Genomic DNA, 60,948 nt, shown 5'->3' on the forward strand with positions numbered 1-60,948 from the left:
GGACAAAGTAGGCCAGAGACAAAATGTTTTTATTCCTTGATATATGAAAGTGTCTTTTCTGTGGTTTATTCAAGAATTTAGTACTTCTGCTAAAGTAGGTAACATACAGAGAGCTTAAAATAGTATCGAAGAAAACAAGGCTAGAGGAGCTGTTCAGGTCCTAGTTCAACATCCTTCTGAAAAGCTGACCAGGCATATGTAGACCATTTCTGACAAATGTTTTTCTCATCTGTTATGCTGGTTTAATACAGTCTGCTCTAGCCAGTGAGCCCCTCTGCCAGCCCTTCGCCACCCAGATCAGGAGGGAAAGTAACATAAAAAACTCCTGAGTTGAGATAAAAAGAGTTTAAGGCAAATAATACAAGGTACAACTACCTTAGCTATTTTTCAGAAAAGCAAAAGCAACAGCAGAAACTAGTTATAAAACGACCCCGAGCCCCACAGCCAATCCAGTGGGAAAGACCAACACCTCAAATCAGAAATCAGAAGCAGCAACAGGAAACAGGAAGCCTCTCATGTTACAGTCTGCATTTCAAGCTCCATGATACTCTGCTCCAGCCAGCACTTTCATTTTAAAACTGACATGACGGTGTTGAATACTCATCAGCAGGTTCAACTGACTGTTGCATAATGAAGGCCTCTCATCTTCATATTACAGCCCTTAACTAACCTAGTTTCCTAGTATTTAGTCTTCCTTCCTGAAATTTAGATCCATATTTTCTCACTCCACTATCAGTGGATATGGATGGTTGTTTATTCCTTCTCGTGTCTTATGACACCTGGAGACTTATTACGCTTTCCAAGTTTCATTGAGCAATCCTAGCTTTTCAGTCTTTCCTCAGAGGCCATGTTTAATAGAGTTGTGATTTTTCCTTGCTGAGCTTTTCTCTGGGGTCTCTCCAATTGGTGCATGTGGTTTTTTTCAATTTTGGAGTTGATTTCAAACTGTGAACTTTAGCTCTTTCCAAAGGTGACTTGTGAAGTGTGAATAGTAATTTGGTTAGATAATGGAATTAATGCGTGAATGAAATTCATTAATACATTAACAAATAATTAATACATGAGTTAAATTAATTTTTTAGATAATGGAATTAATACAAGCTTCAGAGTCAATTGTCCAAAAGACTTTCTGGAAAAAGCTCTGTAGGTAAACAAAGGGGTCCAGGAAGGTTGGACCTGCTTCAAGAAAGAACTCCTGAAGGCACAGGAGCAGGCAGTGCCACTGAGCCGGAAGATGAGCCGACGAGGGAGGCAGCCAGGCTGGATGGGCAGGGAGCTGCTGAAGGAATTAAAGATTAAAAAGAGAGTGTATCATCTTTGGAAAAGAGGGGAGGTGTCCCAGGAGAAGTTCAAGGAGGTTGCTAGGTCTTGTAGAGGAAAAATTAGAGAGGCAAAAGCCCACTTGGAGCTCAGGCTGGCCACGGCTGCCAAGGAAAATAAAAAGTGTTTCTTTAAATATATGAATGGCAAGAGAAGGGCCAAGGACAACCTCCAGTCCTTACTAGATAGAGAGGGGAACATAGTGACAAAGGATGAGGAAAAGGCAGAGGTGCTTAACACCTTCTTTGCCTCAATCTTCACTAGTGGGACAGGTTGTCTCCAGGACAGCTGGACTCCTGAAGTGGTGGATGGAGTCAGGGACCAGTACAGTCCCCCTCTAATCCGTGAGGAAGCAGTAAGGGATCTGCTAAGTCACTTGGATCCTCACAAGTCCATGGGACCGGATGGGATCCACCCTAGGGTGCTGAGAGAGCTGGCAGCTGAGCTGGCCAAGCCACTCTCCATCATTTATCAGCAGTCCTGGCTCACTGGAGAGGTCCCTGAAGACTGGAAGCTGGCCAATGTGATTCCCATACACAAGAAGGGTCGTAAGGAGGAGCCAGAAAACTACAGACCTGTGAGCCTGACCTCAGTGCCAGGCAAGGTCATGGAACAGGTCATCTTGGGTGCCATCACAAAGCACCTACAGGATAGCCAAGGGATCAGAACCAGCCAGCATGGGTTTAGGAAGGGCAGGTCCTGCCTCACCAACCTGATCTCCTTTTATGATCAGGTTACCCACCTGGTGAATGTGGGGAAGGCTGTGGATGTAGTCTACTTGGACTTCAGCAAAGCCTTTGACACTGTCTGCCACAAGAAGCTCCTAGCCAAGCTGGCAGCTCATGGTTTGGACAGATTCACTCTGTGCTGGATCAAGAACTGGCTGGATGGCAGAGCTCAGAGAGTGGTGGTGAATGGTGCCACATCCAGTTGGCAGCCAGTCACAAGTGGTGTTCCCCAAGGATCAGTGCTGGGCACAGTCCTGTTCAATATCTTTATTGATGATCTGGACGAGGGCATTGAGTCCAGCATCAGTAAGTTTGCAGACGACACCAAGCTAGGAGCAGGTGTTGATCTGTTGGAAGGTAGGAGAGCCCTGCAGAGGGACCTGGACAGGCTGGATGGGTGGGCAGAGGCCAATGGGATGAGATTTAACAAGGCCAAGGGCAGGGTTCTGCACTTCGGCCACAATAATCCCAAGCAGCACTATAGGCTGGGGACTGAGTGGCTGGAGAGCAGCCAGGAGGAAAGGGACCTGGGGGTACTGATAGAGAGTAAGCTGAAGATGAGCCAGCAGTGTGCCCAGGTGGCCAAGAGAGCCAATGGCATCCTGGCCTGCATCAGGAACAGTGTGGCCAGTAGGACAAGGGAGGTTATTCTTCACCTGTACTCAGCACTGGTCAGGCCACACCTTGAGTACTGTGTCCAGTTCTGGGCCCCTCAATTCAAGAAAGATGTTGAGGTGCTGGAACATGTCCAGAGAAGGGCAACAAAGCTGGTGAGGGGACTGGAGCACAAATCCTATGAGGAGAGGTTGAGGGAGCTGGGCCTGTTTAGCCTGGAGAAGAGGAGGCTCAGGGGTGATCTTATTACTGTCTACAACTACCTGAAGGGGCATTGTAGCCAGGTGGGGGGTGGCCTCTTCTCCCAGGTAACCAGCAATAGAACAAGGGGACACAGTCTCAAGTTGTGCCAGGGTAGGTATAGGCTGGATGTTAGGAAGAAGTTCTTCACAGAGAGAGTGATTTCCCATTGGAATGGGCTGCCCAGGGAGGTGGTGGAGGCACCGTCCCTGGGGGTCTTCAAGAAAAGCCTGGATGAGGCACTCAGTGCCATGGTCTAGTTGACTGGCTAGGGCTGGGTGATAGGTTGGACTGGATGATCATGGAGGTCTCTTCCAACCTGGTTGATTCTATGATTCTATGATTCTATGATTCTAATGCATAGGAATAAAACATCTAATACCAGAACAATAACTGAGCAGTTTTGGTTTATACCTCATCTTCATATTCACCTTAATTCACCTTCATCCAAACCCTGATCTTCACAACCATTAATTTCCCTGCTCGGACGCTACCTTCATGTTTCTCCTCAGTACATAAGGCTGGGTAAGGACAGATCAGAAATACCAGATGAAGAAAAGGGTGAATTTCTCATAATTTCTGGCCTGAGCAGAAGCAGGTAGGCCCAAGGAATGTATGTGGAAGCTGTTATTCTTATGGTGTATAGTTGCATCCAGGCTAAATTTACTGCTTTGGAAAACTTGTTGAAGAAACATTTGAAAACTCCAAACCTGACCAGACAGATGCTAGACAAGCAAATTCTACCTTCTGATAATTGCTTCACTGCTTTTGTAGTGTGACTTTTTATAAACCATGTAGTGCCAGTTGTTAACAGTGGCTGTTTGAGCATCCCTGTGTGGGTTCAGTGATTCTTTCATAATCAGCTCCACCTTAAAAAGTTCTCCTTCTGTAGCCACCAAGTTTTATCCCCGTGAAAGCCCCATACATTACCATGGAAGCCATAGAGGCACCATGACCCAGGGAAGAGAGATAGGCTGGCACATTTCTGGCTCTTGGGGTCAGGATAAAGTGACAAAAGAGCACATAGTATGCTTTGGTCCTATCAGTGAAGATCAGAGATGCAATGTCTTGTTGAGACAATGAGTACTGCAAATCATATGAAGCTGGAAAAGACTCCTCGGGGCACAGCACTCTCTGTTTGTCTTACCCATAATAATACACTTCTATAAGTATTAGCTATCAGCCGCAGTCAGAAACAGAGCACCAAGCTAGATGGGTCTTTGCTCTTTCCCAATAGAATAATTCCTAGATCTCCTGTTGACAAAGAATCAGTGGGACATCTCTTAGATTGGAGATCCAGAGACAAGTTATGGATACAACATTTAAAATATGATGCCAGCATCGGGCAAAGCATAGCCCAAATTTAATGAGATTTCACAGATGAACTAGTCTTCCAGAGAGGCCTGTGCTTCCCAGGCCTGGCCCCAAGACTTGTTTGAGGAGGAAAGCAAGCCAAAACATAGGATTGCATGGTGCATTGTCAGGGCAACTCTCAATGCCCTCTGAGCTGGGTAGAGTGGGATCAGCAGGCTCACAGTGGGTAGTTCAGAGCAAAGTACTGTCAGTAATGTTTAAACTGGGATTGGCGCCTAATGAGAATGCATAGCCAGAACATATTAATGCACCAAAAAGGCTTTGAAATCCATCTTAGCATGACATTTGCTCACCTACTGCCAGAAATAAGGGCAGCTAAAAGCAACCTTTAATATCTTTGAAGAACAGAACTGAAACTGCAATGGACTTTTAATGGCCCTCAGATGACACTGCTATGTACCACTACATGAAGTTGAGACTGTCTTTTGCATAATGATGCACAGTAAGATTTATTAAGGTTTCAACTCTGGCACACACCTAAGGATACACAAAGTACACGACAGAAGCTCTAAACATTGGTGCGAAACATTCACACATCTCAATTTTTGTAGGATTAGCAATGCTCTGCAAATTGGAATCATCAAACAAAGCAAGAGCTGAGAAAAAAACATAATAAAATCTCTGTGTTTTTACAGAGTCCCAAACATGATCATAAAAGTAGCAAAAGAAGCATGTTTCCTGAACTTGCTTTCATTTGTGCTCTCATGTGAAGAAAGTGAAAGTGGAAAAACACATCACAGCATCAATAGTAAGGATTTTACCTATCCAAGAAAGCATGTCTGCACCCAAGTACATCAGTATCGTTCATAGCTGTGAAAGGAAAAGAGAAAGAGAATGTTTCCCTTACAGTGTTGGGAACAAAAACTTCAGTGACGACATCACCCTATTTATCAGCTTGACAGTCAGTCAGCCATAAACAGCAACAAGTAAACTTGCCCCAAATACAGTGTACACATGACATTCAGAGACTTAAAAAAGCATGATGCTTACATTTTGGAAGCTCTTATATAGTGTTTTTTCCCATTGGCATTGAGCTGGATCCACAAAATAGTGTTTCCTATATATCAGTCTACAAAATAGTCATGGAAAATATACAAGGGCAGAGTTTTTAATCCTAAACCATTTTGTTTGGAAGCTCTGAGCTATTACAGTTTGAAGTTAATTTGGCCCAATAAAAGGATGGGAAAGTTTGGATACAGATCCAAACACCCTTCATGCTTGGCAACACTGAATCAGTTTGGATTTTATCCATCTCTAATCACCAAACATTCAGTTGTAATTAGGATTTCTTGGGCAATGGAAGCTACCAGCTGCTGGGTTCTGAAGAAGACCTGGCAGTAACTCATGTCTCCCTGATAAGGTTCTGACAGGCAAGTAGTATCTTTGCATGCTGCTTGGATGGGACGTGGGAGGGTAATAGCTGTAGCTGCCCTGATCAGCTCAGGTAATGAAAAGTTCAGAGGGAGAGGGATAGTTTATTGCTGCAGGTGGGTAACAAACTGCCATACATTACTCAATGCACATATAACTCTCCTTAAAAATATTATCAAGTATGAAATCAGGCGGTCTGCCCACTCCAGTTCATCTACACAGAGTGAGAGTTGCAGTTTTACAGGGAGTTTTTTTCCAGCGCTAGAGCACAGCAAAAGCAGCCCAGTGCGAGTTGCAGTGGGTACTCCTGTATCCCTCTGCTGCAATGCAATGCTGCCGTAAGGGCAAGCTACAACTCTGCCTTCACGAATCCTGCAGGAGTTTTTGGAGAGAGATTTAGGGATGCTAGTAAGACCTTTCAGCAGAAGAAGGCAGGTTAAGAATAGAAGCCAAGACCTTTCCTTATAGATGTGCCTATGCAGAAAGGTAAAGAGGATGTGCACAGCAAGTTTCACCCAGAGTGACGGAGGTTGATGGTTTCAATTACACTGCCCCCAGGGAGCCAGAGGTTCCAAGCTCTGCGTGAGCAGGCGCTCTGAGCTGTGTCAGCTGCACTGAAGTGCTGACTAAGCACTTTTATCAACAGAGCAGACCCGTTCCGGCAGGAAACGAGGCAATGTAGGTGCTGCCAAAGTTGAGAAAGCCATATCCTGCGTGTCAGAGGCTCCACTTGTGCGCGTCAGCACGCTTACAGATAAGCTATGGGGAGTGTGCTGGCTTACAGAGATGTGCGCCTTGCCTGTGGGTGAAAAAGGGAATTGTACTGCATGTTCATTTGGCTTAAGGGATTTTTGGTGCACGGGTAAACTGTGATGGTGCCAGGTAAGAGGCATCAACAAGTTTGAATAAACATTTCACAGAAGCAGAAACATCTCTGCTGCTATAAGTGTGTTGAAGGGATGAGTGACTCTAACAGTGAAATAATGCAAACCACTTAGTTGCAACTTTTCATGGGGGTTGTCCCCAGTTCCATTAGCAAATCCTTCCAATTAAAAAACTAAGGAAGGTTATAGATCACCCAGATGCAGCCCAGAAGTTGGAACCTACATGAATAAAATCATCCAACAAGTCAGCAGCAAATCTGAGAAGATGGGAAGTCAGAAGTCTGTATTTTGCCAACCTCTTGGGTTATACTCAGAAGACAGACAGCACTAGTCAGGCTAGTGAGCTGTGAGGAAAAATAGATTTATTTAGGTATGTTAGCTGTTTGGTTGCCTAATAAATGCTAGTGGTGGTGCATGTTTGTAACAAGACAGAGACCTATGCATAGAAGTTTGCAGGTCCTATTCCTAGCTGTGCAAAGAAAAGTGCTCCTTTGGTAAAAAAAGCTGAGAGCAGCATCACCTGAGTTTATTTATGCAAGGACAAGTATAAAATACTTTCAGCCTAATCCACTTTCAGAAGTACACTCTGAAATGTAAAACAAACAAGTAGCAATTTTCATGTTCTTACATTAATGAAGAACCTTTAGTGGGGGCAAAATGAATCAAATAATTCTACACAAAAGAGTGAGCCCACAACACAAAGTGAACTGACAAAGGCGCAGAGAAACAGAAAGAATGTTTGCAGTAAATTGTCAGGTACATAAAGCTGGAGAAATCCAGATATGCCTGACTCTTTTATCTATCTTCTGTCACAGGAAATGCATCCTAAGAATCCTCCTTAACAACTGATCAATCTAGCTCTGTCCCAGTGCTCATTAGAGTTCTTGATGCAATTAAAGGAACTGTTGCATCAACATAATCGGGATGGCTGATAAACAGTGACAATAATTGATACTAGTACTCAGTACTGCATCTTTTTAGCTCTGTAGGATACAGACAGCTTAGGCAGTCCTTACTGATATCTTTACATCAGTATTTATATAAACCTTAAAAGATTAGAAGACTGAAGGAATTTATGAGAGACATTGTATCAAGGCAGCACTGAGATGAACAGAATTATATGAGAAGGTCTAAAATGCCCATTTACATTAATATCTTTTATCAAACAATGGCAAGAAGCAGATGCTTTGGGAAAGAGTATGCAAAATCAGTCATTTCTGGTTTTCCTCTCAACCAGCAGTCCAAGGACTTCCTGAGATTGAGCATTCACAAGGGCCATCAGATTAAATAACTGCTGATAGAGGTTTTTTGGGGTGAATTTGTTTTTTTGTGAATTATCTTCTCTCTTTGATAGGATTTCCCTTTGCTATGTTAAAGGAGTAGACTCGAATCTACAAATCTTAATTAGCTCTCCAGGCAATACAGCTTCTAACAACTCCATTTCCTTGGGTCTGCTGACTGTTCTGTGCATAATCCAGACCTGTCATTCTCTTGCGAGGAGTGTTTGCTGTACAGACACAAAAGTCTGTTCCAAAACAAACTGCATGTTAAGGTGTTAAGTCTCATAAGGATTGGGTGAAGCACAGGCTAAATTTTCTGTAATACTTAAAAGCAGACATGTATTATCCTGCCTAAGTGATTACTGAGAGAGGGGTGGAGTAGCTAAATCTGTACTAATTGCCCTATGCAGGGAAGCAGGAATGACAGTGTGTTTGTATTATCCATACTTCACACAACATGAATACTAAAATCAGGTACAAACCATCATGCCTACTGGTAGAATTAAGCACCTGTCTGGAGATTCATCGGCTTTCAAATAATAAACACTTTAAAGAGGTGCAAAGGAGAATGGCAGGTGCCTACTTTCCATGTCCTTCTGGCCTAGAAATACAGCAATGTTTGACAAAATGAGCACAGTAACCTTGCAGTGATGCACCTCAAAGTGTATCAGTTAATGGAGAGATGGGGACTGTCAGATGTCAGTAGTGCTCTAAAGCAGAGGGCAAAACTCCTCCTAACACCAGAGCACTGAGTGTAATGTCCTCACACAGGTGTTCAAACATCCTCCAGCATCTATCCCCATGCCTGCTGATGAGTCACTCCTGCCTTGCCAGACCTCGTTGTCCCAGGCTGCCAGACCTCGTTGTCCCAGGCTGCCACCAACACAGCCCATGAAAGGGGAACCAGCTGTTAAACATAAATGCCTGGAGGTGGTTAAGTCCTATTCCAGTTACAGTGGGATAAGGGGGATGGCCATGAGGGCCTGTGAAATTCCAAACACCTCCAGGAAAGCAAAGATGCATAACAGAGCCCTCCCCACCCCACAAGCTGTAGCTGCCAGGCTGTCTCACCTGCTCTCAGAGAGGCTTTCTGTGCTCTGAGAGGAGCTGCCCACTTACCACTTGCATATAGATCTGCCCTTTGGACAGAGTGGGGAGTGCACTGAGGGGATCACTGAGAGCCCTAATTAACGCACAGGACTGAGCTGGTTGGGGAGAAAAGGGACAGAAGGCGAGAAAAAGAGGAGGAGAGCTGAGCAGGGAGGCAGCACAGTGGGAAGAGCGCAGAAGTCGCGAGGGAAGGAAGAAAACTGAAGAAAAAAGGAGGAGAAAGGGGAGGAGATGAAAGGCAAAAGGAGACGGGAGGACCGGGTGGGGAGGAGGGGAGAGCCCGGGGAGGAGAGAAGGGAGGCAGCTCGGCAGAGAGGAAAGGGACGGGACCCGGCGCCCCGCGGGCCATGCGCCTCTTGGCCACGGCGCTGGCCGCCCTGCTGGCCACAGCCCCAGCCCCAGGTAAGCGGCACCGCGGTTCAGCAGCGGCCGGACCCTGGCCCCGGCAGCCCCTTCTGGGTTGCCTGCGGGATCTCGGGCTCCGCCTCGGGGTGACGCCCGCCCCTTAGCGCTGCGGAGCTAAGTCCAGCTGCCCCTTGGCACCGCCATCGGCACCGCGGAAGGGGGTAGGGCAGCAGCCGCGAAATGCGACAGCTACCGGGACTCAGGCGCTGGGAAAGAGCTCTTAGCGAGAAGTGCCTCGGCCCAGGGAAGGCAGGCAGGTCCCTGCAGCCCCGCTCCCCTGCAGCCCGCCGGATCCTGCCCCGCCGACTCCCGGCCCGGTCCTCACCCCGCTCTGCCGCCGCCTGTCCGCGTTCCCGGCAGCAGCGCTTCTGCCGGCGACCTGATCGGCTGCTGTGTTTTTAAACAAGAAAACCCTTCCCATGCAGAAGTTATGGGAAGGCGTCCTCCGCCAGCCTTCGGTGTCAGGCGGGACAATGTTGAGCTGCACCGTAGAACTGCAGGGAAAGCTGAGGCAAAGGACGATCTGGGATAGTTTTTTCCACGGATACCTATGTCCCATAGGCATCCAGTAGAAATGAAACTCATGTGTCTCTTGCAAAAGACTGTTCAAGACCTTTACGCCTCCAAAATCAAAGGTGCGTTGGCCAGCGTCCTGTCCTAAAGCTGCTAAATGGACAGAGTCCAGATCTGAACTTCAAGGTGCAGTGTGCATTAGAGAGGCAAGAAAGCCCTGCTCATTCGAGGTTAGTAAAAGAGGTGAATCTGAATCTCCACTTCAGAAGAGCAGGGGATGGCGGATGTAGAGCTTTAGTCAATGCAGAAGCTTTCTCCAAGAAGGAGCCTCTGACTTGTGAAACTTGCAGACAGATGTGTTTGGCTGAAAACAGCTGGTTGCTTTTGGTGATTTTGCTAGCCAGCTCCCAGCTACTTTTGTTTAAACAAATAACTTTTCTTCTTCCTGACTCATCTCTTCGTCTAACTTTTTAATTGTAGAGAAGTCAAAGCAGACTTTGACAGTATCATTGTTTCACAGAACAAATTATGACATGGATAAAGGCCATCCCATACGATTCTGGTCATGAAAATCTGAGATCAGAAGGTAATTACCCTGATGGCACACTTCTCTAGTTCCTTAGCTATCAGCAGGGGCTGGGGAAAAATGCTCTCTTGGTCTTGAAGGGCGAGTTGTAGATTCTGCCTGTCAGTGTCCATGAAGAAAGAGTGGCCTATATCTATAATTAAACCTGGGCTACAAGCAGCACTGCACCTGAGCAGCCCTACTTGTGGTATTCTTCCACAAAAACACAGCCATACTGGAATGGCTTACCAAACACAAGGATCCTACAGTCACTGTGGGTCCTTTGCTACTGTTACAGCACAGACCGAGGGGACAGCCCTATCATAGACAGGTTTCTGGCTGCTAAAAGTCTCTTGACAGGGCTGTGAAAGGGTTTTGATATCTCACATATCAGAGAACAAAGTCCAAACCTGGCTCATGCTTGGAACCGAACTGGTGTAAACAGAAATGGACTGTTTTGAAAAAGTCTATTCTGAAAATAGAATTTAGTCTGCAGTAACCTTCCCTGACTCCCAACAGGCAAGTGAGACATGCAGGTGAAGGGTACCAAAGAAACAGACAGATAAAATGTAGGGATGGGGCCAACTAAGCAAGATAGTTGCAAATAGTGAAGACACGTTTGATGATAAAGCAAAGTGCAAGAGAACCCCCAGGTCTTTCATTTACTCTCTCCCCTTTCTAGAAATAGTTTCCAAACAGAAGCAAGATGAAAACTCTTATGATGATCTCTACTTGAGTGGCTACCTCGTGCTATACTGGGAAGGCAGGAGAAGAGAAACAGCTATTTCTTACTTGAAGCAGCAATCTGAAGTCTAGAAATTCAGTGCCCTGTTGACACACAAGCCTGCTCTCAAGTTTTGGAGAAGTCTTCTGTCTTGGCAAGGAGCTCATTACAACAGTAAACATCATGTTGAGCTGATCCAGTGCCTGTTAAAGACAGGAGGAATATTTCCACTAGAGTTTGGGAGCCCTGAATGAGGCTTTTGCTTTCCACATAAAAAGAAAGGAACTACCTCTTTCCTCCAAAATCCACCACTGTTCCTGCTCTACTGGCAGTGAGGGGATACAGTCAAGTGGACACTTTTTCTGTTACATGTTCAACATAATATTAGATCAGATCACAGTAAAAGCATCAGAAAATTTCCCAGACTCTCCCTACTGTAGAGCCACACCAGCAGAAAGCACAGAAGGAAGATAAGGAGATGGGTTTATGCTGATCAGACAACATGAAAGACACAAAGTTTGATATTAATAAACATGTCCTCAGAGGAAAAGTAGAAGCCTTAGGTATAAAATAGCAATGTTTGTATGAGTGTAAACAGCTAGAAAGAGATCAGAACTCCATGTACAATGTGTCTTTATCTTCTTGCAGAGGCTTCCATCATCACCATATCTGAGTTCCTCTGTATTTTCTCTTGTGTACTTCTTGGCACTATGTTCTGCCTAGTTTTGAATTAAGCAATGATTCTTTTGCCTTTTATTTTGGGGCTCTGTTTCACATTTAATCCCAGCCAGCTTTTTCAGACAAGAACTTCACATGTCAGGAAAATGACATAATTGTTTTTCTTTACAGTTTTCATGACATGTTCATAATTTCAGTAGAAAGAGGTTGTGCCATTTACACAAACCACATTTTTATAAGAGACTTGTTAAGCATTTATAACCCAAATAATAATGAGAAAGTCAAAAAGTGTTGAAATTGTTAAACTTACTCCTATCTACTGAGTAGCTCAGCTTTCAAATTTTAATCTTATCTCACTGGCAGAGGCAGCCATCTTATCTTTACATTTGCCTGTAAAGTTTGTGAAGTAACTGAAGCTTTATGATTTGAAAGCTTTTGGTGGTATTCAGCCTTAATTTTCAATTTCAACATCCTGTTCTACTTGTGTGATTTTTGCAATCCAAAATAATCTCTTTCTTTGGCAGCTACATAAATTGCACACAGAAACATCACGCACAGATAATTATATCAATAATCTAAGCCATGTTTAGCTCAAATTCTAAAAACCCTCCATTCCTTATACATTTTTTTGCTTCATAAAGTAATGTCTACTTGGAAAACCACACAATTCGTTAGAGCTTTCTATTAAAATGACTCAATATACTTATTATACTATTAATTTGCAGAGGGTTCTTTTCAAACTGTTGCATTGAAACTTCTGTATTTAGTGGATTTACTTTATGTAAGGTGACACAATGCATCACTACTTCACTGGGGCCATAAAACTATTGTCTCTGCCTCTAGTACTCCTTCAGAAATAGAATGGGAATACTTTACTTGATTATTTTGAGGATAATATATGTTTGTGTTTCAGAAGCTGATGTCACACAGGAGTCTCCACCAAAATACTCATCCTCTTTGTTAAAATATTCCCAGCTGATGTGTTAGAAAAATGTCCAGAAATGGAATAAATCTTTCTCCCAGACTTGCATTTCTTGCAAGTATTTGAGTACAGTATGTTCATGTAAGAGGAACCTCAATATTAACCTTTTGGAAGACATTTCTCTCATTGCAGGCAGTGCTTGCTCACTGGTGAAATATGGTTCTCTCTCTAGTGGATGCCATCAGACCAGGAGATTACACATGACACATTCATTCAGGGAACACATTGCCACAATATACCACTGGTCAAAAATAGGTCAGTCTTGTATATAACTAATTAGAACATTCTTAATGTACATTAGGGGGCAAATAAAATGAGTTTTGGAAAAATCAGTCCATCATAATCAGTTAAATCAGGAAAGTAAATTTTCATTTAACAGCTATGAATGTCTTTCAACCTTCACCTATACTGGTCATGGTTAGAAATAAAGCAGAAAGACAGACAAATGTTCTAAGCAAGGTTTGTGCTGAAGAACAGAAAACTGAGAGTTAGAAATTAATGGAACAGTGGAATAATAGTTTGTCCCAATATAATCTCATGTCAGATTTTGTTGTGCAAAGACTAATTTGAATTTGTAGTTAGAAGGACTAATCTGACAGATTTAATCAAGGCTTGAGAAGACCATTTGATTATGGTAAGGAAAATATTACTTAAAGCAAAGGCCATGGAAAACTGTAAGGTAAGGAGTTGGTTATGTGCACAGGTTAGCAGTCTTTTAGTAATGACCTAGAGAACAGTATGACGTAAGCTTTGCACAAACGATGTCTAGAAGAAGTAGAAAAAAGCATGAAGGTTGAAATGATGGGACTTCATGAGATTGCAGTAGCATGTACACAAATCTGAGGGCCAAATAACAAAAATGGGATAGATCTTATTAAAGCCAGGATTAGTAAGAGTTTCTTTGAATCACTAGGAACTGAACCACAAGTGACAACTACGGGAAAGTTCCCAACGAATGACCATATCACAGAATTAACCATGTTGGAAAAGACCTTTGAGATCATCGAGTCCAACCTATCACCTAACACCTTCTAATTAACTAAACCATGGCACTGAGTGACTCATGCAGTCTCCTTTTAAACACCTCCAGGGACAGTGACTCCACTACCTCCACAGGCAGTCTGTTCCAATGCCAGTCACACTTTCTGTGAAGAACTTAACATCCAGCCTTAACCTGGCCTGACACAGTTTGGGACTGTGTCCTCTTGTTCTGTCACGGGTTGTCTGGGAGAAGAGACCAACCCCCACCTGGCTTCAGCCTCCCTTCAGGTAGTTTTAGAGAGCAACAAGGTCTCCTCTGACCCTCCTCTTCTTCAGGCTAAACAACCCTATATAATCATGTATGAAAATACTATGAAAAAACAACAACATAATTCTGGGATATAACAGCAAAATATATCCCAGCCAAACCTATGGAGTACTGTGACTATTTCAAAGGATGGAGGTGGGTAGATTCAGACTGGACATGACAAGGAAATTCTTCACCATGAAAGTGGTGAGACCCTGGAATGAGTTGCCCAGGAAGATAGTTGAGGCCCCATCCCTGGAGTGTTTAAGGCTAGACTGGATGAGGCTCTGGCCAGCCTAATCTAGGGTAGGGTGTCCCTGCTCACAGCAGGGGTGTCAGAAGTAGATGATCTTTGTGGTCCCTTCCAACCATGACTGATTCTATGATATTGAAGAGCTTCTTTACAGATACTGTCTATAATTCCAGTCATTCACATTAAAAAAAAACCAAACCAAAAAACAGAATAAGTACAACCAAAACTCAATTTTAAACTGAAATGAGTGCAGAGAAGGGCTGCTAAGGTGAATAGAGAAGCAGAGTTTGGATTCTTTAGCTCAAGAAAAAGCAGAAAACACTATTTTCACTTAATGTCAGAACAAGAACAAATGGGCATAAAGTAACCATTGAAACATTTTAACTTGGATATCATAAGAAGAATGCAAGTGGTCAGGAGAGCAGATCATGGAATAGATTTCCAAAAGATATCCTTGGCTCTTGCTCCAATCTAGTTTTAGATTGATGTTATTCAGAATGACAAACTAAGTGCAAATGTCTTCAGCCCAATGACTTCAGCCCTACCTTATTAATTAGTGACAGCAAGACTGGAGCAGACTCACTGAAAGAAGGCCTCATGCAATTTAACATTCACAAAGAGACTGAAGACATCAGGTTCTAAAACTTCATTAAATTGCTGCACACTCAATGCTATCAGTTTAGCTGCTGTGGACTTGCCTACTGGGACAGATTCTGGTGGTGGTGTGCCAATATCACAGAACTTTAGAGGTTGGAAGTGACCTCGAGAAGTCATCTAGTCCAACCTCCCTGCCAAGACAGGATTTCCTAAGGTAGTTTGCACAGAAATGCATCCAGGCAGATTTTGAAAGTCACCAGAGAAGGAGACTCCAAAATCTCTCTGGGCAGCCTGTTCCAGTGCTCTGCCACTTTCACTGTAAAGAAGTTTCTCCTCATGTTGACATGAAACCTTTTATGCTCCAATTCATAGACGTTGCTGCTTCTGTTATTGCTGCTGACCAGCAAAGAGAGATTGGCCTCATCCACTTGACACCTGCCCCTCAGATATTTGTACACATTGATCAGATCTCTCAGTCTTCTCCAGACTAAACAGGTTTCTCAGTCTCTCTTTGTAAGGGAGATGCTTAAGTCTCCCAGTCATCCTTGTAACTCTCCACTGGACTCTCTCCAGCAGGTCCCTGTCTCTCTTGAACTGGGGAGCCCAAAACTGGAGGATTCTCAATATCTTTTCTTTCCTTTCCAGATGTTTGTGAGGCTTTAAACGTAACAGTCTCTCCAGGACCAACAGTGCGATACTCTGAGGGAGATAATGCCACCCTTTACTGCCACATTTCTCAAAAGAGAAAGACAGAGAATTTGCTGGCTGTGCGCTGGGTCTTTGCTGCATCACCAACCCAGGAGCACCTGATGATCAAAATGACAAAGTTTGGGTCCGTTCAGTATTATGGAAATTATACTCACCGTTTCCACAAGCAAAGACTTCATCTTCTTAAAGAGAAACATGGAACTATATACAAGTTTCTTATTCTTAGCCTCCAGCAAGGAGATCAAGGACATTACATATGCAAAGTCCAGGAAATTGGCAAACACAGGAATAAGTGGACAGCGTGGTCAAATGGCACAGCAGCTACTGAAATAAGAGGTGAGAGACTACTGATTTCAATGCTGTCATTTTTCATGTCCCATGACCCCTTTTTTTTCCTTACATGTTGGTCCATGAGATGTATGAGAAGAAAATCTAATACTCAACTTCTTTACTTACACATTACAATTTAAACATTAACCAGTGTGTAATAACATGTTGGAAGCAGGAACATTGTTAGCTTTCTAGAAGATAATTTATTTTTTTACCTTTTATGAAAAAAGCAGCAATTAAAACTCCTTTACATTCAGCTATAGGACTCTACAGCTTTGCTAGTGGAAATGCCATTACTGTTTAAATACAAAGAGACAGAAACAGAGAGAAATTAACTTATGCAATGGGTCAGCTAGAAAAAGAAGCATTGTATTTTAGATCTATGTTTTGCCTCTCAATGTTTTTAATGCTTTTAGCTTTAATCTAGCAGCAGTTGATGAGTAGCATTTCTAGTGTCACATTTGTATGTTTGTTTCTACTACTTATAGGCAGAAAGCAGAGCTAAAAAAGTAGTGACCAGCCACCTGGTATTGCACTTCAGATAAAGAAATTACCAGTAACGAGTGAGAGTTTTGAACCAAGACAGAAGTGAGCCTTCTCTTTGGGATGGGTCAGCTCAAATCTAACCCAACCACCATGTCCACACTGGATGGGTGAAACTGGATTTAGAGAACAAACTGCTTTGAAGGGGTGGTTGAGTTCAGCAGTTATGCGGTTAGCACTGGCTGGCTAACTAGTCCCCTGGCTGTGGCTTTGTAAACAGAAAAGTTAATTTCCCATGGGGCCAACTCTAAAGATAATGCCAAAAATCAAGGGTGGTCCATAGGTCTGGAAAATCAAGAGACTTACCCAGCAATCACAGAAAAACTTGAAGGAAACTGCTTCATGAAGTAGTTCAATGATATTTCTGTTCATGCTAAATTTATCCTTGTGTTTAGACCCTAGAGGTTAGCCCTGTAGATAGGAAATGTCCTACTCTGTGGCATTTCCTATGTGACCTACCATGCTCTCTGGCAGGGGCATTGGAATAGATGATCTTTTGAGGTCTGTTCTAACCCCCAACATTCTGTGCTCCTGTGAAATCCTAATCCCACTTATCTACTTCATGGTTTGGTGAAAATGGCCCTAGCTCTCTTCTGAAACCAGTTTTAAACTGAGGGAACTCCACTGGCTACAGGCCTTTTCAAAATAGATTCAAACACATCTTTGTAGTCTTAATCCAAAGCACATTCCCTTAACACCAAATTCACTGGTGCCATTCAGGTTTATGCATTACTTTTGGATTATAAACACATCAGGAAGAGAAATGTAAAGGTAAAAAAAAATATTTTTGAGTGTATAATTTCCTGTGGACAGCTCTCAGGTGTCACAAGATTTTGTTTAGATCTGTCAGAAGTACGATAGCAAAGCATGTGAAAAGCACAATACAACAGGAGAAAGAGCAGCTTCACGTTGATCAACAATGGTTCAACTTGCCTTGAGAAATCATGGAATTAACTTAATGTAATGATATAGCTGGTAATTACTAACAATCATGAAAGACACTATCAATCCAGAGTCAAAGTTTTGCTGGAGTTAGATTGAAAAGCCGTGAATCAATTTTAAACAGCAAGAAAGCCCTACTCTAAACTATTTTGTCTTACTATGTATGGAAGCCTTCCAGACATTCCTAGGGGATTTCCTGTGCATCGTGATTGCAGGTAGTCAGAAATATAAATAATGAGAGAGCAGGCCCGAAGTTTGAATGGGAACTCCACCCCCTTAGCCGTCTTCAACAGGGAAATGTCCATCCCTCCAACACCCACACCTCAGCTTTGTGTATCAGCCATGCTTCATTTGCACAGAAGACCACAGAATCGAGAATTAAAGAAAGGCTTCACCAAAGCTCATTAAACTTCTGAGTACAAATCACCAGAACAATTGGTACCATGGATCAGAAATGTGATCTCACAGCCAAATGCCATCTGTAATCTGTAACTTTATATTCTGTAGAAACAAAGACCTACATGGTCATGCTGTCAGCTAGTCTGCATCCTTTTGAACCCACAGTCTGATTTTAATGGTCTTAAAAAATATTAAAGTTACACAAATACTGTGAAATTGGCAGAGGGAAAGGGAGAGATCTGTATGAACTTCCTCTAAAAAGCTGCAAGAACAAAAAGGGTAATTGTTGTTCTTGAGCTGTCAAGTGCCCAGTACGTGGGGCTTCTGGACATGTCACAGGAGGAGTCTAGTACAGACCTTGTCATGGAGAGGAGAGCCGTTTGGGTGTGGAACACAAAATTAATCACATTCACAGCAAAAATACTAGTTTCTTGTTTCATTTCTGTTGCTTTTTTCAATCTTGTTTATAAACAGGGAGGAGTAAAAACACTAGAGCCCAACATCTGAACTCAACCATCTTAGTCTCTAGAGGGCATTAAATTTTACAAACGCTGAGCCCACGTTGAGTGGCTGGAGCCAAGACACAGTGGTTTGTCTTGTAACCTCACAGGGATATGAAATAAAAATTTACTGCATGCATGATTTAGCCTTACAGACTTCAGGCATTAGTTTGCTTTATGCTTAGCAGTTGTTACAGTGCTTGGCTAGGAATTGGTTCTTCTCCTCTCCTATCTGTTTCTCCCTCAGTCTTCTAGATTTGGCTGAAAGGTGAGATTCAGCCACTGTCACCAAGGGACTGGCAAGCAGGAGAACCGACCCTCTCAACTTCCTCAGCTGCCCACCTTTAGGAAAGGTTAAAAAGGGTGATTCCTGAGGGAATAGAAGAGCTTCATTCTGCTGCTTCAAAATCTGACTTGCTTTGAAGCAGCTAAAACCTGGGGCAGTTCAGGACATGGCCTTTGTCAGTATACTACCAGATATATGTATTGGGCAGAGTCCAATGTGATGGCATTCAATAGCTCCAAGTGCAGGGTGCTGCACTTTGGCCACAACAACCCCATGCAGAGATACAGGCTGGGGTTGTAGTGGCTGGAGAGCAGCCAGACAGAGAGGGATCTGGGGGTGCTGATTGATACCCACCTGAACATGAGCCAGCAGTGTGCCCAGGTGGCCAAGAGAGCCAGTGGCATCCTGGCCTGCATCAGGAATGGTGTGGCCAGCAGGAGCAGGGAGGTCATTCTGCCCCTGTACTCTGCACTGGTTAGACTTCACCTTGAGTACTGTGTTCAGTTCTGGGCCCCCCAGTTTAGGAGGGACATCGAGATGCTTGAGCGTGTCCAGAGAAGGGCAACGAGGCTGGTGAGAGGCCTTGAGCACAGCCCTACGAGGAGAGGCTGAGGGAGCTGGGGTTGTTTAGCCTGGAGAAGAGGAGGCTCAGGGGTGACCTTATTGCTGTCTACAACTACCTGAGGGGTGGTTGTAGCCGGGAGGAGGTTGCTCTCTTCTCTCAGGTGGCCAGCACCAGAACGAGAGGACACAGCCTCAAGCTACACCAGGGGAAATTTAGGCTGGAGGTGAGGAGAAAGTTCTTCACTGAGAGAGTCATTGGACACTGGAATGGGCTGCCCGGGGAGGTGGTGGAGTCGTCATCCCTGGGGCTGTTCAAGGCAAGGTTGGACGTGGCACTTGGTGCCATGGTCTAGCCTTGAGCTCTGTGGTAAAGGGTTGGACTTGATGATCTGTGAGGTCTCTTCCAACCCTGATGATACTGTGATACTGTGAAATTAATAACAGTTATGAATCATTAATATTAACATCAGCATGAATATTTATTATTATTAATAATAATTAAAAAAAAATCAGGGAAATTCCCTGAGATTATTTGGATTTTCTGTCATCAGGAGGTAATTGCACAGAAATAAACAGAACTTGGAAAACAGTGATGCAAAACCAGGAAGAATTCTAACTATGCTTACGGAGTGTTGGCATTCACTCCAGCATATGTACTCACAATGCTTTAGGTCCCCGGGTGAGTCTCCTGTATCAAAGACACTTTCAAACTCGCAATGGTGATCCCAAGGTAAAACACAAAATGTTTCGGGCAGAGGGAAGAGATGCTGCTAAGCTGGCAGGTGTGAGCTGCATACACGTGGCTGCCTTTAACGAGCTGCAAACGAGGAGAGGCAGGAAGGCTCTGTGCAGACAAAGGCTGATGCAGAAAGGCAGGTTTTCTAAATCATCCTCCTTAAATACCTCAGTTTGAAAATCAAACGGGCCAAAAGGCACTAGCACCGTTGTTCTGGCCAGTGAATTCAAAGCTTTGTGCTTCCTTTGACTGCGCAGGCAGGTTGAGGGTAGCACAAGACACCTGACACGTGGTGCTAAGCTCCCTAGCCCTCAAGGCTTTGCTGGGGCCAAACCCTTATAGTTTGCTCATCTGACACACTCCCAGACCCACAACAGAAGGAGGAGCGCAAGGGTTAAACCTGCCTGGCAGGATTTATGCCTTACCAGGACAGCATAGCATTATTCAAAGCAAAAATGTTACAAGTTAGAGCTGTGTTTGTAATATCCACTGCTACTGACCTGATTTTTGTGGTTTGATTTTTTTTTCCCTATCAAGTTTATAGATGCAAAATTGGTGTGCTAGTTTGAAGCTAGCTGCAATGTTTTGGTGAGAAGGATTAGATCACAGGCTGTGAAAGAAAAACAGTGGTGATGTCTACTTCACTCTTAGGCTTGCTGAGATGTATAAGAACAAGAATCCAAGCACAGATAAGGGAGTTGCTCTCTGTCTGGGCTCTGGGCTGCTTTTCTCTCTAACCTCACCCTCCGTCTCTCTGGTTAATCCACTTTGCTTCCTAACCCCCCTGGCCGACCCTCCAATCTTCCTTGGGGCACAAGGCAATGTCTGGATTAAGGTTGAGAGGGGAGGGGAGAAGGTGGAAGGGTGGTTGGGAATCCCTCCTGGGGACTCAGGTTTCTGGGACAGCTGTTGTGCTTTTGTATTACCTTTTACCTTGTATATTTCTGTATATACTGTACATATCTGCTTGTCTGTTGTGCTAAGCTGTAAATAATAAGCTTCATTCAGATTTCCAGAGCCAGCTGAGTCTAGTCTGGGTGATTTCCAAAGTGTGGGGGTGTGGGGAACACCCAAACCATCACAATTTGGGTAGGCCATAAAGAAGCTACAAATGCATTTTCTTGCAACATATACAGTTCTAGAGTCATAGACTTATTAAGGTTGGAAAAGACCTCTAAGATCATCAAGTCCAACCATCAACCTAATACCACCATGCACACTCTACCATGTCCCAGAATGCCACATCCACACATTTTTTTAACACCTGCAGGGACAGTGACTCCACCACCAACCTGAGCAGCTTGTTCCAATGTCTGACCACTCTTACAGTAATTTTTTTTTCTAATTTCCAATCTAAACCTTCTCTGGTGCAGCATGAGGCCATTTCCTCCTGTTCTGTCACCATTTACTTGGGAAAACAGACCAACATGTATCTCACGATGACCTCTTGTCAGGTAGTTGTAGAGAGCAGTAAATTCTTCCCTCGGCCTCTTCTTCTCTAGACTAAACAATCCCATTTCCCTGAGCCACTCTGAAAACTTGTTCTCCAGATTCATTGCCCTTCTCTGGATGTCCTTCAGCACCTCAATTCTTGTAGTGAGGGACCCAAAACTAAACACAGTATTCAAGGTATGACATTGATCTCTTCCCTACTCCTTCTGGCCACAGGATTCCTGATACAGGCCAGGACATTGTTGGCCTTCTTGGCCACCTGAGCACACTTCTAACTCATCAGCATCCCCAAGTCCTTTTCTGCCAGGCGGCTTTCCAGCCACTCTACTCCAAGGTTTTAGTGTGTCCTAAATTCATGTCCTGATGCCATCCAGAGGGACCTGGACAGGCTGAAGAAGTGGGCCCAGGCCAACCACATGACATTCAACAATGCCAAGTGTAAGGTCCTGCACCTGGGTTGGTGCAATCCCAGGCACAGACACAGGCTGGGTGGCAAATGGCTGGAGAGCAGCCCTGAGGAAGAGGACCTGGGGGTCTGGGTTGATGAAAAGCTCAACATGAGCCAGCAGTGTGCACGTGCAGCCCAGACAGCAACTGTGTGCTGGGCTACATCAAGAGAAGCGTGGCCAGCAGGGCAAGAGAGGGGATTCTCCCCCTTTACTCTGCTCTTGTCAGACCCCACCTGGAGTACTGTGTACAGTTCTGGAGCCCCCAACACAGGAGAGACATGGAACTGTTGGAGCGAGTCCAGAGGAGGGCCACGAAGATAATCAGAGGGCTGGAGCAGCTCTCCTATGAGGACTATGAGAGTTGGGACTCTTCAGTCTGGAGAAGAGAAGGATTTGAGGGGACATTGTAGTGGCCTGTCAGTATCTGAAGGGGGCCTACAAGAAGGCTGGGGAGGGACTATTTACAAGGTCTTGTAATGACAGGACAAGGGGTAGTGGGTTTAAACTGGAGGAGGGGAGATTTAGACTAGATATTAGGAGGAAGTTCTTTACAGTGAGGGTGGTGAAACACTGGAACGGGTTGCCCAGGGAGGTTGTGACTGGGGGTTTTGAAAGACAGGTTGGATGAGGCCTTGAGCAGCCTGCTCTAGTGGGAGGTGTCCTTGCCTGTGGCAGAGGGTTGGAGCTGGATGATCCTTGAGGTCACTTCCAACCTAGAACATTCTGTGGTTCTATGATTCTATGTTGCCAAGATGTGTCTCCTACTCCACCTATGCACCATCTTTCCCTTTAAGTTAAACTGAACCTTTTCCCCTCTCGTTATCAAAGGCATCTGTTCTCTACAGGGATTTGCATGGTCACTGTTAACCTAAAATCAACTTAGTGATCTTCATTATTGTACAGAACACAGCAGAAAAGAGTTTATTTGAGAAAAGAAAAACAAAACAAACCAGAAAAAGAGTTTATTTGAGAAAAAGAAAAACAAAACAGAATCCCCAACCAAAACCATGAGGGAGATGCTTCCCTCACTACCTTCCCATCAGAAAATTTCAAATAGTGAGCAGTTGTCTCAGAATGATAAGCAGCACCTACAAACCCTCATTTACAGTGGGTGATCCCTCAAGCCCACTGTGCGAGGTACTGAGTATCTTAGGAAGAGTCATACCTGTTTTAAATGGTTGACAATCCAAGAGCAGAGACTGCATGTAGGAGACAAATACATAAAATTAGACAGGTCAGCTATAATCCTGCATCCTACTGACACAGACAACAGAAACAAGTGGAGATGATATCAACATCTTGTTGGGAAGTTGAGGTGCTGGAATGTGTCCAGAGAAGGGCAACAAGGCTGGTGAAGGGCCTGGAACACAAACCCTATGAGGAGAGGCTGAGGGAGCTGGGGTTGTTTAGCCTGGAGAAGAGGAGGCTCAGGGGGGACCTCAATGCTGTCTACAACTACCTGAAGGGACATTGTAGCCAGGTTGGGGTTGGCCTCTTCTCCCAGGCAACCAGCAACAGAACAAGGGGACAGTCTCATGTTGTGCCAGGGAAAGTATAGGCTGGATGTTAGGAGGAAGTTCTTGCCAGAGAGAGTGGTTGGCATTGGAATGGGCTGCCCAGGGAGGTGGTGGAGTCAGCGTCCCTGGAGGTGTTCAAGAAAAGACTGGATGAGGCACTTAGTGCCATGGTCTAGTTGAGTGGATGGGGCTGGGTGCTAGGTTGAACTGGATGATCTTGGCGGTCTCTTCCAACCTGCTTGATTCTATCATTCTATGATTCTAAGTTTATGTGTCAGTGTCTCACAGGACAGAGCCTGAATTCTCTTAAATATTAGTCATATTTGGGGTTTTTTTGCCTTTTTGTTGCAGTTGTTGTTTGGTTGGTTTTTTTTCCTTCCCTCTCCCCGACCCCGCCAAGGGAAGGTATTATAAAATACTTGAAAAAAAACAACCAAAACCAACCAACCAACCAAAAATATCCCCTGCACATGAGATGCTTTAGTGTGACAAATGGGTAGATTTATTAAAATATTCAGGCTGACCTTCCCACTACAACTGAATGGAAGATTTCATTAGTCCTGAAAGCAGTTTCATATCCATTGACTTAGCCCCATACCGTACATCCCTAAAGGGCATTCCTTAATGAATTCCATTTCCAGTAAGATAATTCTACTGGGACTTTAATACTGCAGAGAAGAGGCAGTCTAGAAGGTTCCTAGAGTGTGTGGAGGACAACTTCTTATCCCAGCTTCTACGTGAGCCTACCAGGGGTGCAGCCCTGCTTGACCTGCTGCTGACAAATAGAGAGGGGCTGGTAGGGGATGTGGTGGTTGGAGGCTGCCTGGGGTCCAGTGACCATGAAATTAGAGAGTTTTCAATACATGGAGAAACCAGAAGGGGCATCAACAGAACCTCCACACTGCAGAAAGTTCCTTGGGAAACAGCCCTTAGAAACAAAGGTGTCCAGGAAGGTTGGACCTGCTTCAAGAAAGAACTCCTGAAGGCACAGGAGCAGCTGTGTCAGTGTACCAGAAGACGAGCTGACGAGAGAGGCAGCCAGACTGGATGGGCAGGGAGCTGCTGAAGGAATTAAAGATAAAAAAGAGAGTATATTGCCTTTTGAAAAGAGGGGAGGTGTCCCAGGAAGAGTTCTGGGATGTTGCTAAGTCTTGTAGGAAAAAAATTGGTGAGGCAAAAGCCCATTTAGAACTCATGCTAGCCATGGCTGTTAAGGAGAATAAAAAATATTTCTATAAATATATGAATGGCAAGAGAAGAGGCAAGGACAACCTTCAGTCCTTATTAGATGGAGAGAGGAATACAGTGACAAAGGATGAGGAAAAGGCAGAGGTACTTAACACCTTCTTTGCCTCAATCTTCAATAGTGGGACAGGTTGTCTTCAGGACAACTGGACTCCTGAACTGGCAGATGGAGTCAGGGACCAGTATAGTCCCCCTGTAACCTACGAGGAAGAAATAAGAGACCTGCTAAGTCACTTGGATCCTCACAAGTCTGTGAGACCAGATGAGATCCATCCTAGGGTGCTGAGAGAGCTGGCAGATGAGCTGACCAAACCACTCTCCATCATTTATCAGCAGTCCTGGCTCACTGGAGAGGTCCCCAAAGACTGGAAGCTGGCCAATGTAGTGCCCATCCACAAAAAGGGTCAAAAGGTGGAACCAGAAAACTACAGAGCTGTCAGCATGACCTCAGTGCCAGGCAAGGCCATGGAACAGGTCATCTTGAGTGCCACCACAAAACACCTACAGGATGGCGAAAGGACCAGGCCCAGCCAGTATGGGTTTAGGAAGGGCAGGTCCTGTCTCACCAACCTGATCTCCTTTTATGATCAGGTTACCTGCCTGGTGAATGTTGGGCAGGCTGTGGACGTAGTCTACCTGGACTTCAGCAAAGCCTTTGACACTGTCTGCTACAACAAGCTCCTGGCAAAGCTGGCAGCTTGTGGCTTGGACAGATTCACTCTGATATGGGTCAAGAACTGGCTGGAAGGCCAGACCCAGATAGCGGTGGTGAATGGTGCCACATCCAGTTGGCAGCCAGTCACTAGTGGTGTTCCCCAAGAATCAGTGCTGGTCCCAGTCCTATTCAACATCTTTATTGATGATCTGGATGAGGGGATCGAGTCCAGCATCAGTAAGTTTGCAGATTTTTGCAGATTGGCAGGTATTGTATCCCTGTCTCTTATACCATACAGAAGCCAAGTTTTGAGAGGAATAAGAAGAAAAAGAGCTCATGAGCAGTGGTCTCACTTGAGGTCTCAATATGTAGAGGAATTGCAGGGCAGTTCAACCTGCCAAGGGACATCCACTAAAGCTTTAGAAGAAAGGTAAGCTGGGCAAAATCAGGGGCCTACAGAGTCAGTCTTGTAGCTGGGGAAGTGTTGCTGTGTTGGCAGAGATTACTTCACTCTCAAGCACTGCTTGAATGACTTCACTGCTTTTAAAAAATGCAGTGCCTAATGTGGCTGGCTCCAAGTCAATTGTCAGAGCTGTGTCCTTTGGGAAATCGCTCACTCTTCTGATTCTGGTCTGGTTTTTTGGTTTTTTTTTTTTTTTCCCTTAACCTCTAAGACATATAAGTAGACTACCGTGTCAATAACTCTTCTTAATATTTACAGCTACAAGGTAAAATAAATATCCTATTCTCTTGAGCAAAATTTGTTCATCTGCTCTCTCAGAAGTACCCAGTTATGGGACAGAAACACAAACTGCAGCTCTAGAGATATAAGTTCTGAGTAACATGATACAGAGTTGGAATAAAACCAGCTACATTAATACAAGTTTTTTTGCTGGGATACTCATACTATCCTGGCAAAACCACTACAGACCTTGCACTTGCCTATGGCCACCCTGTTCTGAGGCTTAGGCTCTTCTAAAATGTATTTCCATTCTCTTGCTGTTTTTCACTGCATTTAACTTTTGATTGAAGAGCCACACAGTATCATGGTATCACCAAGGTTGGAAGAGACCTCACAGATCATCAAGTCCAACCCTTTACCACAGAGCTCTAGGCTAGACCATGGCACCAAGTGCCACGTCCAATCCTGCCTTGAACAGCTCCAGGGACGGCGACTCCACCACCTCCCTGGGCAGCCCATTCCAGTGTCCAATGACTCTCTCAGTGAAGAACTTTCTCCTCACCTCAAGCCTAAATTTCCCCTGGTGTAGGTTGAGGCTGTGTCCTCTTGTTCTGGTGCTGGCCACCTGAGAGAAGAGAGCAACCTCCCCCTGGCCACAACCACCCCTCAGGTAGTTGTAGACAACAATAAGGTCTCCCCTGAGCCTCCTCTTCTCCCGGCTAACAAATCCCAGCTCCCTCAGCCTCTCCTCATAGGGCTGTGCTCAAGGCCTCTCACCAGCCTCGTCGCTCTTCTCTGGACACACTCAAGCATCTCAATGTCCCTCCTAAACTGGGGGGCCCAGAACTGAACACAGTACTCAAGATGTGGTCTAACCAGTGCAGAGTACAGGGGCAGAATGACCTCCCTGCTCCTGCTGACCACACATTGCATCTTTCTAGAATAAGGTGACAAGGAAGCAGTCTCAAGCCATACAGCACTCATTGTGGGTGCCAAGCCAGATGAGATTACCTGGAAGACATTTTTATAATGCTGTTTGGTAACAGAAGTGTTTCACTAAAAGGTAATCATCCTGTGAGATAAAGCAAGATCTTGGTGCACTGAAGTTTACAGCAGAATTGTATTTGTTCCAAGAGGTCCCAGTATTTTGTGCTACACATTTTCAGATCTTGTCATGTCTTCTTTTCTTTGTTTTTTTTCCTTTTCAGTGATTTCATCAAAATCTTCTGATGATCCCATTTTAAAGAAAAACCATGAAGCTTGGAAGTTTTTTGAAGGTAAAAATACATCTAACTGGTACTGACGCTATACAAACTGTCAGTTTTGTTCAGCGCTGCAGGACAACTAAAGTGCCCCAATCAGGAGCAATTTTGCTAGTTCCTGTGCGGATCCAGGTCTTGCCTGAGAAACCACAGAGTGTGAGGACTGCTGCAGAAGAGCGAACGGAGCGCTCCAGCTTCAGTTTGCAATATGTTATAGTCAGTGAGAAAACAGCCTATGCCTGGCTAAACATGTAATTAGAATCATAGAATCATTAAGGTTGGAAAACACCTCTAAGATCATCAAGTCCAACTGTCAGCCCAACTCTACCCATGCCTGCTCTACTATGTCCTGAAGTGTCATGTCCACTCATTTTTTGACCATGGCCAGGGATGGTGACTTTATCACCTCCCTGGGCAGGCTGTTCCAATGCCTCACCACTTTTGCAGTAAAGAAAATTTTCCTAATATCCAATCTAAGCCTCCCCTGGCACAATGCAATGCAAATGCAGAGCCTTACCCAGGAAGATGTTAAGCAAGTCTGAAGAGGTACCAAGCACTCTACACTCCCACTAGCCTTAGAAACTGGCCACTAAACATACTCTGCACTGGAAGAGAGTATTTTCTGTGTAAATTAGTGGTCAGTTGTTCCAGAAGGCTCAAATTCAGAATTTACACACAACTGAAACTCCCTCCTCCTACTTCTGCCCCAGAGCAGATTAACAACAAAGCACCAGCATTGCATTTGCAACTGCTGTACTCTCTGCTAGGCAGGAGTCCTTGCCTGCAGGATGGCCTTGATTCTGCTGGGAGCCTTGCTATTTAAACACTTTACAAACTATACTGTACTGTGTCAGAGTAACAGAACAGGTCAGGGGTCTAGTTCCAGCAACACTCCTTCCTACAAGAAATCTTGACCTCTGAGGCTTAGTTTCCTCTCTCTGAAGCAGGAAAGAAGCCAATATACTTCCCTAAGGACATTTCAGTGTATTAATGTGAAGAGCATTCTTAAATACTCTATTTAGAGTTCTTGTAAATGCAGGTGTAAGTCATTAAAGATGTCTTCTTTTTCTAAACAAAATACTCCATCTTGATCTGGTGTGGTGCAACTCCTGTCAGCTCTACTGGGAATGTGTTGTGGCACCTTAATGAAGGCCATAAATGGAGATTGAGGCTGTAGATTGTAAATGGAAAAAAAACCAAACCCAACAACAACCAAAACAAACTACCAACCTAAAACCAAAACAAAAGGAAAAGCCCTTAACCAGACCTTTCTTCCCTCACAGAACTAAGTTCAATAAGCTCTCATAGGTGCAATTATACCAACTTTCATTTATGGAGACTTCAAACAAATTTTAAACTGAGCAAGATAGAGGATGACATTTTCAAGCAGCTTAAATTGCTTCTGAATTCTTACCCTAATTTTGTTTTGTCTAGGGTCTATTTAGAGCTTGTACACATAGCTTTTTTCTGTCCTGTAAGCAAGGTACCTACAGCTGCAACACTGACTGTCACCTGTGCTTGGTTTTCAGATTTGTACGTGTATGCAGTGTTTGTGTGTTCGATAGGAATCATCAGTGTCCTGCTTTTTACACTCGTCATCCTCTGTCAGTCAATTCACAACAAGAGGAGATCCACAGGTGAGTGAAATGCTATTCTTGCTGACTGCAGGACCCTTATTGAGGAGGGAGAGGGGGAGAGAAGGAGAATGCAGGAAAAAGCAGGAAAAGCCTTGATTAAAAAAAAAAATATTGTTAGAAAAATATTTCTGCCTGCAGAGTTAGAACAGAAGCATTTCACTGTCTTTCAATTGCTATTTCACTTTAATTTTGCTTTGGACTGTTCAAAATCTTTCATCTTTGCATAAACAAATTAAAGTTTGTGGGAACTTCTTTCAAAGACCAGATGTTGTATCATGAAATTACATTCTGATCAGATCTAGCTAGATTTTTGTATGAGTGACATTTACACAGATGTTTAGAGGGGTTTCAAAGCAGTCTTACTGTGTTCTGTTTTCTTCTCTCTCCCTGACTAGCTGTCAATATTCTTGGGAACATGGGGGTTGTTATTAGCACTCTCTCATTTGTGGCATAGCATTCTCTGAAACTGAAGCCACCCAGGTCTGCCTTTTCATAATAATATTTTAAGATCAAGGTTTACTGTTTCATTTTTCTCTTCTTCACAGAGAGCTTCTCAAAGAGGCTACATGCACATGAAAGCAGGCCTGTTGCACTAAATGTTGCTATTTTAGATCCATTGAATAGTCAGTGCAGACTTGACTTCCATTGTAGCTGAGGAGTGGTTTATTTGCAGGTTTATGCAAGATGTGAGGTTGGGACACCAGAATGCTGTGCAGCCACCATGTTAGAGGAGAGCATAAGCACATCTCTGAACAGAAGCTGTGAAAGAGTTTGGTTAGTGATTTGTTCTATTAGACAGGAGAGAATTATGACTTTACTGCCAGCATTACATACATATCACCATGAAGGAATGAGTGACTCAGTTACACAAAGGAGAAGATATATAAACCAAATATAGATGTATAGAGAAGTCCTTGCCTGACTGCCTGACCACATTTCAGGCAGTGGGTCTACCTTCTTAGCAGTGCTCTCAGTAGAGTAACTGTGATTCTAACTGAACGCAGCAATTCTGCCTGCCAAGAGGAAGAAAGAAGATCAATGTTACTTTTCTTACCCTGCTAAGTGATGAAGAAGTTTTTTCTGCCAAGTGAGTACCCACACTTAAGTGTGTTGGTCATGGTGAGTCTCCCTAAAGCCACAAGTGCTAGACACATTGATATATCCTGGGCTTTTTGAGCAAACATTAGGCTAGATTTCACTTCTGTTTTTTGTTGATTTATGCTGGTGTAAGCATGCAAGCATCTTGAAGGAAAAGTCTCTTTACACTGAACCAACATCAGTGACATACAGAAGTAGTATAGAATGCAATTTAGAATAAGCATAGACAACAGAGAAAAAATAATTTCTTCTGAGCTGCTAAATCCTTTCTTCACTACCATGAAGACTTTGGCATTTGGGTTTTGTTTTGTTTTGTTTTGTTTTTTTTTTTAATTTAATTTGAATATTATTCAGTGGACACACAGATTTAATGGAAATACAACAGAATAAAGTTTAACAGACAGGCATTCAGCATACAATTATAAGATTTTACAGGCAAGTCTTTCAGCTAGGACCTTCTGATGAGAGTATTTGCCAGTCACATTAATTGTCTCAGATTCCAGTTGAGCATCAGGGAACTAAGGTTTCTGAAGCAGCAGTGGAAGAAGTGTCAGTGACAGGCAAAATCTCCACCAGCACCATCCTACTTTTTCTTCCTTCAGCCTCAGCTATGACAGCAAGCTCAGGCTTTAACCTCTGCCCCAAGGAACAGCAGCTCCCTGGGAGGGGCTATCTCCACTCAGCTATATGTGCATGAGGTACAAAGACTCCTTTTCCTCTCTCAAGATACCTCTCCTCTGCCCAGAGGTATCTTACAGGGATTAGAATCTGACCACAAGATACCCACCATGTTAGCCAACAGCAGTGCTTTGTCCTTCAGACTGTTAGAATAATTTCTATCTCCTCAAAGAGCATCATCTTGCCTCCTCTGCCATCCTTGGCACTCTGTACTTCCATTCTGGGCCAAACTAGGCAGATGCTAGTATTCATCCAAAACCAGAACTTAGAGTGAAATCATGAAGCCCATCTTTCCTTGAGGAAAGGAGAAAAGACAGAAACAGCAAAGCAATCCTCTCTCTGCATCACCCCAAGCCTCCAGGCAGGCTCCAAGTACAGCCTTCTTTCTGCAAGGTGGTCACCATATAATTTTCTTCAGAGACCCTCCAGGGGTGCCTCTGCTCTTCAAAGTGAGACAAGGTCAGGAGTGCAAATCAATCAAAACTATCTTACCTCAATTTGGGCAAATTTCCGTCAGAGCTTTTCCCTGAACCTTTCCAGTCACAGAGACACTAAAAGCTCACTCCATTCTCCTACCACTGCAGCTTTCTCCCCTAGTTCCTCAGCCCTAACACCACAAGGAGGGTAACCTAATCTGCCCTGCCCTGCTGTGATGGTTTGGGTGTACCCTGCCCCCCCACACTTTAGAAGTACCCAACTAGACTCAGCCAGCTCTGGGAATATAAATGAAGCTATTTATTTACAGCTAGCACAATATACAAGCAGATATTTACAGTACATACAGTTATATACAGAAATATACAAGGGAAAAGTAATACAGAAACACAACTCCCCTCCCAGAAACTTGAGTCCCCAGGAGGGGCTCTCAACCACCCCTGCACCTTCCCCCTGCCCCTCTCAACCTTACCCCAGTCCTAAAGAAGAATAGAGGTTCAGCCAAGAGGTTAAGAAGCAAAGGTGAGTGGCAGGTGAGGTTAAGGAGATGCAGCTCAGTGAAAGCCCAGCGTGAGAGTGAAGACAAAATGGTGAGAGAGTTATCTAATGTTTACTTTCTTCTTGTTCAGCAAGACTCTGAGGGAAGGAGACATCACCATTGTTTTCCTTTCACAGTCTATGATCTAGTTCTTTTTCACCAAAACATTCTAGCCTGCTTCAAACTAGCACACCTGCATGCCCTATCCTATCATCGACACTACATACAAGGAGTGGAGGCAGACACCTAAATAAACACAGAGAGAAGAGGGAGGAAAATCTGCCCAGCCCTCTGCAAGAGCAACTCAGACTGGGGCAAAGAGCAGTTCATACTTAAAACTAAAAGTAGATTTTAAGTAGGTGAAGCTGGAGATGGTCCCCCTGGAGTGTCTGTCTGAAATCTGAGCAGATCCTGGCTCACCTCAAGGCTCTGACATGAGAAGAGTAGTACTAAAGCCAGTTCCTCACCAAAGGACCTCTCTTGATCTGCACTGCAGCTGTGGCCCATGGTACAGAGCAGCCATGGGATGTTGTAGGAAGCAGCAATGGTTGCAGCCAACAGCTCTGAGCTTTTGTTAAAAGCCTATTCTCATTTGCTACAGGAGTGCTTGCTCCTCCCAGTCCCTGGTTCAAAGGCTTGGAGTACTTAGTGTAGGGGAAACCAAAATAATACATACCCAGAGATGCTCAAAAGCATGCAAATAGTGTACATCAGCATCTCAAAGGTCCAGGTCTATTCTCCTGGACGTCTATAAAAGGCCAGATGGATAGACAAAAGCACTGCTTTGGCAGGCTTAGATATGGTCCCTGTGTTAGCCCCAATTTCTTGTGCTCTCATCTTCCCTTTCCTTAGGACTGAAATGTACTCTCCTAGGAGCTGTGTTGCTTCTGTAGAATGCAAGAATTTGGGTAGGAGCAAATATGAAAACCCTCCTTCGAAGAGGGACATAACTGTGTACCTGCACCGTTTCTGCTTGTCACAGCCTTTGAAAGAATGGAGTGTCTGTGTTGTATTCAACTTCACATCATGGCCCAGGGATATGCTGCCTTTTCCTTCTGAGAAATAAGTTAGCAGTAGGTAGACCAGAAGAGCCAGAGCCTCTCCTCCTGCCTGCGTGCCTCGGTGCTCAGCACATGGCATGGCTTGGGCAGAGTGCAGAAGTCACTAAGCCACAAAAGAGCATCTTAATAACCCTGGCTCCTAAAAATCGGGGGGAGAGGGAAGGGGGAGCAAAGCTGCCCTTGCTCAGGACTACCCATCCCAAATAATACGAGGCAGATCTTACAGTTCTCCCACACAGCAGTCAGAGACAGGGCAGTGGCTGGGCTGCACCTCTAAGCTGATCCCGGGAGGCAACCTCTTTATGCCTGCGGCCACAGTCTGGCTCACGTTATGAAAGCAGTGGCTCCTGTGAGTGAATGGTTTATTTCAGGCTTCTGGAAACAAACAGAGACACCACAAGTCTTCAAAGTAAAATTACCGGCCTGCTGTGCTTTTCCTTAGCAAGCTGTCTTCTGGCTGGGCTGACCACTGGAATGTGTGTTGCCCAGCACTTCCACAGCAGGCTTTGGGTGTTGTTCGATACATTCCCCTCTCCCAAGTCTTGCTATGCCTTTGAGTCAGGCTGCACGTTAATGTGTAATGTATGGTGATGATTAGCAGCTCTCCCAGCATAACAAACTGGCAACTCCACGGTCTCAGCAGTGCTTATTTGTAACTCATAAACTGTGTTAGTTTGAAGCCACATCTGCCTTTTTTTTTCTTTTCTTTTCTTTCTTTTTTTTTTTTTTCCTTTAACAGTGAAGCATTACCTGGTGAAATGCCCCCAGAACAGGTAGGAGATTACACTTCTCTTTACTATAATCTAAGGCTCCAATTCTGTTTTAGTTTTGCTATCTATACTGAAGGAAATGAGTAACGTTTTCCAAAATGCCTACAGGAGGATAAGGAGTCTTGGCTCCATGACTCATGAATGTGCATGCAAGCCAACATCTGCTGTGCATGATGAGGGAGATCTACCTGGGCTCTCTAGATATAGGTCCTGCAGACGTTTCAGTGGCAAGCTCTCATTGAGGCTCTGAATTGCTTTCTGGAGAAACCTGCTTGCTTCCTGTGTGACTTTCTAGGGTTTCCCAAAACTTCACCAGATGGTAATGACTTAACCCATCCATGTATATAGAATAGATCACAATGTCACCCAATGATTCCTCTACCCAGGGACAGAGAGTGGAGTTCAAAAGCAGATTTTCAAGACCTACAGTCTATTCCCAGCTGAGGACTCCCAAGTGATGGGAAAAATGTTACTTCTGCTGTGGTCATTATTCACTGTCCCTTTAAATACCACTGACTGCCAACAGTTTTTGACTGTATGCTGCTGTAATGCTGATTGTCATCATATTATTTTCCCGAGACATAAACTGGGCTGGAACTGCAGTACAAAAAAGATGACAGAAGTATCCCACAAACAAAAATTATTAGAGGGATGCCTTATAACAACAGCAAAGAAGGGCTGTTTCTATTTTCAGTGACATGAACCACATGTTTCTAGCCTTGTAGTTTAAATCCAGTATTAGATACTATTTCTCATAGTATCTTCTTAGATACTATGAGGTTCAGTGCCAAGTCTGACATACCCTAGATACTCAAATAGTGTATTTTTTAAGGCGTTCTCATGGGATTACTACTGTACTCAGTCTAACCAACACTTGGATGTAGGTGAAGTCACAATGAAGCAACAGAGACTTCAGGAGAAGCCAGTACAAACTGAAACTTTCATGTTATTCATGGAAAGCTCTTTATTCTGTGACCCTTGACAAGCTATTGTACCATACCAAAAATTTACAGAGACAACTCAGCAATTTTCCTTTTTCTCTGGATGTTTTCTCTTTCCCCTGCTTTATTAGCTGTGGGATAAAGCTGGAATTACAAAAACAGAAAAAAGAAGAGGGAGGGTGAGGAAATTAAAGTAAATAGGTAGAAAATACAAAAGGAGAAAAATGAGACCTGGCTGAAAAGATAACTGAAAAAATGGAACATGTCAGTCAGTTGAAAAGATTTATAGTACAGAACCTGCCTCTCTGGGAGCAGGCGATATGGTAGTGATACTGCTGCAAACACTGAACTTAGGAGACTGAACAGCAGGGAGAAAACAAGTCAGCTTGATTTATTTGCTGTAAAATGGAAGCAAAAGAAACACATGACTCCATATGGATAAAAATATGGTTTTGATGTATTTCAGTGTGGAAATATGTGCTAAGGAAAGCTCCAGTCCTGCAAATGCACGTCTCAAGTACGTTGAGTTCAGGGCTTTAAAACCAAAGCTGTGAAAGTGTCACTTTTTGTATCATTTCACACTTGGTACATTTATTTTCCACCTTTGCTCAAAACCTAAACAATTAATTCATTTGAACTCCTTTCCCTTCACCTGAGTGTTCCTTTTAACTTAATTCAACACATTTAGAACCAAGCCCCAGTGTCTTAATGTCCATTAGACCAAACTGATGAGCTAATTTGCATGAGATTCCTGCCAGTCAAAATGACTATGCTGTGCAAACTTCAGCCTTGATTCAGAGGCCTAACTTCAATTCCCTTAGTGATATTTCAAACTCAGAGCAGAAACTCAGTTTCAAAATTGCATTAATAGTCCAGTGTCTGAGAAATAATCTATACTCCCACTGCAGTAATACCTAAGCATCTTAGAATATTTCATGTCTTGACATCATAATGATGTCTTTACTTAATTGGAATGTGGAACACAAAGGAGCTAAGTGATTTGCCCTGAGGTCTCACAAAATGGCCTTGGTAGAAAAGCAAATTAAATCCAGACTTCCTGAGTACAACAAAGCCAATATTTAGTTTTGGTTTGCTACTTGACCAATAGCAAATGAAGGAAAAAAAAATAGAGTTGACCAAAATCCATTTATTTTCCCACATTTTAAAAATAGGTATCTAAAAAAAGGGTACAGTTATTTTGGGTTTTCCAAACCATCTAATTCTGTTTTCTGGGATTTTCTTTAAATATCCTCCTTCTTATTATTGTCCTTGTTATTAAATAATTTTGTCAGTTTTCAAATCCAGAAATCTCCAAGAAATGTAGCTTTGAAAATAGGAGTTTTCCCCCCTGTCTTTTCTGTTTGTTTTGGCTTGAACTCTGCAGTGCTTCAGTGACTGCTCCTTTGGAGACAAATGATTTGAGATGAAAGAAGTTTTTACCTGAGAAAGCTGTCCTTCTCAACACCTTGGTTCCACAGTATCAATCTAACATAACAGGAATGAATTCTGCCAGATCAATCCAAATCTGAGCACCCAGTCCATCCCTAGCACCTTTTCACAGAGCTCCCTTATTTGGAAAACATCGAAGCAGCTTCCAGTCCACTCAAGTGAATTTTTTGTCATTCCCCTGCAGACCTTGGGCAGAAGGAAACAGCCAACTTAGGTGATAACAAGAAAGGTCCCACATCTTTGACTGTAATGGTAGTAAAGCCAAAATTGCAACAGTTTGCCAGCTCTTGAGACAGCCATGACCTCCAGAGAAACTGCTGTCCTGGTGCCATGATTATTAGGTAACTTCCACAGGTTTTTTCCCAAACTCCTGTATTTTTCTTGTTCTCTAAGAAGTCATTACATTCTTCAAGAAATGCACAATGTGACACTGTTGAAATTGAAGCTAGGAGGTTGGAGGAGGAGCTGAAGATAAAAACCTAACTTTCCTTTTAGGCATAGAACAAGACAAGTTCACAAAGAGGCAGTGTTCCAAAGCCAGATGAGTCTTTTCTGAGCCTCCTTGTTTGGTTAGAGGAGCTCAGTTCTAAGACAGCAAGTACAGTTATTGTATCTCCTAGAATTAGTTAACACTGTGTGGCCCTGGCATTTAAAAGAAAGGCATAAGCCACAAATGGTTTCTCTGTAGCTTCGTTTTTCTCAGTGGCAAAGCAGGAGTAAGAACTAATGCAATGCACTGACACTAAGCCCTTTCGTATATTATGCTTAAAGCAGCTGTATCTGAATAATAGTATCTTTAAGCTACACATCTGTCTTGATGACCTTGGACTGAAACCAGACACAATAAAATAAAACCATTCCCATCCTTTTTTTTGTGTTTGTTCTTTGCAGTTTGCTCTATTTGAACAGTGGAGCCAGGCAGGACAGTTTAATTTCCTGCTGGTTTTAAAATATTTCATGTTTTGATTCTCATGTAGAAACAAATGGATTTTGTGGGATAAGTTCACACTATTGCAGTAAGGCTTTTAAGTTACTTTAATATGATCTTCACCTTTTTTTAATGAAAATACCTTTTAAACACTGTTAAAAGGTTTGGCAACAAACCTGTTTTGGACCAAGTCAATGGAATAGAGGTCAGGAAAATCTGGAACCCAGAATCTGTTTTAACCTCTGCGAGTGTAAATGCAGAGTGATTTTACCAATGGTAGTGACAATCATTTGGATTTGCAGCTGTGTAAAATGATAATGTCTGTTATTTTGTTATTCTTGTGTGGGCAATAGCTGAGACATCTTAACTTTCATTAAGACTTTGGCCTAGCTTGGATATTTTATTCTGTTAATATAAGGAGACTATTTCATTATGCAAAAGAACCTGGAAAGGAGCAGCAACTTGGGAGAAATGATTCAAAATTAAGTGAAATCAGTGTTGGCAGTGTTGTGACTATGGAGACCCTGGCTGGATCACATTGTGTGGTGTAACTCACCAGCACACTATAGGAAGGTCCCCACAACCATACTGCTTTAATCTTTCCCAGGGCGAGTCCATGGTCAAATACATCCGAGCAACTGCTTACCAAGTCAACTCCACCAACACACTCATCATAAGTAACAAATATATGCTCTCCTCCTACCCCAGGCTTAAGTTAGGATTTCTTTCATTGCCAGTTAACACAGAACAATTTAACTTCATGTCATTTGTGAGCTAGGAGCTCCTGCACAGGCAGTTACCACAGCTGAACTCATACAGAGACAGTCACTACAACCTGACTGCATATGCAAGCACTGAATATTCAAAGCAAGATTTACAGCCCAGTCTTTGATAAATGCTAAGGGTAAGAAAAATCAACATAGAGGGTGTTAAACTGTAATAATCCACACACAGAAGCTTTCTTGGACAGGAGTCTGTTAACACTGCAGCTTGAACTCTTCCCTCCCTGTGCTTTTTCAGCGCAGATGTTCTAGAGCATGCCTGAGTTTAGAGACAGTGTCTTAATTTTTTATGCACAAAGCAAACTGGCCCTTTTTTAAGAAGGCAGCTTTCTCAAATGTGGATTTGTGAGCTGTCTCAAGACATGCTGCACACCTTCCTGGCCTGCTGGCTTCTCACCAGTCTTAGCCCAGAAGCTGTAGCAAAAATATTGCTTTGCTGTGTGCTTTTTGTGTGAGTTTATGTAAGTCATCTAACCTGTCTGTGCCTCTGACCCCCAAGGACAGAGAGAAATAAGCTCATCCTGGCTGCAGTAGTGGGTGCATTATCTGTGTCAGGACAGATCAAACTCCCGAGTTTCCCTACCAACCCACAGTATTTCCAACCTTGTATGAGGTTCTTCAGTATATGCTCAGGTCAAAATCCAAGTTTTGGCAGGTTTTGGCAAGGACTGCTAAAAGTGGAAAGTTGTATGTTTGCATGAACTCAATGGGACAAACTGGCTTTCCCACTATTGCCTTGACTTTTCCCTCATGTGTGGGCCTCTGCTTTCTAGCTCTGGGGAGACAGTTACCAGTGTGACAAGCATGTCCCCTCTACAGCCCAAGAAGGTAAAGAAGAAGAAAGAGAGAGAAAAGTTGGAGCAGCCTCCAGCCATCCCAGCAAAAGGTATGAAAGTAGAGATACAGAGGTATTTCAACCCTGGAACAGCAGAACGTGGGATATCAGGACTCTAGCCCTCTGACACTGACTCTGCCTGCCAGGTGCACTGCGCTCACTCCTGTGTGTGGAGGAAGAAATGGCCTGTGTCTGCTGCTGGGACCAGGCTCACCTCCTTGAACCTTTAGCTTGTCCAGGCAAGAAGTCTCAGCTCTCACTAATCTGTGTTGAGAGAGGAATCTCTGTAACGACATTCATCTTGCTCAAAAAGGAGACTGGAGTTAGGCAAAATGAAATTTGGGGATAGACTGAGGAGAGCCACCACATTGTCCTTTTGAAATTTCAGGTGCACTTGCAAAGGCAAAGAAGCTGAGCATATAAGTCAACTTCTTGGAGACCTCACTTTCAAATAGGATTTGCAATTTCCTCTGGAATCAAATCTTGCGTACTTCCTGAGCACTACTCCAGTGCTAAGCCACTGAGAGAGAGGAGGGGAAGGACCAGAAGGTTTACTTTGGGTTAGATCACAAATGGTCAGTTCCCGAAGGGTATGTTTGCTCTGGCTTTTAAAAACAAACAGCATTTTGCACATCAAATTCTTTAATCTTACGATTTTTTTTCATTTATTACCCCTTATGTTTCATTGTAAAAGAAGTTATCTGAAATACAGTTAAGCTCTGAACTAGTTACGCTCTGGCACATGTGTCTGCTAATCTGTATTTTATAAATTGCTGATGCATATACTAAAAATTACAATGAATGATGATAATATAAACTGATTCCTTAATATTTATTTCCCTAGTTCCAATAGCCAATAATTTTCCTAAGCCCAAGCTCTTGAAACCTCAAAGAAAATTGACCCTGGTAAGTAATTTTCTATGACATTACTTTCTCCGTATTCTTCTCTCTCAACACAATTGCTGCAATGTTGCCAGAACCCTAGGTTTAGAAAGTACAAATTGGTTAAAAGTCATACAGGTATTGTTATTATGTTTATTTTGTTTTAAGAAAAAGCATCTGGAAATAGGTTTACCTTAAGTTCAGCATGTGTTGATTCATCTTCTCATTTGCAGCACTGGGTTACACCAGTTTATGTTTTCCAGATTTATAGAAGTTGCCAACTTTAAGCTGCTCTTAAATGAAACTTGCTGTTGATTCTCACGTGCTTCTGGCAGCTAGCACTTTGGGAGAAATACCACTTGCTGACATAAACACAACTGTACTGGGCACACTGCTTATGTGAATTTTCAGGTCAGAAATGGGGAGCTTGAATCTTCCCTACAGTGGTGTAAGGCAGGAATAACTGAATTGCAGGAGTAGAATGTACGTAGAATAGCTCCTTTCTCTGACCATAGAGAGGGTCCAGAATGACTAACTCTCCAATTTACATGCAGCTGAGTACCTAAAATTAAGCCAGGTGAATAAAAAAGCTTCTGTGATGGTTTCATTTTCAGATGAGGGTTAGAACTGGGAGCCTTCCTAACTATTGTCTGTAAATAACCCCTGTCCTTTTAAGCCTCTGCCCTTTTAAGGCAGGGTACCTTGGCAGAATACAAGATGACTTTAGAACAGCTCAGCCAAAGTCTTAGGTGATATTGTTGCTTGGGTAGGGAGCTCAAGTCTCTTTTGCTGGTCCTGCAGGGGTTACAGCTTGGTCAGGCTCTGCTCATACAGGTCAGGTTTCAGTAGAGAAAGAGGCAGAGTTTTAAAAGTCCATGATACAACCATACATCTGTGTAGGTAACTGCCACACCAATGCTATGCTAGAAGGACAAAGGCCCAGACAAGAGCACTTGGCATCAGGGGATGACTGCCACCCTTTGCTGTGTGTACACCGCATCAATTCCCGCACCCAGGCATGCAGCTGTAGCATAAATCGGTTAGTTTTCATCTCTCTTAGGAAAAGCTCTCATCAGTTAAAGCACTCAGACTCTTCCTTCAGGTCAATAAAGCACATCAACGCATGCTGAACTTAAGGTAAATCTATTTCCAGATGCTTTTTCTTCCTGAAAAAAATCCAAGGATATGGGCCACAAATAGCTCTTGACTCTTCCCTTCCTGCTATGCAACGCCTCTCAAGGTTCCAACTCACTGGAGGTGAGCAGGAATAAAGCCTTTCCAAACAATGGAATAGGCTTTGTCTTCTCTAGTGTGTCTGAGGATCCACACACTGCATGCAGCCAGCACACTCACTTCTGATGCCTTGCTGAACTGTCTGGCAGATCTTTCCATATGTTGCTCTTTGCTGTTTCGTATTTCACCTCTGAGTGCACCTAGATATCACAGCCTGCATAAAATACATACTCTATGGATGTGAGTTAATTTTAAGTCAAAGTAAGTTTTCCAATAAATATTATCCAAGGAATTTTTGAGATCCAAACTCACTGTGCAATAAAGTGCAATAAAGGGCAAAGTAAACTATATCCAAGTCAGTCTTTAAGGCACATTCAGAAGCTCAGCAGGACACTCTCCAGAGCTGTGTTTTCTGTTTCTGTTCCTCTTGCTTTGCTTTAAACCACAGTTGGTTAAACCTCTGTGCTTTAGCATTCTCAGAAAAAAGGTTTAAAAATAAAAAAGGCACATGATTTTTCTGCCTTTTAAATGATTTTTCAGTGAGGAAATGAATGAAATTGAAGAGTTTCACCAAGGATACAAAATGTTAATCATTACAAAGACAAATCCATCTGAGTGAAACATCTATTGATTTTCATCAAACTTGCCTCCCCATATTTTTAAGTCTCAAAAGTGTCTCAGATTTAAAATTTTTGACTGTTTTGGGGCAGAAATACGGTGTCATCATCCTGCCAAATCTATGCAGGCTATTTTTATATTTTATTCTTTTTTTTTCTTTTAAATGTACAGATGTAGATATTGTACAGCTGCTGTCTGCACAAGTTTGTTTGGTTGTTTGTTTTCACTGATGGCACATAGTTATTAGGTAATCTTTGTTGCAAAGGCAGGCTCAGATGTCTGAGTTTCTGGATTTCCACAGCTTCCTTGTGCAAGTCAAGGAAGGTACCACACCAGAGCAGCGGGAGAATATTCTAGAAATCCTAAGCAAACAACTTGGAGCATAAGGGAACATTACAAAATAATTTGAGTGTTTGGGGAAATTTTTTGTAATAACCTAAATACCAGCAAAATTATTTCCAGAGGACATGTGCTTGTGGTTTCTTGAAAGATGTTTATAATAAGCCAGAGAATTTCTTTTGTCGTTAACATGCTAGAGTGGGTTGCAGTATAATTTTACAAGAATACAATAACCTGGATAAAATATGGACATAATCTCAATGAAAATTTAAAGAAAAGAGAAAAAAAAAAAAAGACACAGCCTTGAGTAAAGCTTTTTAAAAACTCTGCTTAAGTCATATTGCTTTTGCTTTAGCCAGAATAACAATTCTATGCTCCCCTTGTTGCAAGAATATTCCCCATCAGTGTCATTCTCTATTAGCATCAATGAGAAACGTGTACAAATCAAAGGAAATAGAGATGCTGAAATACAAAAAGAGATGGTTTTTATAGCGTGCAAGAAGCACAGAGAGTCATTAGGAAGAAGAAAATTCTAGGGCCCCACAAATTCTTCTCTCCAAGGGCTGTTCTGCTATAGCCTTAAGTACTTAGCCCTTTTGAGTTGTTAGAGATAAATCTTGTACTTCCTCAAACAAATTTTCTGGTAAGCTTTTCATTGCCTCCTAGAGATTAATTGTCATGGCCCAAGAGTGTCAGTTACAGAACATCATCTAAATGAAAAGGTTTCAGTTTCTTTTTTGTGAAGGTTTGCACCACTAAGCTCAGGATTTCCTATGTGATTCACTAGAGCAAATGGCAAGGACATGACTTCAAGTTAGACCAGATCCTTCAGTCTTTACTTTTGCAAGGTGCTTATTGACTTCACCATTTTCACAACAAATCTTAAGGAAAGGAGTGCCTGCACAGATCCCCTTGGACTTAGTCTTTCAAACACATGGTGCATGTAAAGCACGCAGTTGCATTAAGAGTTGTCTTCTGCTGTTCCTACACTGAGTAACCACTACAGTGTACCTGGCTTCTCATGCTCCCCACAACAGAATATGTATTCTTGACTTCTGAAGCAGTGTGCTTTCAGTGGTCACAGCTGGGCTATTAAAAGAAAGCATCCTTCTATCTTCAGCTCACAAAGCTTATCTAAACATGGATTGGATCACCAGTGGCCTGGTATCACAAGATTTCTGAGAGTTTCTTTTGATTGATGGTGATGATGATGATGATGATGATGATGATGATGATGATGGTGATGATAATGATGATGTAAAAGCTGCTTGAGGAACAGGAAAAGCTTATGGTTATCTGAGACTGAGGGAAATTCTGGAAGTGATTTTGTTACCTTTGAGTGAAAGCACAATCTTCAGCACCTCTTCTATTTACCTGCCTCTTTCAGGCACCACTTGCATATATTATGCTGAGATTTGCAAAGCCAGCTCAGAGATCTGTATTCCCAGGTTTTTACAGGTGTAACATAAAAGAGAAGCTCAGGTTACATTCTGCAGCCATGAAAATCTCATCCATATTTATCATTATAGTCTAAGTGCTGACAACGTGCTGAGTGCCAGCCAATGTAGGCCAGGACAGTCCCTGCACTGAAACTGCTTACTTGATAATGAGTAACATGTCTGAAAGTCTGCAGTTTGCAAGTATTCAAAGGACAACTTTTCTTCTCCTGCCATGTCCACAAAGCAGGAGGGTGCTGTTTTGAGCAAGAACTTGACATAGATTTGACTCCTGTGGAACTGAGTGAATTGGTATCATCATCTGACTGCACTCAGCAAAACCAAGCTTTCAACATTAGACATATAGCTCAGTGCTCCACATCAGTGTGTATGATTTAATCAAGCAACAAAGACAGGTGCTCCTAAAGCTGCCCAGAAAACTAAATTTCCTTCACTTGCTAAATCCTTTCAGCTTTTAGGCTTCAGGAATGCATTTTCAGCTGTACAGCAAAGCTACTGGACTCACTGTATATCAGAACCAGCCACCATGTAGTCCATTTGGAAAAGGGCTCTGGATGTGTGAGTGAATTATCTGAAGTCTGATTACCATGTCAGAGCTGTGAAATGAGAAGAACTGCTTTGAGTATTTTGTTGCCCTAAAATTTGTGCCCTCTGAACTGTGCTCCCACCTGCTGACCTGCAGTTTTAACTTCACACAACCTGGGAGCAAATTTACACTTTGAGAGATTATACTTGAAGGACTGTTTGGCTTTCCCTCCCTGTTTTTCCCTTAAGTGCTGTATCATTCAAACCAATCAAATACCATATGCCTCAAGATAGCTAAGAAAGGTAGGCCCATCAGGTTTTTTGCATAACTAGTAGGATTTCTTATCAATCTTAACCTGTAGGTTCCTTTAGTCCTTTCACTGAGAAAGAAAAAGGAAGTGAAATGCATCTGTTCAGTGATCTGTGGATTCTGGCTCTGAGAACAATCAACTTTTCTTTCTTTTCTGGATGATTTTAGATTAAAAGCTCTGACACCCTCTGTTAGAAGGGTTGTTTCCTCCACCATACATAACAACTACTGATGATTTAAGTTGCCAATTTCTTAAGTCCTTACTGATATCCACAGACTTCAAGTAACACTGTATGTGTGACGGTGAATATTTGTCTCCTTGAGTCTAGGCAATTCTCAAACATCTCTATCTAGTCCAAGTAATTTCTCTCTCTCAAGATCAGCAATCATTTTATTTCTGTTTTATTTAGTCTTTCTTTAGGATGCAAGATGTCCATAGGAACATGCATATTAATTACATGTTTAGACTAACACTGGACTGACTGATACTGAGACTGACTGATACTGAGACTGATGGACACAGCATATGCAGAACTACTGAGTTATGCTTCCTTTTCTGTTCAGATCTCATGTTGCTATCTTTACCTCCAAAACGGAACAGTTTGTATAAATACATAAAATCTTTTGCTGAAATTGTTCTGAGATTTGTGTATTTATAAAATCCCACAGAAGATGATTTTGTGTGATGATACATTTGGAGGAATGAAAGTGTCATCAGAGAACTGAAATACTTTAAATACTTCCTTGGGCCTTTTTGAAGCATAAAAAGAGATCAGGCTGATTTTCCACAATATAGGTTTAAAATCTAGCAATGACTCTGCAAGTGTAAAATGCTTTATTGACAAGACATTGATGACCTGGTTCACTCCACAAAGTCACTCCCTGCCCTGTATTGGTGGAGTTTTCTCTTTAAAATAAATTCATTCAATAAAGCTTAATGAATCATCCCCACCCCTCACACTGTTATAATAACTTCTGTGGGATTCAACATCAAAACTTAGATGCAATGCTGAAATTTTTTTCAGCAATGCTGGAATTTATTCTTTAAAATAAAATCATTCAATAAAACTTAATGAATCATCTTCACCCCTCATGTTGTTATAATAACTTCTGTGGGATTCAACATCAAAACTTAGATGCAATGCTGAAAAAGGCTTTACAAATTACTGTGGATATTGTTCCCAGGGAACATTTTTACTTTTTTTTACTCCAGGGAGTGAAAAATAGACATTTTAATGGAAAGAACCAGTCCAAAAGGTTGGGTTTGTTGGTTGTTGGTTTTTTTTAGTGTCACTGATAGTGGCACTAAAAGTCATGCTTCCTACTCACTGTATTTTCCAATGTCATATTTCTCAGCTTTGGCACTGAGAAGACAATGGCTCCCTTGAAATTTCATCACTCTTACTGGCCAGCAGTTGCATTTCTAGGGGATAACTCATCTTGCAGATCTAGCTACAGGTTTTCATGATAGTCTGCAGAAGTAATTTTTGAAGCTCCTTTCTTCCAGAGGAATCTCTCTGGCTTTCTGCCTGTGATCATGATGCTTGCGTTGGTAAACACCTGAAGCCCTAAAGAGATTAAAAAACAAACCACAAAAACCTGCCCACTCCTAAATTAAGTTACTGCCTTAATAAGGGAGTGATCCCACTGAAGTTCATAGGGTTTGAGCATAAAGGGTACCTATGGCCCTGAGGAGTAGTACTGATTGCAGTACAAGAAAGACCACACATTCTAAAGAGAGAATGGTTTTCCTGTGTATATTAACAAATAAAGACTGTCAAAGGCAGTAATCTTTTACTTTCTAAAGCTGCACTGAGTTTTCTTGCTATTAACTTTGCAAACTCCTGCCTAACCCCAGTGCTAGCATTCACTGTCTCCCCTTGTGCTGGTGGTCCAGACAAGGGAATTGCAGTTTATCCACTAAACGTGCTGAATCTTCACTTCAGCATACTCTTGCCTTAACCTCCTGTCTGGGCACTCATGCAGAGAGGAACAACAGCCTGTCCCTGTGGCCAAAGCCCATCCAGTTGGCCTGGAGAGCCCTGTCTAGACACTTGCTGACTGATTATGTTCAGGCAGTGACACAGGATGTTCCTGAACTGTGCCATCTGGACACTATCCACGTTTTTACTGTAGAGCTCTTTACTGCCTGTGACTACAAAACAGGATGTTTCTCAAATATGAAAGAGAAAAATCCAAAGATTTGAGTTTGGTCTTTGCACAGAAAGCAAGAGAAAAAGTAGTAGTTCCAGCATGTGCTTGCTAAGAAAGAGGTATTTCATAGCACTGGGACAGGGCCGCTTGCTTTGTGCTGTGGCATAACCTGGAGAGAAGTGCAACTCTTAGCGATCAGATTAAAGCTCATTACTACCTCTTGACTCTGTACCTTTCCTGGTTGCATTTCCTACAGCATCCCCTGGCACCACAGCATGCACTCAATAGCACAGCATGGCCAGTCCACAGGTGACAATTTGCCATGTACTGGCAATCAAACCAGCAAATTTATGTGTAACAGGCAAGGCTGCAAGGTTTTATCCTTCCTGACCTAGTTCAGTCACCCACAAGCACAGACATGCCAGTGAGGGTGGGGTTTCATTTTCAATTGTTGCTGCAGGACATCTGAGTTACTACTAAAAATATTATTCAGCTCTCACTGGAACCTGGGAAATACGCTTGTTAAATCCAGAAAAAATAGAGGTGAAAATTCAATTTGGTCTACAAACATAATCTTCTTTCCCTGGTCCTATCTTAAAGTCATCCTGTATCATATCCCAAATGAAAACATATTCCAAGGCAAATATCTGCAGTAGTTGTCACTAAAAAATTTAAGACTTTCATGAACTTAGAAGTACTTTTCTGCTTATTTTTGATAGTAAACTAGAATCAAGGGAATTTATTTTATTCCTTCATTAGAAATTGACTTATTTCATTTTAATGGAACTGATGTGGCTATGAAACTGTGAGGTTGCAGCAATCTGTAAGTGCGAGTTGGCATCAGTTTTTTTTTCCAGCCAACTTGAATTTATGAGGGCATTATTTGCTTGTTTTATGCCTACCTAATTACAAAATTGGGTAGAAGTGATCTTAGTTAAAGAAGTGATCTTAGTTAAAACTTCAAGAACTTTCAGTCTCATAGTGATCATGGTAAACATCTATGAGTCTGAAGGGGAGCAAATCAGCTAAGCCTAGGATGACCAAAATTGAAATTCTTGGTAATTATAACATAAAAAACAGAGTAATTTTCATTACAGAGACATCCTTTCTAGGTAATTTCTACCATACTCATAAACTGGACAAACAACAACAAAAAACCCTAAGCTATGGATACACACACATTAGTTTCTTTTACATATTCTCATGACAGACTTTGCAGATTATTTATTAAGAGCAATGTTCCTATAAGTGAACTCTTTTGAATGTTTGCTTATGGGAAGCCCTATGACTAGAACAAACTAAAATTGAAACTGGATGAAATCTGAAAAAGGAATCATTTTGCATTTGGCTGAAGGTACCCTGGAAAGTGATGACTTTTCTTCATTTATGTTTTTGCAAAGTGTGTGGTACTAAGATGAGAAAATAGATACAAGGTAAAGAGTTTATCTAGAACTATCACATTGGAAAATTATTCTATTTGAAGAAATCCTTTCAGTGTTTTTTCAGAACAATGATGTGATTTTTCAGGAAATCCATAAAAATCCTAATGACCTAAGTGAAGAGCCAGGATGGCAAGAGAGAAGTGATTGGCCAGTCATTCCTTGTCTCTCTCTCTTCTGCCCTAGTGTCAGTCCCACCTATAAGAATGGTTACTAAAGTCATGCTATTGTTCCAAAAAGGAAGTGGTGGCAGGATTCCAGGCTTACAGTGCCAAAATGTTACCCAGTCCAAATGAGAAACCAAATCATAGAATTAGTTTCCTTTTCCCTGCCTGTTCAGAAAAAAAAAAATTAGCTTTGGACAAACAAACCAGCAAAATTAAATTAAACATGTGGTTGATAAATGAAGTAGAGAAGAGTATATGGATTAAAACCCTGGCTACCATAGGTACTTTAAAGTAGTGTTGGCTTCCATGCACTGTTATTACACATCCTTTGCTGAAAACTGTATACCCTTCACAATTTTGAACCTCCTGTGTGTTTCCTCATATTTTCAATCAAATTATTACATACTAGAAATATGCATAAGGGAAATTATTCTACACATTTTATGGTGTGCTGTTGCTTGTAGCAGTAATTGAAGTACCTTTTCCACTTATGAAAGTACTAATTTTATTTGGTTTTATTGCTTTTCTAGATGCAATTATTTATTTAGTGTGTTTTGGCTTTATTAAATTATGTTTACTATAGGAACATCATAAAAATGTATGAAAGCAACACATCAGCCACTACTGCCCAATGACTTGTTTTGGGGAATCCAGTGTTATTTTTCATATCCAAACATAATAGAATAAAGTAAGAATAAAGAGATGATCTACACTGGAAAACAATGCAATTTTCAGATAATATAATAAAACATCTGGACAATATGATTTCATAAATCTTAGTTCTAAAATTTACATGAGCTGGGCATTGGGGTGGCTATTTTAGGACATGCTGTGTTTTCTAAGTGGAAACAACATGAAATGCAATTAAACAGCAAAGGGGGAAACATACAGATTTGGTTTGCCCTGAGCAGCTGATTTCTGCAGAACAATGGCAACAGTCTCACTTCAAAAGATGTGCTGGGTCAGTCTTAGGAAATGCAGAGTTTTACTCCAGCAGTGACCAACAGCTTGTTTGTAAAGTTTTGGCAGATTCCTTTTTTTAGGAGGCTTTTCACATGCAGTGTATCTATCTGTGTTGAGGCTTCTAAGGTGACATTCGCTGAAGTTGGCGGCAGAGCTCCAACACTTTCAGGCAGAGGCTTAGGTTTGCTATCATGCACTTAGAACAAAATCCTCAACATTTGATGGTGTTAGTTTGATATCCACCCTCATCTTACCTCCTGTATTTAGCTTCTTCACTGAATGGGCAGGCATACAGAGTTTTGAAATCTCAAAAGGAAGCTTTAACATATCATAAAAGGCAAAACCCAATTTAAATAGAATCATAGAACCATAGAATCAACCAGGTTGGAAGAGACCTCCAAGATCATCCAGTCCAACCTATCACCTGTGGGAATGCAAAGTGAAGAAGGATAATAACAGGCGGATGCTGACCTTGGTTCCCACCAGCTGCTGGCTACCTTATCTCAGAAAGGATAGATAATGGACACCTTGTTAATGAGGAAAACAAGGCATGGTTTATGCTGATGGAGTGGGTTGTCCTTGACTAATTATGCTAATGTGTAGGCTTGTGCTTTATGCCCTGAGGGTATATATTGAGAGCCAAAATGATCAATAAAGGTCTCTGGCATAATTCACATTGAATCGTCTGGAGTCCATGCAGCATTGTCGTGATCACATTGATCTGTGGGGCCTTGACCATGTTTCCCATGGCAAGCTAAACAGATTTCTGCAACAATCACCCAGCCCTATCCAGTCAACTAGACCATGTCTCTAAGTGCCTCATCCAGTCTGAGGCTAATACTCTCAGGCTATAAAGATGAGAGGAATATAAGATTTAAGTAACAAAGTGGTTGATCAAGAGTTTTTTCTAAGTCTTCAAACCAAAGCCAGGACAGGGTAGAAGTCTTTTCAGACCATGTGGTTGCATTCAGTCCTGATATGATACATGAACAAAGGAAATAGTGTGGGATTTTGTTTGTGACTGTGCTAGTTTGAAGCAGGGTAGAATGTTTTGGTGAGAGGAACTAGATCATAGGCTGTGAAAGGAAAACAATGGTGATGTCTACTCCCCTCAGAGTCTTGCAGAAGAAAGTAAACATTAGATAACTGGAGCTGGGATTGTTTGGCCTGGAGAAGAGGAGGCTCAGGGGAGACCTTACTGTTGTCTACAACTACCTGAAGGGTGGTTATGGCCAGGAGGAGGTTGCTCTCTTCTCTCAGGTGGCCAGCACCAGAATGAGAGGACACAGCCTCAACCTACGTCAGGGGAAATATAGGCTCGAGGTGAGGAGAAAGTTCTTCACTGAGAGAGTCATTGGCTACTGGAATGGGCTGCCTGGGGAGGTGGTGGAGTCACTGTCCCTGGGGCCATTCAAGGCAAGGTTGGACGTGGCACTTGGTGCCATGGTCTAGCCTTGAGCTCTGTGGTAAAGGGTTGGACTTGATGATCTGTGAGGTCTCTTCCAACCCTGATGATACTGTGATACTGTGATAACACTTTAGCCATTTTGTGGCACTTTCTGGCTGGGCTCTGACTGAGCTGCATCTCCCTAACTTCATCTTCCACTCACCTTTGCTTCTTAACCTCTTGGCTGAACCTCTATTCTTCTTTAGGACTGGGGTAAGGTTGAGAGGGGCAGGGGGAAGATGCAGGTTGAGAGCCCCTCCTGGGGACTCAGGTTTCTGGGAGGGGAGTTGTGTTTCTGTATTGCCTTTTACCTGTATATTTCTGTATATAACTGTATATATTGTAACTATCTGCTTGTATATTGTGCTAGCTGTAAATAAATAGCTTCATTTGTATTCCCAGGGCCGGCTGAGACTAGTTGGGTATTTCTAAAGTGTGGGGGGGTGGGGAACACCCAAACCATCACAGTGACGCACAAGAGCAGGACGAGATCTATAGGAAGTAAGTCCTTTTACACCAGAGAATTCAGGGAAAGCAGGAAATTTTCTGTGTACTTAACAGTGGAGCATTTGATAGTGAGTGAGAACCAAAAGTTAAGATCAAAAAAACCTACTCATGCAAGGAGAAAGAGGGAGAACCATGTGAATAATCAAATGCGAGGGCTACAGTCCTGCAGATGGTTAGCCCTGCAGACGGCCTTCACTCACGTGCACTGATCAACTGACTCCAATGATACCACTTGCAGCAGCAGCTGCGCAAAGTATTTCAGGACTAGAGCTGCAGAGAAAAAAATAAGACTAAATTAGTGCTGGAAAAGTGTAAACTGATCCACCCAGAGGGAAACAATCTGAAATGCAGAGTGTGAGCAACTGTCAAGACAAATGAGAGTATTCTAGAGCAGTGCAGAAGACAGGAAGCAGGGGAGCACAGGACTGGTTTCAGACAGGATATTAAATGTTTATCTTTTTAGCCAGAAGACAATATAATAATTATTCAAACACATTTCAAGGAAACAGGAATCATTTCTATTAAATCAGAAAGAAATAAATAGCAGCAAATAAAACATAAAGAAACACTTGGCACTGGAAAATACTGTCTGTTTCTTCATTATAACATTTAGGTTCTGCGTGGAAAACCTTGGTTTATGAACTCGTGAGGCGGTTTTCGATTCACAACTGGCAAAGGCTTTCTTGGTCTCAGATCTGCAAAATTTTCTATAAGATATAGGCTTGTCACTGCAAAACTTTGCATAGCTGAAAGGGTTTTAGTTCTGGTTTAATTGTCCTGTTTCAAACTTGAGGACACCAGTTATATTCAGGTAGTACCAAAGAAGATAAAGAACATATTGTCCAGTTCTTCACTCTATCCTTCTTCAGAGAGCACAGGCTTTAATCTTCTACAGATGAACTAAAATTCATTTCAAGTGATAGGACCTCATGTACAATTCCACAGCAACTCTTATTTGTTGTGATGTTTTCTGAGGTGAATTTGACATGAACAACCCACTCCCAGCTGTTGAGCCAAGATTCACAAGATATGACCTTCCTCCTTTAGGACACCACTCTGAGTCTGGATGCAGTCCCCAACAGCAGTAGGCAGCTCATGTGAAATTTATGTAGTAAAGCTTCTTAATAAATTCTCTCCCAGCTAAGTTTTATGGTTTTAAAGCTAAAAGTCATCTACTGCAATACAATATATATCACACGGCTTTGGTGGTATGGCCTTTGTTCAAAAGTCTGAGCTCATCCATAGCATGGCAAAAGTGATGAGATCCCATTGGAGTTACAGTAACTCAATTATATCAACTTTTGCTGACTTCTGCATATTTTTAACATGTTTTTTGGGTCTGCTAAGAAACATAATGAGAGGCACTGTGAGTGGCTGTGATTAGAGACGTAACTGTTCCAAGGTTTAGAGTTGGGGAGCAAATCTGGCATACGTATTTCGACTTGTGAGCTCTGCAATAAGTAACATCTTTTGAACGTGGATAATTTGATTTATCAAGTTCAAATGTACAGTGTTTTGAGAAACAAGGAGAGTAGATTTGGAAATGCACCTGGAAATTCTACTTTTTTTATGTTTCTTATTTCTAATATTATTTTTAATTCCATCTTCTATGAACTAGTCCTAGCATAGACCAAACTGATTAACAGCACAGTAGAATTAACATATGTGTGAGAGAAGAAATATTGCCCATTCTATAGAATATTTATATTACGTGGTAACAACGTTGTAACTTTAATTTGTTGGTTCTGTTTCCTAGCCAAAAATCACAGAGGAGAATTTAACATATGCTGAACTTGAACTTATGAAGCCTCTTCAGGAAGCCAAAGGCACTCCCAGTACGACAGTCTACGCACAGATACTCTTTGAGGAGAACAAGCTGTAATAGTTCATCCCTATATAAATGTCCTTTGTCTGTGTTCTATTTAATTCCTGCTGTGCTGTTTATTTATAAAAATCATACAAATAGCCTTTTTTTTTTCCAATCTCCATTCATGGACTTCTTCTATTTTTCTATGAGACTTCAAAACAAAATGTAGTGGAAAGCAATTACAGAAAAGCACCTGGTCTGCAAGTGTCATCTCAGAGACATCCTTCAGAATGTCCACTCCTCTATTTTAAATGGACCTGGGCATTTTTAGCACGAGACATTATTTTTTCTTTGATGATAATATGATGATTCCAGCTGCAAACATCAACATCTTGGCAAGCCTCAGGAGTAGTGTCAGGATTCATGCACATCAGCCTGCTTCTGAAGACAAAGACCACTGACCAGGACATTTGTCAATTTAATCCTGTTTTTCCCATCATAAAAAAATATCCATTCAGTAAAGCCAAGACTCTTTTCCAACAGCAAAGGAAAAGATAAAATTACTTTTATTTTAAATTTTTTTCTCTCCAGAAACAGTTTTAAAAGTTCTGGTTTCTATATTTTTAAATTCTTTTTCTAAATGGCATTGTCTTAAAAAAATACATTACTGCTAGGAAAGTTCTTCTTAAGAGCTTAAAGTCAAACATTTCAAAACAATCACAAGGAAACATTTGTAGTTAATCCCCAATGATTTAATGAAGACTATTTACAGCTGAGGAACATTTTCCAGGATCTGATCTTTTTTCAGTTCTGACTGGGAGTAGGGAAGAGTTGATAGTAAATGAAAGACTTTGACAGAACCAGGACACTGCTTTTGGCCTTGATTTAGTCTGGTGCTTCCAAACCTGAAGAAGTCTCCTCCTGTGGTCTGCATTACTGAACTGCTGATCTAGAGGGGGAAGAAAGCCACATGCCTTTTCTTTTAGCATGGAACAACTCTGTAGGTCCTGCTCACTTTGGAGTTATTTCTTTGGAAACACCATGGCTCAGGAGACAGTGAAATGAATCTCTTCCCTCTTGATAACCAAGAAGAGTCTTCCATGTCCTTTGACACACATTCATGGAAAATGAGCCATTTGTGGCATCCCAGGTATTTCAGTCATGGAGGATAGCTAGGCTGATGTTTTCAGGTTCCTAAATCTCCAAATTCCACAAAAGCTCAGGAAGAGCTGAATATCCAACACTGCTCAGCTCCTGAGTGATAGCAGAGTTGATGGAGACATACAAGCACGAGCTCTTTAGCTCACCATCAGGCCATGGAGATTTGATACTTGCCACGTGCCAGCTTCTCCTGGTCTGGAAGGGAGCCCCTTGACAGCTGCTCATTCAGCAGTATTTAGTGTGGATTTTGGAGTAGCATTTGCAAGCTTTGAGTTTTGAAATCTTGACTAAAGTGATCCAAATTTTTTTCCTCCTTTACAGCTCAGGCCTTTTTCGTGATACAGCAACTTTTCCCCAGGCCTCAGAGTACAGCTGGGAACCATCACAGGAATGCTCACGTCCTTATTCCTCTTACAGCATGGGAGTGCAGGAGGGGAGGCCAGGGGCGATGATGCAGGGATGAGGACATGTGACAAAGGGAAAGAGCACATCACTGCCTTTTGAAGGGTTTCACCAGAGTGAGCAAGTCTGCAGAAACTACTTTTTAATGTTTTTGAACAGAGGTAGAGATTAGGCAGCACACAAAATCTGTTACTGTATAGGCAGGATATAGAAATGTAAAACGCAGCCACCTGCTTCCATATTAGATAAAAATACTTTGTATGAAATTAGAATTTAAGAAAAGCTGTGTCAGGTTGGCCATTATGTACAGTACTAATTACACTCTAGCAGCTCATTAAAGCAGTTCTTTCCAAACTAAGGGCAGCTTTTATCAATGTGTTTGCTAGTGATTGATTGTATTTTTTAATGTCTGAATCTGTGAGCTGTCAGAAAAATGTTTGTTTTCCCTTTTCATTATCCCAGGAGCTTAATCACCCAGGGAAAAGGCATGATCTCTTTCCTTGTTCTCTGACCAAGTGACAGACTTTCAAAGACAACAACAACCAAATTATTGACCAAACACAGCAACCAAGTCATTGACCAAACATAAATAGTTACTGAGGAGCGATCAAATATTCAGGCATATTGACAGACTATCCGGAGAGGACATCTCTTATGCAGAGAGCTCTATGGTAGGCCTTAGAAAAAGGTAGAATTTATTAGTGATTCCTTTGGAATTAAAACTAAAACCTTAACTATCAATAGGCTGGCCATTTATTTGTTAACATTTTCTGAAGGTTGGTATATAAAGGTTCCTTTTACATACAATTGTCCATTCTGCCTATTGCTCAGAAAAAAAATCACTGCTGTATATTTATGGCCAATATTCTAATGAATACCATTCTTTGTGTATTAATAATCTATATATTCTTGTTTGTGTTTAATGTCTAATTCCCCAAAACAATAATTGAGGTAAATAAATTGCCTTTCTGGTTGTCTGTGTAGGACTTACTGCTTGCTAGAGAATGATTCAAAACCGAGTGTTTTATCTCGTACTCCGTGCTTAATGAATCCTGACAGGTGGGAATTTAATTGTTCATTCTGCAGAAAATTCTATGGTTTTACAGCGTTCCCCATTTGTGAGCAACTTAAGATGACAGCCAGAATCCTGCAAGGCACCAGACCAGCTAACTGAAAGTGGCCAAAAATAGAACTTAGGATGCACATCTTTCTGAGCAGACGTTTCCTATTCCTTTTCTTACCAAATGTCCACCGCAGAGTTGGTAATGTCAGATCATAGCACTGGAGAAAGAAAAGCATCATCCTTTACCTTGCAATTAATTGTATGTCTTTTGAGTATCAAAACAACTTATTTGAAAGACTGAAGAGAAGAAAATTCCTGTGTCTAATGTACTTTAGTGGATGAAAAGCAGAGTAAGATGGATTGAGTTCTTGCTAATGGGAACTGCAAGGCTGAATTAATCTCTGGCCTAACTCTCTCTGGCTTCAGCAGAACAGCAGCAGAGATGAATGTGGTCTGCTGTTCTTACAGGACAGGAGCTTCCATGATGACTCTTACTACTTTATTAAGCAGGAGTGTAGTCTGCTGAGTCAATATGTTGGTTACTTCTTCTGTTGTCATTGGTAAAACGTAGCCTACTGCTGAAATGTTAACAAATACAGCTCTATTAGCCTCACACCAATTTAGTAGCAGATTGTTAAATGTTAATGTTCAGCACCCTATAGCTTTAAATAGAATCAGAGATGTTTACAACTTTGGCTAAATGCACCTTGTTCCTCCACATTAAATTTTATTACTAGAATCCTCCATCAGCAAATAGGAGTAAATCATATTAGTGTTGCAGGCTGTGTGGGGGTTGATTGTGCAGCCCAAGGAAAAGGTGTTTTATTACTCTCTGTTACAACTTTCTAATTGGTAGGTGTGGTCAGAATCTCATTAGCTCTGTAATTGCAAGCAAATTATTCTAGAATAACTGTAGCACAATTGTGGGGTTCTCCTCGTTAAGAAGATCAATAAACTTGGGTCCTTAGCCAGGGTGTGGCCAGGTTCTGCTGGCATAGAGGGACTCAGACCAGCTGAGGTCTCCTTTGATATTTGATTTGTAGGCTAAATCCTGCTTTCTGAGGGCTCCAAAACAACCTCTGTTGAGTGACATCAAGATGCAAAGTTAATTTTTGGTTTCAGTCTAACCTGCCAGGGTAAAATCTAAAATTCCTAAATGACATTGCGTAACAGTTGCTCTCCTAAGTTTTCTGCACTCATCTGAAATACACTAATTTGGGGTGCTTTGACTCCATTTTACCACCTTGGTAAAATATGAGATGGAGATAAAACAGATTGTGAGATGTCAGCTAGTCTATCAATTGATTTCCAGGTTGGACCAATGAACCCTGACTTAACCTGGTAAAGGTTGGTTGGACCCCTTCTTAGAACTATAATGTGGAAGGTCCATACTGTCCTCACCATCCATTTCCATCACCATAATCATTCAAAATGCTCCCCACACATTGGCTATATCATCTTGCCTTCTCCCCAGTGGCCATATAAAACATCTCCTTTTCCTCTTAGCAACCTTATTCATATTTGACTCTCTGGAGACTTTCAAAACTCACCTGGATTTGTTCCCACACAATCTGATATAAGCATACCTGTGTTAGCAGAGGGGTTGGACTAGATCATATCCAGAGGTCCCTTCCAACCCCTACCATTCTGTGATTCTGTGAGAGAAGGCTGAAAAGAGAATTAACAATCTCATTTCTGTCAAGCTCCCCTCTTGTAAAGGACAAATTATTCCCAACACTGCTTCTCTGCAAAAGATGAACAAATAATTCCAGAGCAAACAGCTCTAGAATTAGGGAATTGTTAAGCTGGGTTCTGATCTGGCTTCCCAGATCCCAGTCTGAGCACATCCCACAGAGGAAAATGCCTGCTGAAATACCTGCACAAAGCACACTATAGCTCAAACAAGGGGTATCAAATAACCCATTTCTCTGTCTGCCCCAGCTCTTTCAGCAGACTTCACAGTAGTTTCATATTCCAGCATGTCTATTCAGAGGCTACACACTGAAGCAATGCACTCTGCTGACTGCACAGCAATAGGTAAGACAAGAATCCTATCTTTCTTGGCACCATATTTTCCTAAGTCATTCTCATTCCTTACCAGTATTGCTGTGTTGTTTGCAATCCCAACAAAAGACTTTTTGGTCTTTGATCACCTGGTTAGAAGTGTTCTGGTTGCCCTTTTCATACCTCTAGCTAAGGCCTGCACAAGTTTTCATTTTAGTACATAACACAACTAGGCACTGCAAATGCATTCCTTGCTTCTGTGTAGGACCTTGGACTCTCCTGCATCTCACACCAGGGAAGCAGTGTCCCCAGACAAGTTTATTTGGGTTCCAAACCTGGCCAGTGAGAAATTTTGGGAAATGGGGTTTATTACCCCCTGCATGCCTGTTCCTTGTGCCCCTCTTGAATGCAAGCTGTTGAGTCGAACCCAACCTTTCTCTTTGAGTTAGTAAGCCGTGCTAAAATCCTGGTACATATAGCTGCATGAGGGATCAGCTTTCGGCTGGTGTGGTCTTGAACACCACAGCAGCTACAATATATAGTTACCCACAGCCTTACATCTTTCTTTGAGACATAAACCAATCCTTTGGGAGGAGGCCTGCAGGAACCTCTCTGACTGCTAAGTTCTCTCCAGACACCAAGAGGGGGCAAAGCACAAAACCAGACATGTAAAATGCACAGGGCAAAACCTGCACGGAGATGGGTAACAGTTATCACTTTCAAGCATGTGCCTTTCCCTTACCATAAAAGCAAACACAAAGTGACTAGATACTGCTCAGTGGTGCTGTACCACTGCCTCCAATTCCGATTCTGTCTGCTGTGCATAAGACCTATGAGGGAAACTGCTCATCACTGTCTGTGAAGGGATTTTCAGGCATCCAGTTCAGTAGCTTTACAAATTTCATTCGCCTGCACTAGTCCAGTGGGAGACAAGCAGAGAATCCTGGTCCAAGTACTCTTTTAGACAGGAGTATCAAGAATGGCAGCTAGTCATTCTTGTTCTATCTGGCTCCTCTATGCCTTAAACAGACCTACCTTGCAATGGGACTCTGCTCTCCCTGGAGGACTTGCCCTTCAGATGCCTCAGGCAACCATAGCTATGCTCACTGCTACCTCTGCTTCCTCCTTGCTTGCACTCAAAGAGCAATGATAGAAGAGCTCTGAGGAACAGAAGAGCTCTGTTCTGCCAGGGAACTAACTTAAAAGCCAAAATTAGTAAATCACTGTGCACATGATCATGGCAAATGGCAAAGGCCACTCCTATGTATCACTATAAAAAATAACATTAATTGGGGTGCTTTGCAATTTCCTGTACAACCCATAATTAGGTTAGATAAGAAACTAGCAGTGTCTAAGTGCTATAATTGTCTAAATTAAGTTATTTTGAAAGTGCTCAGCACTTTGACATTTGAGAGTTCAGAGTAATTGGACTATTGAAATAAAATTGCTTCTGTTATTTAAAAGATCATTATCTTCTTCGGGTAGATATATATGGACTATTTTCCACTCCACTGAGCTGGTCTATTTGGTACAATTAGACCTGCTTGAGTAGATTTCTAGTGGGCCTCCTCCCACTTATCACAGACCCAGCACTGCCACAGGGCCTGTAAATATACAGCCCAAATACAGAGTATATATCCAGCTTGTAACTGGGTTCTGAAGAGTCAAGAGCTGCCCAGAGCTTCAAACAGATACCCACCATAAACACAGCAGGCTGCTGCACCCAGCAATGTGGCAACTCAGTCCTTACACAACCAGCATCAATAAATGCCTGGTTAAAGGCAGAAGCCAACCTGTCAGGCAGACAGAGGCTTTGTAGCAAATCAGGACCTCACCTTTCCATCCAAATGGGATTCCCTTTTGAAACCTTAACGTGACAAATTTCCAGAAGCCTCCCAACACTTTGGGATGATCTGTGATGACTTGGCTGTAAGGCAAAAAGCATAGGGAAAGTTTACATTCCTCTATCACACCTACCCCCTCTTAAACCTCCCTATCAGTGTGTCTGACTTCAGCAACAGTGCTTGCTGTGCACATATCTGAAGAGCAACACCTAAACTGATCCCTAAGTCATGTGTGTGACTGTATGCCAGCACATGACTCCAGCTACCTGGCCCAGAGGTGATTTGTATCAGGAAGGAGATGTGAGGTGGGAGCCAGTCCAGAGCTTTTCTAGGATTCTTTTCCAACTTCTTTGGGATGTCCCTCCCAAAAGATGAATGACAAACATGATAGGCTGCATTTTCATACAGAAGAGGGCATATTATTTTAGCTTATATAGCTCTTTGATAACTTTCCTTGTGGCAGCCAAAAGCAAGCATGAATGAGATGATCTTCTTACCAATACCCTTTTATAGAAAGTTTGAGATCCCTGCATGAAAAGGGCTTGGGAAGCAGTGGGAGTTACAGATTAGTTTGCATGGATTCCTCAACAAAATAAAGGGTTTGAGCAAATTCTTTATGAGGATGCAAAGACCCTGCTGTGCACAGGCAGCTGTGCAATGAGTGGTGCTTTTGGTACTCACAACATACAGCTCTTTCCAGGACTTAGGATTGGGGAGCAATCCTCTAGAGCTAGAGAAGGAAACAGAATGTTCTCCTCCAAGCACTATCATACAGCAAATCAGTCCATCGAGAATTTTCACTCTCAATGTTAGAACAAGGTTGACTCAGGAAGACATTGATTCTTAACCTACTGACTTTCATTCACACGTGCACACCCCTGGATTTGTTTTCTGTGATCCAGAACAAGAGCTGATGCCCCTCATCATTCTCTTGAAGAGAACTGACATTAGGCACAAGGATCCATACATGGCCAGCCCGTGGCAAGTCTCTAATACCAAATGAAGTCAAGCACTGGAGCCATTAGTGCAAAGTAGGTGCCAGTGTCAGCTCAGGGAAAGGGGAGAGCTGCTATTGGCAAGGACAGGGTGCATTAACAGGCTAAAGGGGGAGATACAATTAGCAAGCTATCAAAATGCCTACTTAGGTTAACACAGGCAGTAAGCTTCTTTCATGGGTCTTAATCACCTTTATCGTGGTTCAGTAAAGCTGCATTCATGTTGACAGGATTCCAAGTTTTGCTGTTCTTGCATCCAAATCGCAGCTCATTTTTAAGAGGAAAGAGGAAAAAAGTATTGTGCTCAATTTAGCTGAATTCTGTGGCAACTGATCTTTCCCCAGTCCTCAGGAAAAGGAGAGATGGGCATGACTTTACTCCATAGGGTTATTTTGGTCTGTTTTCAGTGTATGCTACACTAAGCACAGAATGGAAAATATCTGAGTCATCAAGTCATGCACTTGGAGCTCAGAAAGGGTAACCAGCCAGGTCATTTGTGTAGACATAATGCAGCCTTCCCTGTATGTCTGCATCTTGAGCTAGCCTCTAATTTCTACGTTTTCCACAGGCAATTGCTTCACCCACTGTGGAGGCTAGACTGAACTGTGTGGTAGGCTGGGGTGGGGATGTCTCAGTGTTCTGAAAGGAAGGAAGCTTCTTTGCTGTAGAATTCTTGCTCATTCAGCAACATAATTCAAAAGAAGAGCCATGAACAAAGCAGTGGCATACAGGAAGATGAAAGTTGATGGTGTAGAGGAAGACTGGTAAAAACCTGTCTTCTACTCTAGATTCTTCATAGTGATGCTGGCAAATCTCTACCATCAAGATTTTGGCATGTAGCAGTTCCTCACATTCCTCAGTCTCTGGCCATCCAGTGCAGTGCATACAGGGCTTCATTACTGCAATGCTAATTAGTCTGCAGTGAATGGAAATCAGGGAACTCTCCTGGTATGAACACAAGGGCCTTCATGGACGTAATGCCCTTCATGTTCCTCTTGTCTCTCCCCTGACCTAATCTGCAGTGCTTAGGAATCTGCTTTGCCTGAGCAACTACTCAGCCCTCCTGTATGTAACTGAAGATACTCAATTTCTTGACCAGTTCAAGAAGGAGCACGGCAGAGAGAGGGAGTTACCAGTTTTGCTCCTTCATTCTCATGTAATGTTAAGGAGCTTGACTTGTCACACCTTCTCCATCTGCACTAGGGACCTAAATGGTATTGACATTTATTTATTCTGCTGTGGTCTCAGCCTTTTTACACTACAGATGCCAGCTTCCACCGTG

At 42.4% G+C, this 60,948-nt stretch overlaps 1 protein-coding gene across 2 annotated transcripts; it reads left to right on the plus strand.

The window, feature by feature from the left end:
- Positions 1-9,206: 9,206 nt before the first annotated feature.
- Positions 9,207-54,733, plus strand: VSTM4 (V-set and transmembrane domain containing 4). 2 transcript variants are annotated; one of them, XM_064144764.1, is made up of 8 exons: positions 9,207-9,324; positions 15,573-15,971; positions 27,144-27,212; positions 28,727-28,834; positions 33,384-33,417; positions 38,288-38,400; positions 39,194-39,255; positions 52,147-54,733. In XM_064144764.1, the coding sequence occupies exons 1-8, from the start codon at positions 9,270-9,272 to the stop codon at positions 52,270-52,272; spliced, it is 966 nt and encodes a 321-aa protein (XP_064000834.1). In that variant the 5' UTR covers positions 9,207-9,269; the 3' UTR covers positions 52,273-54,733. The 2 variants fall into 2 exon arrangements, with proteins under 2 accessions (XP_064000834.1, XP_064000833.1); XM_064144763.1 differs by lacking the exon at positions 9,207-9,324 and adding an exon at positions 10,338-10,426.
- Positions 54,734-60,948: the final 6,215 nt, after the last annotated feature.

The sequence above is a fragment of the Pogoniulus pusillus genome, chromosome 6, assembly GCF_015220805.1.
Source record: "Pogoniulus pusillus isolate bPogPus1 chromosome 6, bPogPus1.pri, whole genome shotgun sequence".
NCBI lineage: Eukaryota > Metazoa > Chordata > Aves > Piciformes > Lybiidae > Pogoniulus > Pogoniulus pusillus.

Bases quoted from the DNA above. Each gene is read 5' to 3' on its own strand.
- VSTM4 (XM_064144763.1), top strand. From the start codon at position 10,369: ATGACATGGATAAAGGCCATCCCATACGATTCTGGTCATGAAAATCTG. The intron at 27,213-28,726 runs GTAAAAATACAT...CTTGGTTTTCAG, and splicing joins AGCTTGGAAGTTTTTTGAAG to ATTTGTACGTGTATGCAGTG. The intron at 33,418-38,287 runs GTAGGAGATTAC...TCTGCTTTCTAG, and splicing joins GTGAAATGCCCCCAGAACAG to CTCTGGGGAGACAGTTACCA.